This window comes from Triticum aestivum, chromosome 7A, assembly GCF_018294505.1.
Source record: "Triticum aestivum cultivar Chinese Spring chromosome 7A, IWGSC CS RefSeq v2.1, whole genome shotgun sequence".
In the NCBI taxonomy this organism is placed as follows: Eukaryota; Viridiplantae; Streptophyta; class Magnoliopsida; order Poales; family Poaceae; genus Triticum; species Triticum aestivum.
Window position 1 is genome coordinate 717,836,794 of NC_057812.1, and position 72,089 is coordinate 717,908,882.

At 46.1% G+C, this 72,089-nt stretch overlaps 1 protein-coding gene and 1 pseudogene across 1 annotated transcript; one reads left to right on the forward strand and one right to left on the reverse strand.

Moving 5' to 3' along the window:
• Positions 1-15,809: 15,809 nt before the first annotated feature.
• On the reverse strand, positions 15,810-21,399 carry LOC123153856 (programmed cell death protein 2-like; annotated as a pseudogene).
• Positions 21,400-28,949: 7,550 nt separating this feature from the next.
• LOC123147017 (uncharacterized) lies at positions 28,950-30,336 on the forward strand. The gene is made up of 2 exons (XM_044566273.1): positions 28,950-29,113; positions 29,760-30,336. Exon 2 carries the CDS (start codon positions 29,778-29,780, stop codon positions 30,045-30,047), a length of 270 nt encoding a protein of 89 aa, XP_044422208.1. The 5' UTR covers positions 28,950-29,113; positions 29,760-29,777; the 3' UTR covers positions 30,048-30,336.
• The last annotated feature ends 41,753 nt before the right edge of the window (positions 30,337-72,089 follow it).

Genomic DNA, 72,089 nt, shown 5'->3' on the forward strand with positions numbered 1-72,089 from the left:
CCACAGCTACGTCCAATTGCCTAGCATGGTACTGCCTGAACCTAGTCCCGTATTTCATTTTGTTGTAGGGTGAATCGACAAGCACAGCAGGTAGCTCTCTTCTGAATTTGTCAATGTAGGCCTGCATGCGAGGATATGTTAGTATCGTTCCATATGTTTCAGAAAATGACAAAATTTTAGGTGTTCCTCTACGTACTTCTGTCATATTGCAACCTCAGTTTTACTCCCATAAATAATTCGATGTTCTTCAGCATGTACAATGCACTACCAGAACTGCAACATTTTATGTTGTTAGATTAGCATTTCAGATATTAACAATCTAAAACAAAAACAAAAGCTAATATTGTTGACTGACGTCTCATCGGATTTTGGCACATTAATATTCCGTACTGGCCATTGTGTCACGTTAATGTCTTCCCATGCATTGCTTTCAATCCCATTGACTCGCGTCGCTGCTCTCAGATGTGCTTCCATCCCACGTACCTGCAAGCCCAATGGGATGAGAAGTTGCCTACGACTAATACTTACATACGATGTTAAATCCTTTCTTATAATTAAATATGTTGAAATTCTCACCACGTTATTTACTTCTTTGGGTATCATACAGTGGAAAAGTGAATCAAGAACCTGAATCTCCTTCCTTATGGGGTTTACGACCACAAAGAACCAGTGGGTGTACAAACTTTTCATAGGTAGGAAAACCTAGAGTGCACAGATAATTAGATCAACGTGCATAGTAATAAAAAATCTGGTCTACGTCAGCTTAATATACCATATCATGTTTCAGGTAGGTGGTTCCTTATGTTGTTCCAGGAATGCCTACCAAAGCGTCCTCATAGCACTCCTCTATCCTACCATCTCTTTCGAGTTTAGCGACGCCGGCCACCCTCTCAATGTAAACCAGTTGCCGTCCCTTGTGTCAATTGGTTGATCATTACGCATGAGCTGGATCGCAGCATCAACCACCTACAACAATAATCAAGTTAATTGTATTGTACAAAAATGAAACTTCATAAACAAATTTGTGAAATACTATCTTACTTCGTCACCCAACCATACGCCATCTTCGGATTCATCTTTATGGGTGAGGCATTGCAAATACTTTGATAGCACGACAATGTCATCAACTAACACCATTTGTTTTTCACGATTTGTAGTGTTCATCAGTGACGCCACAAAATCCTGTCGAATCACGTCTAGCTGGTCCCTCTGGGTTTCAGGAACTTCTGACCTCTTTTTTAAGTTGCTAGAGCTGATTTTCCTCTTTTTACTGTTCGTGTCCTCGGAATCATTTGTACACTCTCATGGAGTCTTTTTTTCCTTTTTTTTCTTCTCAGTGTCATACGAAGCATACTCGTCATTCTTAAATAATTGCAATACCACCCTTTTCTTTTTGCCCCCATGATTTGGTGGCGTCGATCCAACCACACTTACTTGTTGCTGCTTTTCAAAGGATTCATCATGGTTGTCATCATCTGTGAAGGCACGGGGCTCTTCAGGATCTCGCGATCCCGTAGCCTTCACAGAGTGCTGCTTACTCCGTCTGTTGAACGGATTCTGTCAGACGAAATAAACCGCGTGTTAGCCTTTAGCAGATTCTTGCTCAATTATAGGTAAAATGTGCATCACCTGGAAATCTTCAAGGCTTGTGGTGGCTTTGGAATGCATTTGCTTATCAAAACTAGGAGCTCCCTGGATATCATCCACCTCTTTCAAAAGCTTATGAATACCACTGAGATCCTGTTTGATATTTGCAGCAGCTCTTTCGAATGCTTCATCATGTACGTGGAAGATCAAATGTTATTTCTGAAACGACAATGATTGTTTCATAATTAAGTTAACATGCGTACGTCAAAATCTTCATCAAGGTTCTTCATGGGGGGCTCCATGTCATCATTTTTTATTCCCTGCTTACAATCGTGCTTAGCAGCGACCTCCGTGACATCCTTTTGTTTCCCCTGGTCAGAAGCCTGCTCAGCATTCTCAACAGAAGCCTTCATTGGGTGTGAAGGTGCCCCGAGGTCAGATAGATGTATGTCGTCCATTCCTGAAAATATTCCACCGTGTTTTCTCTTTTAAAAATACATGTTAGTCTGGGGTGTTTTGATAGTAAACTAAATTAGAAAAAAACTTGTACACGTAAATTTCCAATTATATATACTAATCTCATAATTCTAGGCTTACCTTCAATTCTTTGATGAGGTCCTCCGTATCAAATGGCTATCTTCAGGTTCATGGAAAGGAGTAGAGGTGGGCTTAGGGTGAACATGGTTAGTGGCATGAGGATTCGTTGACCCACCGCAGTAGTTTGATGCTAGTTTTATAATCTGTATGTACTAGCCAGTAACTGCAAGTTGGTAGTATCAGCTTTAGGGTCCAGTAAGTGCAACTTAGTAGTAATTGGTACTTGGTAGTAACTGGTACTTTGGTGGTATAACTTTTGGGTCCGACTGGATATGAAGATCGTCCAGTTAGTGGAACTTGGCAGTAACTTGGTGGTAGTATGAACCCTATGTGGCGTAATGTACTTGCTATGCAAGTCTATGTATATAACGCACCCTGGTACCCTCCTTGATATAATTATTTTTATGGACTGCAATTATATTTCCTTTTTTTTGCCACAATGATGCTAGTATTTTTAGAATCAAATCTAACCGGGTTTCAAATGGATTAGACACTACTTTCATTTTTGAACCAGGTTTATGTGTTGGCCAGTACGAGTTATTTTGAAAATGTGGTTTGTATGTGTGTCGCATAAAAAAATGAAATGCAAAACAAAGAGCGGGACCTGTTTCTGTTACTTTCGAGATGGCATGCTATTTTCAAAATGATGTTTTTTTAATTCGAAAAACAGTATATACTAAAAAACATGCTATCTTTTGAAAAGCGTAATTAAAAATATGCTGTTTTCAAAATCAACACATTGCTTTCAAAATAGCATATTTTAAAAAGCATGTATTTTTTGAAATCAGTTTAAAAACAGCGTTATATTTTAAAAACAGCGTTATATTTTTTAAAACAGTGTTGTATTTTTAGAATGAGGCTGTTATTTTGAAATCAGCATGCTATTTTTAAAAACAACATATTCGAAAAAAAACATGTTTTTTTTGAAATCAGCATGCTATTTTTGAAATTAGCATGCTATTTTTTTTACATCAGCATGCTATTTTTGAAATCATCATGCTATTTTTGAAATCAGCATGCTATTTTAAAAGTAGCATATTGAAAGCATTATATTTTTAAAATAAACATGCTATTTTAAAAAAATATCATGCTGATTTCAAAAACAGCATGCTATTTTAAAAGTAGCATATTGAAAAAAGCATTATATTTTTAAAAGTACCATGCTATTTTTAAAATTAGCATGCTATTTTTAAAATTAGCATGCTATTTTTGAAATTAACATGTTATTTTAAAAGTAGCATAATTTTAAAATCAGCATGCTATTTTTAAAATCAGCATGATATTTTTAAATCAGCATATTCATTATATTTTATTTTCAATTGAACATGTTTTTTTTCAAATGAGCATGCTATTTTTAACATATCAGTATGCTTATTTTTTATTTGAAAATAAACGATTTTCAATGTTATTTGAAAATGAGGTTTCTATTAACATTCTATTTTCTTATATATATAAATTTTCGGTTTCTATTTTATATTTCAAGTATGAAATTTGACTACACTTTGAACAAATTTCAGCAATATATTTATGTAAAAAATGAAAAAAAATATAGAAAACCAACTGCACTAAAAATGCATTGTTTCATCAATGTTGATAAATCATAACTAGCCTACCATGTCGACCCGTCCATAATAAAATGAGGGTGTACCAATCAAAAGAGGAATTCAGAAAAATAGTGGCAGTCCATCAAATAGGCCTAATACATGAGAAACAAGGTGGATCACGGCATGGAAAACTGTCTACTTTAGTTTGTTCTCAATTTTTTGACCCCTGAAATCCTTTTGTTTTCTCTGCTTGACCCTGTGCATCTAAACATCCTGTCTCGACTTCACTTTAGCTTTCCTGCATGAAACAACGTTTGTTAATAGGATAGCAAAGAAGATTTGAGCATGTACAGTACACTATAACAGAAAAAACACTAACTTCACTGATTTTCTCTTCATAGCTACAGAAGATAACTTGACAGCTCTTATTCGCTCAGCCTGTGGTACATTCCTATCAGACCTTTTTGTCTTCATCACCCCTTTGGCATGTTTTTTACCGCCCTTACTACAGTCTTTCCTGGAAAAGTTAAGAAATGTCAACACAGTACTAGCAAATACCCGACTTATAGAGCAGACATGTAAGTACAGACACTAACTTCACTGGTTTTCCTCGCACACCCTTGTCATCGTTCTTTTTCGTCCTCCCAGCATTGACATTTGGAGCGCCCTTGCGTTTCCTGCAAAAAATGAAATAGATGAATCTGCAGCCAGCATTCGAAAACATGTTTAAGTATGCACAATTGTGCTAATTTCCACTAGTTTGGTTTTGCGTAATCCTCTTCTGCAACCTCCAATGGTCTCTTTGTAGCCCTCCTCAGCCCACCATCTTCTGCATCTGAATCTTCCTCTTCTTCCTCATCTGAATCTCCCTCTTCTTCTGCATCTGAATCTCCCTCTTCTTCTGCATCTGAATCTTCCTCTTCTTCTGTACCTGAATCTTCCTCTTCTTCTGTACCTGAATCTTCCTCTTCTTCTGTATCTGCCTCTGTCTCTTCTTCTGTATCTGCTGTCATGGGAACGATTCCGACAATAAGAGAGGGGTAGGATAAAGGAGCATGATCTATCGAGATGCAAATGGGTGACACGGTGGTTTTAGCGAGTTCGGGCCTCTCACGGTGGAGATAACAACCCTACGTCTCGTGCTCGAGAGAGGCTTTGTTTTATCTGAGTATGTATCCGGAGATTACAATGTGTGTTTGAGATAGAGAGAGGCGAGAGCGGATCTCCATGCCTGAGCTATGTCCTGAGACTAATGGTGAGAAAGAGAGAGAGGTGGCAGAAAAAAGCCCCCCAGTCTAGCGGTGGGGGTGGCTTATATAGAGTGCGCCACCCCCTCACCTCCTATGTTACAAAGTGGGGGCGTTAATGCCATAACTCAGCCTACTACTAAGATGATGCTTCGAGTGCCTTGTCGACTGCTGGTCTTCGCATATCCGAGTGAGATCAGGTGCTCCGAGTGAAATGAGTTGGTCGAGTGGAGTGCTATGCTCCGAGTGGTTGTCGCCGTCCGAGTGACTTTCAAGTTGCGGTACATCTAGACGGCGATCTGGCCCAGGGGCCCAGTACAAAGTATACGGTGTCCATGGGTAGGCCCTTTAGGTCAGGCCTGTTACCCTACCCCCAATACATGTCCTCGTCATTAGCCCCCGAATCGGTCGAGGTTGAGCGGGTCGAGTCGAGGTGAATTCCCAGATGAGTCGAGTGCTGCGGAGGCCCTTATGAACTCCCTCTGGTCACCCGGCGATCTTATCTCCGCATGTTGCCTTGACGGATTCCAGACTGTATGGTGTCCGAGTGAAATGAGCTCAAACAGGTCCACGGAGGAGCGTTAAACTCACCTTATAGCAATTTTTTTGGAGTGATTTGGAGCTGGTCCTGCATTGAGTAACTGATTACTCGGAATTTCTTCACGCCTGGAACGTGTATTTTTTTGTTGTTTGGCCGTCACTCGGACCGGGCAGACCATTCCGAGTGGATACCATTCCAGTGGGGGCTTCTTCCTCAGTCCTGAACGTCTTCTTCACAATCTCTAAGTATTCCATACACTCATTCAGGTCTGAACCAGCCATGCCTTTATTATCAATTCCTTTACCTTGTATGTGTACATCATCCATGTCTATGCCATCCTTGCCTGCATACTCATTATCCTTACCATCCATGCACATACCATCCATTCCTTTGGGGTCCATGCCTTTGCCTTTGTTTCCTCTATGACCCATGTCCTTGTCGTCCTTGCCTGTATCACCCAAGTTTTTGCCATCGTTGCCTTTATCTTCCATGTCGTTATGCTGCCAGCGGAAACAGATAGTCAATGTTACGGATGGATAACATACGTTACCGAAATTATGCACTATTCTGCTTAAATAATTGATTTAATTTTTCATATCGGATTCATGTACCTAACTCAGTCCTTCAAAAGCTGTAAGTAAATATGCCCGAACTAAATCCAGAAATTTGTAATTGATTGTACTAGCTCTAACTGATGATCTCCTAACTAAATCCAAAGTCCACGAGTCCTTCAAATGCCTTGATAGATCCACCCTGATAGATCAATTATCTCCAAAGTCCATTCAAAATTATATCCTAACTAAATCCAAATTATCTCGTAACAAAATCCAAAAGTATGTCCTAACTAAATCCAAATTATCTCCTAACTAAATCCAAAATAAGTCCAAACTCCATACAAAATAATTATCTCCTAACTAAATCCAAAATATCTCGAAACTCAATTCAAAAGTATCTCCTAACTAAATCCAAAATAACTTTCTTTGAATCCAAATCCGCTGACAACTTTCTCATGCCACATAATCCTAACTAAGTCCTTCAATATGTCGTAGCTACATCCGACTTACACTTCCTTTCAATCGTAATCTCATCACAACTTTCTGAAAACATAAACCCTAATCCTCAGATGACATATCCTAAACCCTAACCAAATCCGACCGAAATCTCCTCACAACTTCCTGAAACGATAAACCCTAAACCTCACATGACATATCCTAAACCCGAATCAAATCCGACCCCTATTGGTTCTATATGCAGAAGGGGCCAGAAAAGATTTGAGATGGCTAGGCACTTACAGCGAAGATCCGGCGTGAAAAAGTTGATGCACGTTGATGAGGATGATGTGGCCTCTCGGGTCGGGGAAGGTGGCGTCCGCTCGGGGAAGGATCTGGCGCCGCGACCCGACTGGGGTGACTTGCGATGGAGGCAGTGAGGGGGAGTAGGAGCAGGAGGGGTAGACACGGCGAGTGCGATCGGCGGCGATCGAGGGCGCCGGAGGCGATCGGCGGCGATCGAGGGCGCCCGAGGTTAGGGCTCGAGAGGAGGAGAGAGGACGAACCGCTCGAACCGAAATTCAAAAGAGTACGCACGATGATAGGACCTCTATAATGAAGTGCTTTATTAATGCAATTAATTTAACCGAAAAATTTAGGACGAGAATACCCCTGGACCAAATTGGGCCGATTAAAGGTAAAAAAATTAGGTTGAAAATACCCTTGGGCTTAAAAAGGCCCAATTATTCTCATCTGTTAGATCGGCCATATAATACATGTGCTCTGGTATATTATAATGCACCGTAAAATCTCCCAAAAAATATAGTGGCGTGCGATCTGATATAATGTTCCTATTCAGATTCCTGCCAACAAAGCTCAATAGGAGGATGAAGGCAAATGCCCATGAGGTCGAAGCACTCCTCAAAGGCATAATCACCAAGAGGGAGAGGGCAATGAAGGACGGCCATGCCAACAACGACGATCTACTAGGCGTGATGATGGAGGCCAACATAAATATAAGCCAAGAAGCTGGAAGCTCCAAGCCAACGATGACCACCGAGGACATAGTAGGGGAGCTGAAGCTCTTCTATTTTGCGGGCATGGAGACAACCGCGGTGCTGCTCACATGGGCAATGGTCTTGATAAGCCTTCATCACGAGTGGCAGGACGCGCCAGGGAGGAGGTTCTGCATGTCTTGGGAAAGAACCAACCGGATTCTGAGGGCATAAACAAGCTGAAAGTGGTGAGTACATTACAAGAGAGTAGGTGATGCAATTTCTCATCGAGTTGCTACTCTGATTATGTCCATCTTCTTTGTCGGTGCTGCAGGTGACAATGATACTGCATGAGGTTCTTAGGTTGTACCCACCGATTCCACTACATGGTCAGGAGGCGTATAAAGAGACGAAGCTGGGAGGCATCACATATCCAGCTGGGGTAACATTTGCGCTGCCAATTGTGTGCATTCACCAGGATCCAGATGTGTGGGGAGAAGATGTCGATGAATTTAAGCCTGAGAGGTTTGCGGAGGGTATCGCTGGCGCATCGAAAAACTCGCCAACGTTATTTCCGTTCGGCTGGGGACCACAGATTTGCGTCTGGCAGAACTTTGCATTGCTGGAGGCCAAGATGGGATTGAGTGTGATCCTACAACACTTTATCTTTGAGCTCTCACCATCTTACACGCATGCGCCTTACCCAGTCTCGAGTCTACAGCTCCAACACGGTTCACAGATTAAGCTCATGAAACTCTAAGAATTAGCATCCGGACTATAGAGAACCATGGACGGTGATCATCCTGGGGGAGATGTAACCAAAATAGGATCATGTATAATGGACCCTGATGTTTATATCAAATGCGACATGATGCACATATCTTGTAAGATTTTTTTTATGAAGTGCTGGTTGGTGAGTGGGGCACACCCAGGAATTTCAAGGACCAACTTTCTGTCCTCACAATTCGATGAAGCCATGCGATCTCCTGAGGACCAAGTGGTGGATGGCCAGCCGGCTGGGACGGGGGACGAACGAAATAAACCCGGGCATGGACAGCCCGGCCCGAAAAACCCGGGCCAGGCCAGGTCGGGCTTGACATTTGGGCCGGGCTCGGGCTTTGTTTTGCAGCCCGAAAGATAGTTCGGGCCAGGCTCGGGCTTTATTTTCCAGCCCGAAAGATAGTTCGGGCCGTGCTCTGGCTTCTATTTTTCTGATTTTCGGGCCGGGCTTTCGGGCTTCGGGTCAGGCTTACACGTGCGCGTACTAAAAAACAACATTCGGCCCGGGCATTCGGGCCGGGCTTTCGGGCTTCGGGCTTGATTTCAGGCCGGGCTCGGACTTCAAAACAGGGAGTATTTCGGGCTTTAGGCCGGGCTCAGGCTTGAGAAATGAAGGTCGGGCTTTTACAAGCCCAGCCTGAAATCCGGCCCGGCCCGACGTTTGCCCGGGTTTAGGACGAAAGCTGGGGCGTGTAGTCTGTGGTGTGTGGGCCAACCGAGGGCAAGCACGTACCTGCGTACCAACGGCGGGTGCCGTCCCTCTTTCTGGCACGCCGTGCCAATGCAATATGCATGTGCGGCAGTGGTTTTGGTCTTGTCTTTCGGCTTTCCGCTAGCTTGACCGACGGGGCACAAGATTCGCTGATTTTTGGTGTTGCCGTGGTGAATTGAATGCTCGACTGAAACCTGTCCATTCGGATCAGGAATGCTGATTCAGCAGCGAATTCACAGTGACCGACTGCGATTTGTACAATTTTTGTTCGTTGGTATGGATTTGGGGGATGTAGTACTAGCATCTTTTTTTACCAGAGGCAAGAGGTGTCGGCAGTAATAATTATTAAACCTTTGCAAACAAAGGGTTCATCGTGTTTTTACAACTACTATTCGAGTACCTTTGCAAGCGAGGGGCTAAATTTCGTGTTTTGACCCTTTTGGCATACAAATTCAGGATCTGACCCCGGTTGGAAAACATTTCGGGATTTGACCCTTTCGCTACCGCCAGGGGCTCTGGCGGTGGGTTACACAGCCTACCGCCAGGGGCCCTGGCGGTAGGGTGCGACGAAGGGGGACGGCGGCCGTTTGCCCGAGCTGACGTGGATAAGTACCCTACCGCCAGCACACCTGGCGGTAGGGTGCGGCTGGGTTTTGCCTCCCAAACTTTCTGTGAATAAATATCAAAGTGCCCTGGCGGTTGGTGGTAGTCTGTGCGACCCTACCGCCAGAGGCCGTGGCGGTAGGGTCCTGTGTTTTATTTTTCCAAATTCAATTGCTTGCTTCTTTTCAAATTCAATATGATAGGAATATCACAGATAGATAAGTACATCAACAAAAAGTGTTTGCATATGAAATTATGATAACCTCACACTTATAGATAGTAAAATTGATGTATCCATTAAGTTCAACATATCAAAATAGGTTCAACTACTAACATAGGTAGCAATAACAAGACACCGAGTAGTTCAACATAAGACAACTACTTTAACTTAGCAAGTTCAACATCACTAGTTCCTCCCCCTCCCCCTCTTGGCGGCACGCTCCTCCTCGTTTGTCTTCGAGCGGCCCTCGTCCGGCTTCTTCGAGCGACGACGAGGAATCGGTTTCTGAAACGGTGATGGGCTCAGAACATCCTGGTGCGGATGAGATACCCTCTTCGCCTGGGTTGGCTGAGTCGGTTGAGGTCCATCGTCGTCGTCGTACTCCTCCTCATCACCTTCTTCGTCGTCACCTCCTTCCTATTCTCCCTCTTCTTCCTCTTCCTCCTCGTCCACTTCCTCTTCTTCCTCGGTCTCGTTAACAAGGCGAGACGACGAGGTGGCATGGCTCGAGGAACCTCCTCCGGTGTGGCTTGATGAAGCTAGGGCACGTGTCGACCCACCAGGAGGAGGAACATGCATGTCAATCGAGGCAGCGCACCTAAGCATGCCCGCTAGCTTGCGGCAACGGTTAATGATCTTCTGCAATAACAAATATAGTAGAGTATGACTTGGATCAGGTATAGGGTTGCAAATAAGTAAGAACATGTGGCATGGATCAAATTTGCATTCGCTCCAATAGAATGATATGAGGCTTAAAGTTACCTTCGTCCCTTCCCTCAGCTTGTTGTCACCCTCCACGGTTCCGGGGTCAGAACTTAGCGCATTCGAGTCGTCGAAAATGTTTATGTTTAGCTCTGAGGCCTGGAAATCCAAGGATCATTAAAAAGTTAGCGAGAATGACCATGTCATCATCATTAGCTCGAATGCATTTCAACAAAACTTACCACTCTCTTCATAAGGGGCGCATACTCCCTGAAATCACCTTGCATATCTCTGAGGTTTCTCTTGTATGCTTCATCCTCAGAGTCCTCCTCCTCCTGAAGTGATGCCATGTTCGCATCCGTCCATCGTGGCCTCAGACGCAGACGAAACTTGATGCCATCGTCATACCAATTCATGTGCCTCTCATACACATTCCAGCAAATGCCTGATCTCTCTCCATCTTTGCGGAATGTCCTCTCGTCCCACATTGTCACAAAAGACTTGTGCTTGTCAGGCCAGTCCAATATCAACTGAGAATACTGCCTGCTCTTCCTGCATAGGGGCATAACAAGCAAAAAAACACAAAAGACCATAAGAACGTCGAACTTAAAGAAATCACGGTAAAGAGATGGCAGCACATACTTGTGTAGGTCGTAATCGCCGGTGTCGTGGGGCCTTGCCGGTGGTGTGTGTTGCAATACGCCAAATTGTGTCGCCACACGTTGTGGTAGGTGCCATTCGACAACGTACACGCATATCAGCGGGACAATGCACCGAAAGAGAAGGCGGTCCCGCTCGCACATCTCGTTCAACTCGAACCCCCAAGCTCTATCGTGGAACGGCCACCAGTTAACATATACAAAGATTGTTTAGCAACCGTGAAAGTATAAACATTTAAAACTATCTCGCTCATTGGTATACCTGAAAAGATGTCAGGTTGTCCAGCTCGTTGGTGAAGGCCTTGTACATCGCACTTCCCTTGCCCGAGAAGACCTTAACCTTGTCCCAAGAATAGGCGACAGTAGGGTATCGAGAACGGTCGCCATCCTCGCCATACTCCGCCCACTCTGTCCGTGGCAGCTTCTTAGGGCGACCAACCGGCAGCCGCTCCCAACTCCAAATCGAGAGGGCCCAGACACACCCACACATCCGAGATGTTTTCTCGGTCCTCTGCGTTGCGTCATCCAGCTGCAAACAACAAGTGATGATCAGATGACACAATTTAAAGCAATTTAAATAACCACACACATAGGTGAGATGTATGATGTCTTACCAAACGGTAGAGGTACGCGAGGCCAGGAGACCCCCAGCTGTACCCTGCATCCCAGTCGGCCAGGAAGTCCAGGTACATCCATAGGGCGTTGTCCCCCGAGCAGTCAGGAAAGACCACCTCTGTGAGAAGAAACCACAGATAGGCCCTTGCATACTGCTCCAAGGTCCTCGGATCCGCATCTTGCGGGCATTCAGCCCGGTGGTCTAGGAGCCATGCCAGTGCTACACCGGATGTTCGGTTACTCTTGATTGGAGGGCAGTCACCTATGAGGGCGGTAACCCTGTCCGGCCAGTTCTTCCTATCCACGCGCCCAATGAGAGCATGACCCTTGATCGGTAGGGTCGTGATCATGGCGAAGTCCTCGAGCGTCACCGTCATCTCACCACATGGGAGATGGAAAGAGTGCGTCTCGGGCCGCCAACGGTCCACCAACGCAGTGAGAGCCGTGTGGACAAGCGTCGGCGGCGTACGCTTGAACTGGAGCACGAAACCTAAGAGCCCGGCTCTCCTGTAATATGGCTCGTAGCGGTTGTCGTAGTTCATCTCTTTGACCTTGGTGTGGCCCCTCATACGTAAGGGCGGAAGCATCTGTCAATGTGCACACGAAAATAGTTAGAAAAAACTTTTGAAAAGGCAAAATTGTGATGCAACACGTTGATCAGTGCTATTTACCACTCCATTCTCGATGTAACAGGTGTGATGACCGTTGTCGAATGCCGGGTCAAGCATAGTGTAATTAGTGTCGATCTCCGGACCAATGGGGGGCCTCGTAAAACACGAACACTTGGTTATGAACATATAATCATATCATATTAAACCGTTCAACTAACATCAATCATATCATATCCAACAAATGTAAAAAAATATTATGAATATGAACTGCGGTTCATCTTCAAACTAGTTATTCTATCCTATTATGAATATGAACATTAACCAATCAATTTCAACAACTGTAAAAACATATATAAAAATTACCAACATATTCATCTTCAAACCACATCATCACATCACCTCATCACCTCATCTTGTGCCAAATAGGTTCTATCCTCAAACTAGTTAACAAATCCAACATATTCAACCACATCAGCACATCAACTCATCAATCATATTCAAACATATTTAACCACATCAAACATCAATAAATAATTCAAAAAATATTAACATGAACTAGGGTTCATCAACTATACAAAATAGGCTCTATCATAGTCAACTTCAACCACATCACCACATAAATCATATTCAACTACATCAAACATCATATTACTCCTAATTAAACAGACCTAAAAACAACAAAAATCAAAATCTACTAGATGAAATAGGGTTCATCTTGTGCCAAATAATGCGTCGAATCGAAAGCTTCTTGACTAAAACAAATTGGAGGGATTGAGAGAGCTTACTTTTCTCTTTCGGAGCCATCCCGATCCGCAAAAAGCGTTCACAAACGAAGAAGATCGGATGGGGGGAGTGGAGGGGATGAGAGAGGCCTTCCCCTCTCTGTTCTTGCGGGCGGCGGCAGGGGAGAAGAAGATGGGGGCTGGGTTCGTGGATGGGCCCCACGAGCCGGCCCCCGCTGGCTTATAACGGTTCGGCACTTACCGCCATGGACATTGGCGGTAGGGTTGCACACCCTACCGCCGGGTGTCCTGGCGGTAGGGTCGACGGCACGAAACGACAGCCGTTTGGTGAGGCTGACGTGGATAAGTACCCTACCGCCAGGGCCCCTGGCGGTAGGCTGTGTAACCCAACCGCCAGAGCCCCTGGCAGTAAAAAAAGGGTCAAATCCCGAATTTTTTTCCAACCGGGGTCAGATCCTGAATTTGTATGCCAAAAGGGTCAAAACACGAAATTCAGCCCAAGCGAGGTGCTGATCCGCAAAGATATGAAGCTGAAAGGAAGAAAGAGATGCGAGGACAAAAATGTCTTCTTTTCTCCGTCCGGACAAGCATGCATGCAGCTGCCCACAGCTCCTGCACAGTGCGTGTACATGGATCAAGTGCATGTGCTCTACGGACTAGTACTACTACTACTACTACAGTGGCACAGCTGAGGCCCTACTCTGGTACTCCACGAGAGCACGAGAGAGAGAAGGGAAACCGCGCGCTGACCTGAACTGAATCTGAAACGGTCTTAGCTAGCCTGCTTGGCGTAAAGCCAAAGCAAAGCAGCGACAGACACACAGGTGAACGACAGGACGCATCGATCCCGTGCCCATTTCTGGCCGGGCACCCAGTACTCCGCGAGAAGTAATCGATGCCATCGGTCTTGGTCGGTCTCCCAGAGGCACAGTCGGGCTTGTTCACGGTTCACCACTGGCCCGGCCGGCAGCCATGGCGGAGGTGAGGTGCACCCAAGAACAGGCTACATGTTACAGGAGAAGAAAAGATCTACTCCGTACATCCAGATAATCTGACCACGCAGCAAAATTGTAATAGTAGATTGCCTGAGATAAGACCGGTTAATTACTAGCAATTCAGCGATGTCAGTGGACAACTCCCTCGCGGCCTAGCTTTGTTACAGAAAGAGAGAGAGAGGCAGACATGCACCATACGAGTGCAAGTCGTCCGCATTGACGTCTGTTCAGGCGTGCGTGCCTTTCCCGTGTGCATCTTCCTTACGTATTGTTTTGAGATTTTCTTACAATTTAAATATGCACTTTCTCACCTTTGTCAGTTTTTTTCTCTGTTGGAGGGAAATAGATGAGTGGTTCGAAAAACGACCAGGTAGTAGGAAAGAAAATTAATTTGTACCTCCTCTCCTTTTCTTTTCTTTTGGGCCTATCTGCTACCTCCGTTTCATTCCTCTTCACCACACTTTTAGATTCCGAGACGCACTAAAAGAACCATTACCACTGTATGTAGCCGTTTCTACTCATTTAGCGGCCACATGCACTGCAGTTTATGCAGATTAAAGCATCAGAAAACACGATGTCTTGACAACAAGCGCCCTACAAAATTTGTTCCATAATTCATCATCTACCATGGCTGGAAATATTTTTGAGTTTGGGCCCTTTAAACCGGAAGGGATGGGGTATCACTTAGTAGGTTGCTGATGTATATACTTTTTTTTTAGGACCAATGAGTAGGCTACTCAGAGGTGGGATTACAATCAAGCATAGAAAAAAAAACGCAGTGTGTCCGAACCTTGGCGGTCAGCACCTGATCCCCATTTCTGCTTGCTTGGGCTGCCAATTCATGGACTAGGACATTGCATTTTCTTCCCACTATGCTGATCTGGTAGGCAGAGAAATTCTCAAGCACCTTTTTATGTCATACCTTTATTCTGAACATCCTTCCTACATTTTCACATCTCCATGAGATGAAGCGCTCAAGGACCTTGCAACAAAAAACAACAATATAATGTGATGGTCTCCCAATATCCAGAGAAAAAACAGGCCATCAGTGAAAGTGTAGGCATTATTGTTTGAATCTACTTTAGACTGAAATTACATAAAAGGTTTCGCCTGAAAAAGTTATTCCTGAGTCCTGACTACCACAAAAACCAACCGCAAGTTTCAAGTTAAGACCAAGCAAGACCAGCCAGCCACATATTCCATGGAAAACCTTAGAGAGGAGATTGTTTCCATAATGTAGTCATACTCCAAAACTGAATGAATAGTCACAAGGTAAATACTACTCGAACCTAGTCAACAAAGGTATATCACTACAAATAAAGTGTGTGTATATATATATATATATATATATATATATATATATTTAAGTATATGCACTTAAAAAAATTAGACATCATAAACATATTTAGTCTAACAAAGCACAGGAAAACCAATCTAGATTTTATTCATCACCCAGGTAGCATGAAAACAGTTCCATAAATCCGTAACAACGTAGTTGGGGATAATTTCAGAAAGAAACTTAAAAGGAAAGCAACAGTTCTATAGGCATAATTTCAGAAAGAACAAAAGAGAGCAACACTTCTCAAAAACAAGTCATGAAGATCTTTATCATGAAGTTGAAAACTGAGGGAAAATAAAGATTTATTCAGAAATACCACAAACCTGCTGGCTAAGGAGTACTGCGATATGTTCTTCTTGTAGGCGGAGAAAACTGAACACATACAAATTCTTCCTTGTAACTAACACTTTCATCACATGACTCTCGACATGTGTACACAACTATTGTTGCCCAGTCGACGGGGTCTCGTTCATTTTCAACATGGAAGTAATGGAGCAGTTGAGAAATTAGCTGCAAGTACATGTAGTGGAAATAAATATAAGTGGAGTGGAGTGAAACCAAAAGCAAAAATTGCATGCAAGTGCACCAAGCAAAACAATGTTTTAGGAACACTTAGTGTGTTCATATGTAGTAGCTATGGAATCATTTGTCGTCAAAAGAATCAAAGATGTCTATCCTAAAACGAACACAACATTGTGTTCAACATGGTCAACATGGATAATTAACAACTTTCTACTCACTTCCCTACAGTAATAATCAAATACGCTATCGTATTACAATTTCCTTCTATAGAAGGAACTCTTCAGAAAATGTTTTTTTACCAAACTTAGCCACAACCATGTAACTTGCTTATATACAATTTCTTTAGATACAACCATGTAACTTGCTTAAAATTGCCACATTGCCAGGTTTTAGAATTACATCACCAAATACAGTAATAATATGCTTTGATTAACACATGCATCACATAAACAATAGGGTATTAAGACACATATCAACAAGTCTTTTTTTTGGACAGAAAAAAAATGAACTGGAATAGTTCGTAGAAATTGAAACCTGTCCAACCTGAAATTCATAGCGAAGTTGCCCATTACAATAGATGCACAAAGGGATATCGTCACCTGTCAGAGACCCAGTTGATACTGCCCAAAGAGGTTCTGCATCTTCCTTCGCACAGTACCTGCATGACAAAATAATTAAAATTATGCCTAACTGTTCTTGCAAGGAGTGCTGATCAACCAAATCTTTGCCAGGTCTAAGCAAGAGTTTCGGATGAATGTTAAATGATAAACTAATAAAAATAAGAAATGTTAAATCTAATCAACTCGAACAAATGTTTTTTCTGACCATACCACGCATCCAATGTGTCACAAGGCATAACACTAGTGGCGAAGCTAGACTTTATGAAGAGCTAATTTATGACTTTATAAGTACCTATTGGATGACAACAAAAATTGAAAGGTAGCTCCGCAAGTTCATAGCACCTCACCATGGCCATAGAGGAGACATAAGCTACAAGGGGAAGAAAACTATGCATGGGAGGTGGGATATTGCTACATAAAATTTTATGTTGTTGTGGACTGAGACTTTTAATGTTGCAATAGTTTATTTTGTTTCTGTTGCACACATGTTGCAAAGCCGCAGAAGTGTATTGTCGTTGCAATTTCATGAAAGAAATGTTATGAGAATCCATGGTTCTTCTTGCGAAGGTTTTTTTATTTTGCTATTTATTTTTAGTTCATTTATTGCACATATTTAATACAATTGTTGCAATCATGTAGAAAGTTGTTGCATAATCGTTCATTTTAATTGAATTGGCTAAAAATCTTCTTGCAAAACTAAATGGACGAACCAACTGTCATTAGGGGCCTTGTATAGGTAACAGAAGGCAGAGTGCAGGACTACCTGTGTACGGCATGGCCAACAGACAGGCCGCAAGGCCGTTTGACGACCAAAAATCATGACTCGTTACAATGTAGAGCGGAATAGGACGCAACGTTGTATAGGAGGGCCAACGTGTCAGAACTCATGGTCCTATGGTAGTCCTGAAGGTCGATCAAATGCCCACATCAGCAGACCAACACCTAGTCATGTCCTTAGAATAAACAATAACCAGAAGGTTCACTAAACCCTAATGTTGACCAGAACACCAGTACCCATATAGTTTGCTTCAGTGTAGTGGAGACAGTGCATCATGTCCAATAGCAGTCATGGCACAAAACAAAGACCTAACTCTAGTTTTCTCGATACGAAAGGGAAAACACAATTTACGCAAACGAGCGTCTAGACTTATTCACACTCAAACACAAAAAAATAGAAACAAAAGTTGATACTCATTCACACTCACCTCAAGACTTGAGTCTGTCTTGAAACACGGTCTCTGAAAGATGCCCAGCATGTATTGTCCTCATCATCCTGCACACAGGTTGTGGTATTGTACTAAATAAATAGTAGCATTTGATTACGAATATGTAAGCATAGGCCATAGCACAAAGAAAACCTCAAACTGGTCCATGAATAACTGCATCATGGCATCTGATTCGACTTCTCCTTCTACCATCATCAGTTCTGAAGTATCCTTGATAGAACTAGTCGAACATGACGGCTCAGGTACATGATCCGCCGCATATTCAGGCCATGCGTGGCCAGGAAATACTGCAAGTAGTCCAGACGGCAACAAATTACAAGGGAGGTAAAACAAAGACCTAAATAACACTCAATAGGCAACAACCTTTTGCTGCGACTGGCAGAATAGAAGCATCTGGTGAACCTGGTATTTGAGAGCAATCATTCTCATGACTAGCGTGCCAATGCAATTCCTGAATAACATTACAGAGAGATTATTCCCACCAAAACGGAGATATTTCAGTATTCAAGCAGGAGAGGTAAACAGATAATGCTAAATAGATATGGTAAGAACCTGTTTGGTACCTGATGCTTTCTAGAACAGTAGCTTGCTTTGCTACAGTGGCTGCACAAAATTTCACCTTTCCATGTACCACACCAATCACAAAGCCGAGCACGGTATGCTAACAGAGATATTTGAAAGATAAAATACATGAATCAGTGCCTTGCTTAACATACAATTCACCAATTCAAAAACACAAGCAAATCGGTGCATAATAAAAGTAAAGAGCTTTGAGATCAAAAGCTTAGTGAATTTTGGAGACGAAGTTGTCAATAATATTAAGGGAACTTGTGCTGTACAGCAGCATACTCAATAGCTGTCTGCACAACTTCAAAAGCTAGTTTTGTAGTGTAGTTGAAACAAGGAGAATTGCAGCTCAACTGCACAACATGTAGAACTAAAGCAAGAAAAAAGCTACCTCCTGAACATTGTGATCCCATGCACCCCTTAGGCTCTTCAGGAGTATAAAATGCATTAATTCTGGGCAGCTGGCACCTGAAGACCTTCACACTGCAGCACAATTCACCGCAGGAGATCATGACAAGAAATGTGAAACTTTGGGCTAACACACTAGACAATCAACAGCTATATATGCTACCGATACCTCCTTCTAGCATTTGCTGCCCTGTCCTTCCCCTGCTCGCGCTGGTCCAGTTGTAAGCATGACATGGACGGACACATAAACACAAAGAATGCGCGGTGGTAGGTCGTCTCCTTTCACCCATCTGGCACATATACCTGCAACACGTGTGACCAAATTTTACTGGCAATCCTAGACATAAACGATCGGGTAGAGTTAAGTTTTAGGAATGAAGCAAACCTGCATGACAAAACGCAGTGGGTCACCACAGAAGTCACAGCAACTGGATTTTCCAGATGGCAAATTGACAGGATCAAGCCAGGCCTGAACAATGCAATATGTTTCTCACAATTAAAAAACAGTTCAAATGGCATCACAGCGTAAGGCACATGTGAAGCAAAAGTGTAGACGAACACACCGGGGCACCGCCAGCTTTACTGGGTAAGTGTTGGGGAAGAAGAGAATGGAAGTGTTGTGGTTCCTTTGGTTTCCGCAAGACACCTAACATTACTTCGGGCTCCAATTCCTCGTCGTCATCGCCTAGGTAGTCCCTTTCAAATACGGCGTGGTCGGGCTCCGTTCCCACCTCGGCGCCATCGTCCGTCTTTCCGTTCATGTCTGAGGTTATGTCAAGATCTTGAAGCTTGCCGGTGCAAACTTCCATGTTCCCTGGCTTCAACAATTACGGAAGTGCAGAATTACAAAACTGACAATATGGAAAGAGGAGCGCATTAAGAACTAAGGATTACGTTTCAATGATTCAGTCAAGGTATCAAAGTATCACACAATGGCGTTTTGCATATATTTTTTGCTACCAAGAGAAATTAGGATTTGGGAATTGGGAGATACCTCTGTTGTTGCTACTGAGGCGGATTCTAGGAGGAACGGCAAGGAAGGGGATGCGGCGTCTCGAAAGGGCGGCAAGCAAAACGGCCACCTGCAGGGGAAGCAATGAAGGAGATGGAAGGGTGAACGCCGAGCGCCCGGACGGAACGGCAGTTCTGGAAGGACGGGCAGGGCGGCGGCGGCCGGCAGGGTAGGTTTTCGTTTTTTTTTTTGACGGGAAAGTTTACTTTATTAATCAAAGGATAGCAACATCGTCTACTAAAAGATTTACAATGAAACCAGGCGGGTCATGAACCCATCCGGATGGATTATTAGCACGACCCCAACATGCTAACTCATGAGCTACATTATTCGACTTCCTAATATAATGCTCAATAGTAAACTTTCCGAATTCTTCGAGATAACTGCGACATTCATCCAACACCGGCGTTGCCACCATAGAAAAGCCTCCATTCAGTTTGAGTGCCTCCACCACCGTAAAATTATCTGATCTTACTATCACATTATGGCACCCTGTTTCCTTTGCTAGCTTCATTTCTTCCAATATAGCCGCAGCTTCAGCTGTCTCTACATCGAGTACATGATCTAGTGTTGCTGTTGCTGCAGACATGAAATTTCCACGATAGTCCCGGATGACCACTCCACAAGATCCTGCATAATCTCCTTCTCTGAACGACGCATCGACGTTAATGACTATCTGACCAGCGAAAAACCCCGGCCAGATGTTCACTTTTGGTGTCATTTTTGTTTGTGCTCCACGGGCATAGTTCAGAGATAGGGCTGCCACTGCTACGGCCGTTCGCGATGGAGAGGCAAAATCCTCACCCCGCACAAACTGTCTCCGTTGCCACCAAATATACCAACAGGCTGTGGTAAACAACTCCGATAGCTCAAGCACATCATTATATTGTCTTCGAAAATAGTCATCATAGAGAAAAAACTCTAAAGTTGCTGAACCCGCAAAATTTATATCGTCAGCAACTCCCAGGGATCTCCACAGTCGTTCTTCTCAGCGTCCGCAGTCGCGCTGCTTCCGCTTATTTAATCGATCGGTAGGGTGGTGTTGGGCTGAGATTTGAGGCCCAGCTAAGGTTTGTGTCAACATGTAAACATTGTCTACCTTGTCTCAAAAAAAAATGTAAACATTGTCTACCCCTCAAAAAACAAAAACATGTAAACATTGTCTCAGTTTCTCAAAAACAAAAAAGTAAACATTGTCTCAAGAAAGATGTAAACATTGTATGTACATACCTGTCACGTTTTTCTTAAAAAAATACATTGTTTTCCTTAAAAAACATACACTTTGCGTCTGGATAAATGTGAGCATAAGGATTTAAACCCTAGTATGCTAGGGAAACCACGGTCATCACAAGTTGGTTCACGCTAAATCAAACATACCTGTCACGTAAGAACGCTCTCTCCTAATATCGTCGGGCGGCTCCAGAGCGAACCACAAATCCTCAAAGAAGTACCTCGCCGGCCACTCTCTCATCGCCGCTGCCATCACCCTTCACGACGGTGGCGGCGGGCCCAACTATCGAAGACAGCTGGGGGCTGTTGGGGGCGGCGGCAGCCAGCTGAAGCATCTGGGGCCGGTGCGAAGCGTCTGGGGCCAGCTAAAGGAGCGCGTCACATCATACACGACCAGGGAGCAAGACTGACACCATCCACACGCGGCGACCAAGGTCGGTGCTCCTGGTCGTGTATGAAGCGACGCGCTCCTGCGATGGAGTGCACAACGGCTGTTGTGGCGCGGCTGCGTGCTCTCTTGCCATATCTGCACGCGCTTGGTGGGGTGGAGGCCTGATCTGGGTTTTTTTTTTTTTTGAGAATGGCCTGATCTGGGTCTGAATGGCTGCTTCTTGACTTTTTTTTTAGATAAAGGCTGCTTATTGACGGTTCACTCTGGAGAGGGCCAAGGCAAAACCCAATTGGCCCAGAGGCCTTGTTTACTGTTTTTTAAGTGCCATGACCCAAACATATTTTTCTTAAAAGAACAACTGAAAAACATTAAAAAAAGTATTATTGTCACAATATGAAAATATGAAAACTACCAAGCTAATCTGGGTCTGTATTATTCATATTGTTAGATCCCAAAATAAGGCTAGTGATATATTAGCTTCCTTTGCTAGATTGCAAGGCAGGACCATGACCTGGCTAGGGGCTGGTCCGGATGAGTTGATGGAGATTGTTTCTCTTGATTGTAAGGACATCTTGATTGAGTAATGCAAGTTTTTACCCCGCAAAAAAAATTATAAATCTATGAAATGGTATGATTAAAGAAAAAATGTGCCATGTGTTTTATGAATTCTGTCGTGGAGATGTTTGACTATGAAAAAAAGCCATGTTTTGGAGAACAATTTCTTCTTAACTTTTGGCAAGGAGAAAAATAAATATGCCAGGCCACTCGTATACCTTCCATAGAAAGAAACACCGTTGAGACGCCGATTGGCCTCACAAATAGTCCAACAAAAGCTTTAAGTTCACCAAGGGAGAAGGAGCTTTGGGATAACGCCTCTCTCGAGGAAAATGACACCCCGAAGGACTCCTCATCGCTGATATTGGCCATAACCACGCAAAGCTTTCACTGAAGTCCAACCTTGAGGAGCAACCATGGGGGTATCTAGGAAACCATGGTAGACAGAGTAACCACCATTGATTCTTGTGGCATGACACCAGCCCTGACTAGCCCCTAGCCTCGGGCTCAAGAAACATCTCGTAAAATGACAAACTTACCGCTAAATGAAGCTAGGCTAATGGTGAAAGTGACAAGCAACTACATGGAAAAACCGAGGATCCCACAGACACCGTTCGACTGCTAGAACAACCAACAATCCAACATGATGCAAGAATGCAATTTCCGCATAACAGGGATGGGTGCAAATGGCCATGCCCCCATGCCTACGAGGAGAGAAAGACTACCAAAGGCGTTGACTTCATTGGTATGGATCGCAGGCTTGCGGCCATGCACCGCGAGGCTTACCCATTTTCGGAGCCAACATCCCCGCTAAGCGGTAAGAGCATCTACAGCCAGAGTTGGCAAATCCGACATCTTAAACGCCCGCGGACAGTGACCAATACGTATCATATTTGCTCCTCTGAATCCGAGTCTCTCATATTTCATCCCTTAGATCCATACAAAATAAACCTACATACTATGACACCCTAGCTACGATTCATCGTCAGAGATGACCACGACGTCGATGCCATGGCGGACATGCCCGAGCACCTCCCATATCCACAGTCAGTCCGGGCGTTTGAGACCTGTTTGAGAAGTCCGTCTGTGTCGAATTTTTGTAACTGGTCGTTGACCGGGCCGCCCACCTTGGGACGCCCGGTTGTAGATGCTCTAACTACCTACAAATCAGCCCTCCCAACCTCCACCCCTCCCCCCCACCCTCGCCCTGCCTGTATGAGCGACACATATTGACAGAAGTGCATGGCACAATAGATAATAGTGGCTATCATTCGACGCATTTTGCGTCAAACAGCCACGCGACGCATGCACAGACCCGCGACTAGGCTGGCCCAAATAGTGGGCGCTCTAGCAAGCGCGCCTGTTTGCCGTACAGTAGCGCAGTGATGTTAAAAGGAAAAGGAAGCACGCATTCGAACTTTGGACCTCCACCTTGTGCAGAAGAGCAGCTAACCAGTGGAGCTAACAAACGTTAGTGTAAAAAGGGGAGCGTGCTAGTATAACAACTAATTCCAAAGCAGAATCCGCATAGTTTTTTGAATATTTTTGATCTTTATTTGGAAATTGTGAAATTTTTTAACAACGAACAATGTTTGAAAGTTTGAAAAATTACTGAAAAACTCAGACAATCTTTCAAAAATTATAAAAAAATGTAAAAAAAATTTGACAGAAAGAATTTTGAAATTCCTGAATATTAGATGAAAACGCGAACATTTATTGAATTTTGGGAACAAAAATTTGATAATGGGCACTGTTTCTAAATTGTTGAACATTTTTCGAAATTCCTGAACATTTTTCAAAAACATGAACAGTACTTGAATTTGTGAGACAGTTTTTAATATTCTGAGCAGTTTCTGATAATGGGAACATTTTTTGAATTGTTGAGCAATTTTTGAGAAGCAGGAATATCTTTTGAAATTCTCGAAGAATTTTTGAAAACACGAACATCATTGGAAAACAGGGTCAATTTTTTATATTCTGAACTTTTTTGTAAACATGAAGATTTTTTAATTTATGAGCAAAATTTAAAACAGGATTTTTTAAAAATCACAAATATATTTTGAACTTCTATAAAAAAATTCTAAATGGAGAACAATTCTGAAAATCTCAACAAATTTGAAATGCAAAAAAGTTGAATACATGACCAAAAATTATAAAACAATAACATTTCTTGAATTTGTTATCAAGTTTTGAATACAAGAACTTTTTTTGAAATCACGGGATGCCTCCGACAAGCCCAGATATATGCTCAAGCCCATATATAGGCTCAAGCCTGGGGTCCACTATTTACTTTATGGAAAATCATGGCAGACACTACCACTAGTTTTGACCGAGACTCTAAGATTGACCTTAGAGTTGTATAATGATTGGTGTAAGGCCTTTTCTTATGTATTTCATGTCATCTAGATAAGATAAAAAAATGTTGTACACTGAATCATCTTTTGGTGTTCTCTAATCATTAATGTGTGCATGTTCAAATTATGGGCAAACTAAACTAAACTAAAACTTACAGAATGAATTGTCTTATCTTCCTTATTACTAAAAGATCACCTCTAACTAAGGGAAGACCATTTTTTTTGATTCTCGCTCGTCTAATTCAATAATGATCACGCACACGGTTAAGATAGCATCAAGCGCCCTTAGCTTTCTCAAAACTATGAAATTGCTTTCCTTTTTGCTATACATTTATTGCAATCATACACTCTAGATAAATTATCAAGATATTTGTTAGATAGTGTACACTAAGAGCTCGATAAGTTGGATATGAACACATTCAAGTAGAATAATACATCGAGTGATACATATTAATCCATAGAAGAATGATATTTATCTTTATTTTGGCATAAAAGCAATTCAGCCAAATGAATGCTTTTATTAAAAAAATTAAGAAAATACATAACATTTGTCACATAATATTGTTTTGATTTCGCAGAAATTTTATAGCAATGTTAAATGTTAGAATTGTACATAGAATATTGTATGTTAATATTTAGCTACACCTTCATGTGAAATATGCTAAGAACAGAAGAAGAAATATAATTATTAAATTTTATATTAACAAAATAAGTTATAAATAAGTAAAAAAATAAATAAAAATATAAACAATTTGTGCTTTCAGACTGTATGATGTCTACATATAAAAAGATGTCGACACGCTAATAGGATGTCGCAGCCGCCGGGTGGGATGAAGTGTTATCCTCGAGCAACAATGACAATATATAAGGAAAGGATTTATTTGTAAGCACACACGCATTCGGTTCAAATATTTTTTGTTACCACACACTCATATATTAGATCAAGCATTTCATGTATTTCGTTTGGTTTTAAAACAGAATAAATCTCCAAATTATTGATTGTAAAATAAAAACCGCAAACCGATATATAAAGAATAATCATACTACTGGTTGTGGCTGGATCACTAAAAAAAATAGCACGCTATAACGCCGCTAATAGCGCGCTATAGCGTGTAGAGAATTGTCTCGCTAAATAAATCAATGTACAATGTCTCGCTAATAGCACGTTATAGCACGCTATAGCACGCTAATAGCGTATTTTCAGGAGCGACGCTATTTTCTGTAGCGCGCTAATTTTTTCCTTGGGCTGGATACACGTATTTGATTGTACTACACATAATCACAATACATAATGAGTAATCATTCCACGTGTGTTACAAATCGGTTCGATCATGCTCTTGATATATGTATGTTATATCACATGTGGCCAAGAAAATACAACTCTTCATACTTCTGGTTGTGCCCTCATACAACGCATGCATGGAGGTGCCTCACGAGGTGGATGTTCTATCGAGGTGCCACCAATGTTGGATAAAACGAATGCAGACAACTAGGACCTTGTCTACACTTTCATTGACCAGATATGGTAGCCTCGAAACAACGCGAGGGCGCGCGATGCAGACAGAAGACCCAGACGAGATTGCAGTCCGGAAAAAATTCTTGGTTAAAAATGGCAAAGGACTCAAACATGTGAAGTTACTGTTGGGGAACGTAGCATGCAATTTCAAATAATTTCCTACGATCACGCAAGATCTATTTAGGAGATGCATAGCAACGAGAGGGGAAGGAGTGTGTCCACGTACCCTCGTAGACCGAAAGCGGAAGCGTTAGTTTAACGCGGTTGATGTAGTCGAACGTCTTCGTGATTCAACCGATCAAGCACCGAACGTACGGCACCTCCGAGTTCAGCACACGTTCAGCTCGATGACGTCCCTCGAACTCTTGATCCAACAAAGTGTCGAGAAAGAGTTCCGCCAGCACGACGGCGTGGTGGCGGCGATGGTGAAGTGATCCGCGCAGGGCTTCGCCTAAGCACTACATGAACATGACCGGAGGAGTAAACTGTGGAGGGGGGCGCCACACACGGCTTGGAACAGTTGATGTCTGTTAGAGCCCCCCCCCCCCCCCCCCGCCCCTGTATATAAAGAAGGGAGAGGGGAGGAGGTCGGCCTAGGCGTGCCCCAAGTGGAAGGAGTCCCACTTGGGCTCCTAGTCAAATTCGCCCCCCTTTCCTTTTACCAGAAGGGGGAAGGGGGAAGGAGAGAGAGGAGAAGGAAAGGAGGGCGCCGTCCCCTCCCCTTGTCCAATTCGGACTCCTCCCTAGGTGGGACGGGGAGGGTGCACCACCCCTTGTGGGCTGGCTCGCCTCCCTCCTATGGCCCATATCTTCCCCCGGGGGATTCCGGTAACCCCCCCCCCCCACCCCGCGGTACTTCGATATGTACCCGATACATTCTGAAACACTTCTGGTGTCCGAATACTATCGTCCAATATATCAATCTTTACCTCTTGACCATTTCGAGACTCCTCATCATGTCCGTGATCTAATCCGGGACTCCGAACAATCTTCGGTCACCAAATCACATAACTCGTAATACAAATCGTCATCGAACGTTAAGCATGCGGACCCTACGGGTTCGAGAATTATGTAGACATGACCGAGACACCTCTCCGGTCAATAACCAATAGCGGAACACGGATGCTCATATTGGCTCCTACATATTCTAAGAAGATCTTTATCGGTCGAACCGTTATGACAACATACGTTATTCCCTTTGTCATCGGTATGTTACTTGCCCGAGATTCGATCTCGGTATCTTCATACCTAGTTCAATCTCGTTACCGGCAAGTCTCTTTACTCGTTCCGTAATACATCATCCCGCAACCAACTCATTAGTCACATTGCTTGCAAGGCTTATTATGATGTGCATTACCGAGAGGCCCAGAGATACCTCTCCGATACTCGGAGTGACAAATCCTAGTCTCGATCTATGCCAACCCAACGAACACCTTTGGAGATACCTATAGAGCATCTTTATAATCACCTAGTTATGTTGTGACGTTTGATAGCACACAAGGTATTCCTTCGGTATCCGGGAGTTGCATAATCTCATAGTCAAAGGAATATGTATATGACATGAAGAAAGCAATAGCAATAAAACTTAACGATCATTATGCTAAGCATACGGATGGGTCTTGTCCATCACATTGATCATGTTCATCAAATGACAACACATGTCTATGGTTAGGAAACTTAACCATCTTTGATTAACGAGCTAGTCTAGTAGAGGCTTACTAGGGACACTGTGTTTTGTTTATGTATCCACACATGTATCAAATTTCCGATTAATACAATTCTAACATGAATAATAAACATTTATCATGATATAAGGAAATATAAAATAACAACTTTATTATTGACTCTAGGGCATATTTTCTTTAGTTACTGGCAGGGTCGCGGCACCACTGGAGCACGGACACCCCACGCCAAACGACATGGTCAAGATCAACGCGAATGGAGCGATCCCACATACTAGGGCAAAAGGTGGCAGTGACGTGTGCTTATTCTTAACCACGATAACAACTTTGTTGTACGAGCTTGTCATTTTTCCCGGTGGCCTCAAATACAGAAGGTGTTGAAGTCCTAATAAACAATAGTGAAACACCTGACGGTTTTGCTACTTGATCTAGCAATGTTAATGATTGGGGAGAGAGCGGGCTAAGGAGATGGAATGTGAGATGCTTATTTCAGAGATGAATATCAATATTGTTGTGTGAAAGTCGAATAAGTGCTCAAGGACCTCTTGTGGAGCACTTGAAGGTTTTGCTGCACCAACTACAACATTTGCTTTGCAAAGTCAATTCTCCTAATAATGACAACTGAAGTAACTCTAATTTAGCTACGGGAGTTGTGTCTTCTTTCAAGAAAATGCAAAGCATTGTGTTTCGATTCATTGATACAGTTTGCACAAGCCTGTGGAAGGACACACCCGATGTTACAACACAACAACACTAAAAGCTAGATGGATCGGTGACCAGGAGCAACACAACAAGACCTCTTGTTGTCGTTGTCGTCCAACTCGTAGCTTCTGCACTAGTTGTGGCAAGGGGGCGAGATAGGCCGAGTTGAGCGGCATCGAAGATGAGCGTGTTGCAGTGCTTTCAGATTTAGCAGGGCACCAACCTGATGGCAAAGTACATGCCCTTTCGAGATCCGGACTGAAGAGGGTTGCGTTAACAAATTGTGTAAAAACATGGCTGGGTCAAGTGACGAATTATGTAATTTGGCCATGGCAAGAGAGATGCCTGTGATTTGGGTAATACAAGCGGCCTTTCCACTAAAATAAACGAGTGAAGACTTTGCTTGTGTATTATGGCTTGTGTTTGTTTCATGGGCTATTTATAATTATTGATTTTTGTTGCTTGAGCTTGAGAAGCAAAATAAAAAACAAAAACCTCAAAAAAAAGCTTTTACCTTTTAAAAAATCAATAAACCTTTCACCTAAAAAAGAATCAATAAATCTCCCAATTTTTTTAAAAATATTTCTTGCTTTTCTTAAGGGGTTTTGGTTTTTGTTCTTCGGGGTCAAGAGTTTTTTTTTAGATATATCTTCGGGGTCAAGAGTGACTCCACGGATTGTGCCAGCCTAACTTCGCTTTCCGGCCCACTAGTTCCTGCTCGGCCCAGGCCAGCCGCTCCTCTCCTCCTCACCTCTCCAGCGCGTGCTGCCCTAACTGACGCCGTGGAAGTGCGCGCCGCCGCCCGCTCTCTCCCCGGTCGCGCCGCCGCCGCCTCTCCGCAGCCCGAGCGTAAGATCTCAATCAACCTCTCTTCCTATGTCATCCTACTCCACCTCTTGCAGCGTCCGTTGCTTGCGGCATCGCTGCATCTGACGGGGGCTCTCATCTGTGTGTTGGATCCATGTATAAATTGGTCAGGCGAGCTGCAAAATTCTGTAATCATAGACTGCGGCATATGTTTTTTTGTGTGTGTTTGGTTCTGTATGCAAGCATTTTTTAGCTCTGTAGAAAGGATTTGGTCACTCTGTGTTCTGTAAGGGGTAGCTGTGTTGGTACAAATGTGCAAGTGCAATATCAACAGCTAGCCAGATTCTGATCCCCATCAGTACTTCTTTCACTCCAGTATTTGTTTCATCCTCAATTCTCCCTAGATTGCGTCTCTGGAAGGCAGCGGAACAATCTTCCGCTGCAGAGTTCATTATTAGTTTCAGGACTCCACAAAAAAAAAGCTTCAGAACTGCCTCTAATTGCCATGCTAGGATGATAACCAGCAGCATTTTGCTTTGCACCGGTGAACAGTTTACAGACCATTCCCTGAATGAATGCTCCATCCTAATGAAATTGTGGAATCGGCATTTTCTGAATACGCCGTACAACTGAAACTGTGGAACCGGTGTCAACCTTTCCTTACCTCTGCTACCATGTTTATTCTCAGGTTAATAATCCCTGGACGATGGAGATGAATGCTGCAACAAGTCTAGAACCTAGAGCAAAGGCTACCCTGGTTCTCGGAGGGGAATCGTTCGCAGTCAGCTCCGAGTCCGGCACCCTGTCGGAGCAGCTGGCGGCGATGAGGGAGAAGAGCATGGTGATCCTCAAGGAGTACATCACCAAGCACAACGTCCCGAACGATGTCCCTGATGAATCCATTGAGGGCCCATCGGATGAGGAGGGCGAGGCACTTGCTAAAAACCCGCCCAAGAAATCAAAGAAGCAGAAGTGATTGTCCTGAATCTCATCTGATTTATCGTGCCCTTTCTTAGTCCTCTCTTGCAAAGATCTGAGAACATGCTGTTACCCCTTGCTAGCTGTTCCTTTGACACTGAACGACCAACAATTTATTCTTAGGCACACTAGCTGCTTGTGTATCAAATCGATGTGTGCAAGCGACGCTCAATGTTGTTATCTGATAATATGTGTGTGCAAGGAAAGTTTGCATCTTTCTTTCTGTACAACTCGTTGTTAGAAGATGTTCTGCTTTTCGCTGGTAATATATGAGCTTCAGCACTAAAGTCCATTGCAGTTAAATCATTTGTCAGATGTTTTGCTTTTGAGGATAATGAATGAGCTTCAGCACAAGTGAAATGATCATCCTAATCTGGTTTGACTTGGCACACACTTTCTTGGTACCCCAGCAAAGGTCAGAGAACATGCTGATCCCCTTGCTAGCTGCTGTTCCTTTGACACGAAAAGGTCAGAACTATTGTTAGCAGCAAATCTGCTTGTGTAGGAAATTGCTGCTGGTGCTTGTGCAAACGGTGCTCAATGTTGTTGTCTAATATGATGGTAGGTGCAGGGGAATTCGCTCCTTTCTGTACGACTCTTTGGGTATGTGATGATTTGCTTTGAGGAGAATATATGACTGGGCTTCAGCACATGAGTTCTTAATTTTCTGTTGCTTGTCCATGTTATGTGCAGTAAGGCGTCAACAACCTGAAATCCAACAAGCAACAGCTCCTGATAGCAGTCAAAATTCCCATAAAAGATATTGTGTGTACACTACATGCGTCAGTTAGTCTTCCTCGGTGTACTACTGATGATCTCTCAGTTCAAAATGTTGAAAAGCTTCGCGGGCTCTGTCAGTTTTGTTCCTCACTCACTTGGAGATGGCACAAGTCCAAAGATCAAATTATTGTTACGAGCTAAGTTGCAGTTGCGAGAAATCGCTTCTGGTGCATGTGCAAGTGATGCTCAATGTTATCCCTTGATATATGCAGGGTAAGTTTGGCCCTTTCTATGACTCAATTCGACAAATTTAGTGCAAGCCACTCTTCAGTTAGGTGTTTTTCTTTGTGCTTATGAAGGCATCATATTGACAAGTTTGTAATGATATTCAGGTTGCAGAGATCCGGCGGGGTCAGGCCCCGAGGATGAGCAACATCGGGCTCAAACAGCACAAGAAGCAGAGGAGAAAAATCCACCGGTATTCAACATTTCAAGGTGTCAACACACGATCTGTAAAATCTCTTTGATTGTAACATAGTGGGATGGAATTTAATGAAGTATGCTTCTGATCTCATTGATCTTTTTGGCCAGCAGGTCTCTCTCTGCTCGGATCTTTCCAAGCTTTTGCCTTAGCTCAAGTTTCTCGGCCCTTTCGTCTGACAACTGCTCTTCAAGTCGGGCCACCTTAGCAAGGGTGGTTTCGCCGTTCCTCGCCTTCTCCTGCTCGGTGTTCACCCAGTGTGATGCATCTTCACTAAGATTGCTATCATCTTGCAACCGCACAAAAAAGGGATGGTGTTAGCTTCCTGCTTTCCTTTGTAAAAGGAAGATGCATTTAAGACTTGAATCTGACTTGAATGTTTGTAATAGAATCAATCAGCCTATCAGGTAAACTAGCAAGAAGCATGCATATAGGAAATGTCGGGTCACCGACAGAGCACGGATGCCCTCATAGGCTCATAGTACTAACTGTACAACTGACTAGTTGGTTGACATGAGGAAAGAAAAGTGTTTGAGGGCTATCATAGGCTCATTGCTAATTATTACTAGCATCTGTTTGTTACATAGATCAACACAATGTAATAAATAATTCTCAAACAATCAGATGAAAGTGTAAGATAATACTTACTTCTAATTCCTATGCTGAGAACAAAAGTTAATGTTTCAGATACTGACATGGTCTACACTAAAACGTGTTTAACTTCACCATTATTTTTTACATCTATGTTGATACAAAAAAAAATCTAACGACAGGATTGGGCATATGATCATCATGGCTATAATATAATTACCTGGCGTAGTCGCATTCATATATCTGGAGATGGTAGTGGCACAATATGCAAGCGACACGTCGTTGCTTCTTCTAGCTGGGATCCTGTACATTGCCTGGAATCTGTTGTTCCTCATGTCAACAGCAAGGAGCCCTTGGGGTGCATGAACTTCAGCCTGGTGATCAGGTAAACAACGCCATTATCATCCATGCTGGGAACGGGCTGACATGTGTAGGTATTCTCCAGCCATGGGATTCCGCAGCCGCAATCCGGACCGCGCGGTTTCGCATATCTCAATGTCAAAAGCCTTGACGGCGCAGTCTGTGACCCAATCGCACCGGACCATGAGATTCAGGACCATGGTCTAGTCGAACCCAAGCTCGATGCCATACGATGTAGCATTGCTTCCTTGGGGATATGTGCCATGTTAGCATTCAAAATTCAGAGATTATGTTAATTACTTGTCATTAGCGGCTTGGATTGGCACACGGTCCTAAGCTACTGTAGCATGGGCCCAAGCCCCAGAATTCAAGAAATTATTATTCTGTTCGACCTTGTCGCTACTGCTCATCTTGCATGTTTTTTTATAATATTTCCTTTATATCAAATTGCACAATTTATCTACTACCTCCATTTCAGTTTACAAGTCCTGCGCGTATACCTAGATTGCCAATTTTATCACCTTAATATAAACTATATAACACAAAAATTATACCTTTTGAAAGTAGAAACTCCGTAGTTTATGTTGGTATATTTTTTTAATATATGACTTATATTAGGTTAGTCAAATTGACGACCTAGGGATACACACACGCCCTGTAAACTGAGAGAGAGGTAGTACCTTGATATTTAACCTGCTGGCTATCTTTTAATGCTCAAATGGTTGATGATTTCCCTTTTTTTATGTATGCTAGGGATATTCATGCAGTCAGCACATTAAAAAACTTTTTCCTATAAGCATATCCAACATAAAGAAAAAAAGATAAAAATATATTTTCTTTAAGATTGGTGAAGATTTGAATAAAAAAATATGTCACTGCATAAAAAAGATTCTTGGTACAGAAGATCCATCTTGGGAAAGAGCTTCCCTAGTTAGAAAAAATACAGTGATCAGCTCAAAGATATTCATCAAATTTTCTTGTCTAAATCGGCAAGCAAGACATGTGAATTTATAAGAGCATCTCCAACTGCCGCACAAAAATTTCGCGCCCAATAAAAGTTTTAGCACGCCACTGTAGCACTTTTAATGCGCAGGGACCAACATTGCTTTAGTAGATGCCAAAAAACGCGCGCCCAAAAAGCAGACAGTGCAAATTGTGAAGCGCACGTAATCCGGAGCCCAAAATATGCTGCGCGCGATAGTGTTTTTCAGCACGCGCCCTAAATCTTTTAGCGCTACAGCATCTGCTGGAGCTATTCGGCGCCCAAAAAAACAAATTTTTAGTGCGCGGAGCTCTTTTTGGACGCATGTTGGAGATGCTCTAAGGGTGTGTGTTTTCTGTACATATTTTTTGTTATATTTATTTCCAAACAATTTAAGTGTGGGGCCACTCTAGGGGTGCATAACGAGGCACATTAAAAAAATTGCCATGGTATCGATGGACTGGTAGTATTTTATTCCCTAATGAGTCTTCGCATGCAATAGATTTTGTAGAGCTGGGCATGTTTAGCTAGTGTTGATGATTCCCGCCGTACTTTGTGAAGGGTAAGTGGCACATATCCCAAGAAATATTGTCTGAGATGGACGGTACTGAGTGTAGGTGCGATCGAACCATGGTGCTGAGCAACATTTTCGTAGGTAACAGAGTTCATGCTAGAGTTTCCATCATACTATAGAACAACACAGAGAAGCTAAAGTAGGCACTTACCAACTACCTCAACAGTGCACCGATCCCACTGGCACATTGATAATTAGAACAGATTTTGTTGATGGACAACACGATGAAAGCAAAGGAAGTGCACAACCAATACATATATAGGTCTTTCCAACAGTAATAGGAACGCCTGATCCAGTTCCATCCAACATCCTAATCCAGCACCAAGTTAATTCGTGACTAAGGGCCCGTTCGGTGTCCCTCTGCTCCGCACCTCCACTCCCGGAGCAGACGGAGCTGCAGTTAGAAATCTCAAAGCGGGCAAAAAGGTGCTCCCCAGATCCGCGGATTTTAAGGAGCCGGTGGATTGCCAAGCGGGCCTTAAGTCAAAAATAGCAAACAGATCGATATTGCACTTCTGCTTCTGTAATTATTATTATTTTGCTAGCAGCAAAGAAATGCAGCTTCACTCAATTTTCTTTGATCCAAGACCCTTCACATGCCATCACTGTTCCAAGCAAAACACAACATAAATTAGGACGGAGATAATTACGCATCAAAAGATCTAGACAAGCAAAAAGGCAAGTAGCTGTACAACAAAAAATTAAATGTTACATGGCACTGAAATGCCAAAATGATGCAACTGTTCCAGCAAAAAAAATGCATGAATGTCCCAAACAAACAGTTGGCCCACTAAAATACAAGCTGGTCCCACAAGATTGGATTATACACTTCTCGTGTATAAGAGGAACATCTTCAATTTGATATATCTAAACGAGAAAACAAGCATAAACATAAGCTTGCCACTGTAGGATGTAGGATCTATAGTTGAAAATTGTGTGAGCAACAACTCACTCAAGCAAGTATCCTCTAACAAAAATACCAAGTATTAAAGATAAGAGACATATATAATAGTTTGAGGATCACATTTCACATGCCTACCCATATCCCTCTAATTTCTCTCCACTATCCCCAATCCCCATTGTCCTTCTCACCTCGCCAATCATGCACCTATGCATAGAGGACACCTGATCCTCCCGTGCAACACCCATATTATTCTCAATGCTTCTCCTCTACGGTAAAATGAACAAACAACTTCTTTTACGACTAGGCAAAATCAATTTTAGTAGCATCACCCAAGAGTCAACAGGCAAACCTTGCGGAACCATCCTCAATCGCAGGGAATGTGGGAGGCCATATCATCATAAAAGGATGGATAGAATGCAGTATATCATATCTTCCAAGCTCATACACTTTACGCAACTTCCTGCACTTAATATCCAAGTAGAGTATAGATTGACCCGCCTGCAAAAGCACAAACTCGGCATTGTTCCCCACTTGGTTTAGATGGACATTCTCATTATGAGATATCCTCAAATTATCAAGCATCTTACGCAAACAAATGGTATCCACTGGCAACCATTTGTCCTTCTTGTGGAACCATATGCCAAGTTGAAGCTCCTTAGCATGGATAAGATATACACCGGAATCATCATTAGCCCGTGACATCACAGCGTTTCTCATGCCATACTTCGCCACCATGTGTGGGAGCTTAACTATGGAGAAACTTGAGGCTGACAAATCCAAGGCATGGATGTTGTTCATGGAGGCCATATATATTTTATTGTCGACGACCACAGGTCTTGGTACCCATAGCAAAAAAGGGTGGTGTGTACTTGTGATCGAGGTATGCATGCACCAGACATCGTCTTGTAACACAGATACGTGCATTGTAGATTTTGTGGAATCCCTGATGACTCAATCCACACATACAAGTAGGACAAGTTGTCACCTTCTCCTTTGGAAATGAGGTCACTCCAAGTGCAGGTATTGCCATCCTGCAGTTGGTGAGGTGGGAATCGTGGGAAACTAGGTATTTCTCTATTAGAGGAGAGTGGTTTATGCACTACTTTTGTGTATGTGGATGTCCAGCCGTCATACAAGTGGATGAAAACGTTTCCGTGCCGGCAGTCTGTGATGTAGATATTCTTGCCCTTGTAGGCGTCAAAGCTGAAGTTTGCACGGTGGATGACTGTGCTAAGCTCTGAGGGCAGCAGCAGATTTGGCATGAAGACTGGGGGGTTCGGATCTGATTTATTCGACATGGTGTGGACGTAAAAGCCAAGGAGGCCGGGCGGGTGAAGATTGCGGTCGGAGGCGCGGCGAAGCCAGCGCCTGCAGACAAGAGCGGCGCGGACGAGAGTGGTGGGAAAGCCGACCCGGAGTATGATCTCCATGAGGAGATCGTCGTTGCCGAGCACCTTGGATACGGGTCGGTCTGCGGCCTCTTGCAATTGGTCCTGAAACAGCAGCAGCCACAAAACAAGTGCAATCAATCCATTGGTTTCTTCAACCAGTGCATTCAGTCGCAAGCTCCAACACGCATATGCACTAATGCACATCCATCCATGATCCATCCAGCTTAACATGCACAAACTACTACACGTTGCAGCCACCAAAAAAGATGACGAGAGAAACCGGATAGTCTTACTGTTGGGGAATCTCATTAGGATCCATCTGCCGCAGCACCCTCTCCTCGCTCTCCGCTGTTGTAGCGAAGGGAATGTTAGGGTTCTATTGGGAGGGGGAAATACGGGCTAGGGTTTTCTGCAAGGAAGAAAAAAAATTGAATAGAAAAGAAGTAGAGGAAGGAGAAGGGGTCACCCGAATGTGTATAGTCGGTAAACGCCAGGGAGAGGGACGGGGCCGATTGCCCCAGTCTGGCCACTGAAAAGCCTATCAAGTAAAAAAAAAACTATTGCAATGAAGAAACAAAATTGTAGTACGACGCTGGCCACTTCAAGAAACAAAAGCCCATCAAGTAGAAAAAAAGCCCAATGCAATCCCGTAAAAAAATTGTGCGTCTGCAGTCATGGCATGATGGCAATGCGAGTAACCTTTTCTCGGGGGCCATTTCTTGGGCGTGTCGGCAATTGTCTTTTTTTTTTGACGCGAGTCGGCAATTGTCTTTGATGGAGTAACAGACCCTGTTAGATTTTGTATCGTAGTCTTACTGTGTAATCTATACCGTATTGGTATATAAATTGTATGACACTATTATATATATGTGATAGGCCATCCCATAGAGGATTGAACCAGTTCCTCCAAAACCTTTGTGTTACATGGTATCGAGTCTAACCTAGGTCCTACACCCCACCACACCGCCGAAACCCTAAACCCTAAGGCCGTGCCGCCGGTGCCATGACTGCTTCCGCCTCGGGCGTCGCCAGCTCTGGGTCGATCCCCGCGTCGCTTGCCGCCCTCCTCAACCTACCACCCCATCCCCTAGCTCCGTCGGTGCCCCAGTTCTTCGGAAACACTGCTGTTGGCTCCATGTTTTCGGCGCCGATCCTATCGCCGTCGCCCGCAACCTCTGGTGCCGCGACGACGGTTCTTTCCGCGCCACCCACGGCCTCCAACGGCTCCTCCTCGACACTCGCCATCATCCCGGCGGCCTCGGGGGAGGTACTTCCCGCGGTGCCACCCGCGGCCTCGTTCCTGGCCCTGCCCGCAGCCGCGGTGCCACCCGCGGCCTCGTCGTCACCCGCGGCGTCGGTTGCTGCCACGGTCCGGCCATCAACCCGGAACACCGTATGTGGCACTACTAGAAATACCACTACTAATGGCGCACCTAATATGGCCATTAATGGCGCATCACTGGTGCGCCATTGATAGCACGCCATTAGTAATTTTTACTAATGGCGCACCAGCTGGTGCGCCATTAGTATCTGGTATACTAATGGCGCACCACCTGGTGCGCCATTAGTATATGCGAGGGTGCGCCATTAGTATGCCTCCCAGTTGGCATGTATACCCAGGTGCTTTGGCATACTAATGGCGCACCACCTCTGGATGCGCCATTAGTAACCGCAGCATACTAATGGCGCACTACCCGGTGATGCGCCATTAGTATGCACTGTCATACTAATGGCGCACTGTCGTGTGATGCGCCATTAGTATGAATATTAGGTTTTTTTTATTTTTTTATTTTCTGTTTTTTGCACAGGTTACAAAATGTATAATTTGACAAAATATAGACAGCACACATCAACAATAGATTCATCAAATACAATAGAAGATTAGTCTTTGAATACAATTCATCATATTAGTCTCCGAATACAATTCATCATATTAGTCTCCGAATTAAAAAGACCGAACAAAGATAGAACATTATATTACAAGTCTCGAGACCGCGAGTAGCGAGTTTGTCTTCGCATTACAAGTCGATATCGATCATCTAAACTACCATCACATAGAAGAGAGCTGCGGTCATCACGATGAGCATCATCACGATGAAACTCGTCTTCATCCGGTTCCTCCAACGCTCCCTCCCCTCTCCCGCTAGATAGCGGGCGTATCTAGATTCGGCCTCGGCCCTAGTGGTGTACCCTTTGTAACTGTTACCGCTGAATCGGTGAACCTGTCTCCGACACTCCTCCCAGTCATCGTAGACTCCGGGAACCTTACCCTTGTACACGACATACGTCGGCATCACTATGCACTAGCCAAACGAAACGTTAGTACCAATTCACAGACAATACATAAGCAATATATAATTATGCAACAGAACGATCGGAAGAGAAAAGCAAGACATTAATAGCATCGATTACATCTAAGTTGAACGACTCTCGAAACCAAAGAGACATACTACAAGTTCATTAAAGTTTAATTACAACATGAGCCAATCGATGTTTCAGAACTAGACAACTCGACTCAAGGGACCGGAGCGTGGATGAAGCCGCCGTCTATCGTGGGAGTCATGAAAGAACGGGCGTTGTCATCCTGCATTTGTAGCATTGTGTCGATGTCACTGTTGGACGGTTGATTTCTGAGGTAGAACTGCCCCGAGGTACGAAGGACATCTTGATGGATGATTTCCGCAAACTCCGACTGGATGCGAAAGAATTCTTGTCGGAGGTCCGCGTCCTGGATTGCCGACACGCTCGCGGCCCAATCTTGGAGTTTACTCGGTAGCAGAAGTTGATGATGGTCCCGTACGATCGCCCGCATGTGATGGATGGCGTAGTAGGCACCCTTCTGACCGCCAGGCGGCTGCTTGACGCAGCAGAACGTCGTATTGTGGGAGAACACGTGCTTGCCGTACTTACGAATAGGCCTGGTGAAGGTGCCTCCAGATTGGGCGTAGCCGGGGAGAACATCATCAAGAACCTTCTTGACATTTGTGTAGTCTACGTTCGACTGACGGTCCGGGTCGAAATACGTGGCCATGGAATATTTGGGGCTTAGGAGGATGAGCGTGCAACGTGTGTCACTGCAGAAAACACGGAATGTTAAAAGAAAAACGATCGAAAAGTAAGAATTCATATGTTACGGGCCGGTTGAGGGGAGGACTTACTCGGGAAAGTAAGGCACGAGGAAGTTATCCTTATCTTGGTTTGCCAGAATGACGCCTTCGAGGTAAGAACTCGCGACTTGCCGGTCCCCAGCGCTGCCCAAGATCTTGGCACGCATGTAGAAGGGGTCGACTATCACGATGTCCGGGGTCTTGTCGCGAATGATCCGCATCTCCATACTCAGCGAAAATAGCCGAACGAAGGTGTAGTGCAGCGGATGAAGGTTAAACATAGCAAAGATGTCATCAAACCGCAGGACGATCGTACCCCCGATGTCGCCATCCACAAAGCCCTTGCCCTCTGGCACCTTGGCCACGAAAACCGGGTATGCCACATCCTTCTCTCTGAGACGCCGCTTCTCCAAAGAAAGAACACTGTCGTGCAGACTCCGCATAGCACCGGTTGCAGCATTGAGCATATTTGGTGGTAGCATCGCCCTACCCGCCACATGCACCCTCCTCGAGATATCCTGCGGTGAAGGTGGCCCGTCCTGAGCACGGATCGTACTCGGTGCCGGCTGGCTCGCACCCTTCTTAGTCTTTCTTTTGCGTGCCTTCTTCTTCTCCTGTAATGGGACCGAGTTCTGCTCACAGACCGCCTTCTTGAGTGTGTTGGGGCTGATAATATTTCGCACCTCGCCTATCTGAGGCTCGGTGAAGTCGGCAGCTGGAGGCGTCTCCTGAGAGCTGAACGCCAGACGGCGCCTGTTGCAACTTGGCTTCTCCGCGGTACGAGCTAGATCGCACACGTCTTTTGTTGGGTTTGGTTCTTGAGAAGGAGGCCCCATGAAGTCGCCATCGTACCCATGCTCGGCAAAGTACTGATCGACGTTGCCAAATGTATCATCGTCGTCGTCGTCGTCGTTCTGATCCTGTGCCATATGCATGTTTGGATCCAGTGGCATAGGGATGTCCGGCACCGTTACGGCGGTCTTGCCATGGGGCCGACTTGGCGCCGGCACGACTGGCGGTGTTGTCTTTGGGGTGGTGTCCCCCGCCCCCAAACGAATCTGGCTCTTCGGCCAAAGCAGGGGCCAGCTCAGGCAGGCGCTGAGGGTCATCACGTCATCATCGTCGGCCCCGACGGGTCGAATCGGAGGTAACAAGTCGTCGCAGCCTGGCAGCACCCGAACCAGTTGAACCCTAAACAAGTTGGGTGGCATCTGGGTACCGTGGAACAAGGGGTTGCCCGGTTGAACGATTTTGCCCTTGGCGACATCGACCAACTCGTTGTTCACGAAGTGGAGGAGAGTGCACGGAACGTCGGCGGCGCCCTGCGAAAACATGTAGGGCGTCAGGGATGCCCAGTCAAAGGCAAGGAGATGAAGTCCTCGGCCGAGAGAGGCTTAATTAGTTACCGTGATGATGGCGTCGAGCTCGGCTAATGTCGAGGCACCGCCAACGGCGGGCGTGCAGTTGACGGAGCGGCCGCTTGCTGAAGAGGTGCCGGCCGGCGTACACCCGGGTGCATTAAGCTCCCGTGCCGGCGTCGGAGACACCAATGCCGCCTCCGCCGGAGGCACCAATGGCCCCGCCATCGCATTATGCGAGTTGCTGGCCGTGAAGCTAGGAATCGGGGGCGGCCCCTGTTGGCCGCCCGCAATCCACGCACTCAACCCCGAGATCAAGGTAGGCACAAGGGCGGTGATCGTCGCTCCGAGTCGTTGTTCCACTTGCTCTTGGACAATCTCCGGAATCCGCGCCACCTGTGCCTTGAGTTCTTGAACCTCTCGCGCCTGGCTTTCCGAGCTGGTCTTTTTCTCCTTCCGCACACCAGCGGTATAGTATGACCCCCATTTTGTCGACAAGCCTTTGCCGGCCACACGACCAGCTGACGTCGGCTTACTGAGCTTATCCTTGTTCTTCATTATATTCAACCCCCTATTTAGAGTGGTGTCCCAAGGGTTGCTCTGAGTCGACCCCGCGCTACTGCTTTCAGTCGCCTGCGGAAGGAATGTGAACCATTTAGAAATTCGGCTTCATTAATTAGAATGCAACCATATGGAGCTAATTACGCGGGGGTGTATTCCTTACCAGAACAAGCTCAAGCCGCCTGGTCTTCGGATCCGTGGTAAGCTCCTTTGTTTTCGGGTCCTTCTTGTACCGGGCCCTGACAAAGTTCCTGGTCTGCTTGTCACCGTATTTATCGAAGAGGGGCGGTAGGCCTTGCTCGGCACGGTCCGCCTCCTCCTTGTCCCATATAGGCTCCGCCACTCTGTAACCGCCGGGACCGAGTGTGTGTTCCCCTATGTTCAGCTCCCGCATTTGTTTCCCCCACTCACTTGATTGGGAGCTTGCGGTGCTCGAGCAATTGATCTTGAAGTCGTTGTAGTCATCTTCGGTGATCGAAGGATTTTTCTCCTTGATCTTCTCATAACTCTCACCTTTCTCGATCATTCTCTTCACATTGCTTTTCCAAGTAGACAGGGCCTTGCTCATCTTCGTGAGGGCAGCATTGTTCACTTTATTCCCTTTGAGGCTTGTGTTTTCGAATTCAGCGGGGAACTTGTATCGTTCGTGCAGCTTCGTGAAGAGGAGGTGGCGCAAATTCCCCCGGTCAGGATGCCTCAGGTTCTCGGTGTTGATCGAGACGGTGCTCCGGACAATGCACCCGAGCTGAAGCGAGTACCCCTTGACTATTCGTTCGGGCGCCGTTGGATTCCCGTTGGAGTCCACTTCAGTAACTTCCTCCTTGAGGGTGCGGAGCACGATCGGGCGCCGGTCCTTCCGTTGCCTCTTCGGCTGGCTGCTATCTGTGCGTGCGCCGCCATCATCAGTGGTGGCATCCTCGGCGGCACCATCAGTGGTGGCATCAGTGTGGTCATCCTCGGCGGCACCATCCGTGGTCTCAGGATCGGTGGGGAAGGCGGCGGCCTCATACAAGTGAGGTTGTTCCTCCATCTCCTGGGACAGCTCCCAGAATGCCTTGCCGCCCGAACCCCCGGCCTCATCGTTGTGGGCCATGTTTCTCTCTAAATAGAAACAAAGTTTGGTCAAAAAGTTGGTTATTGTCAAGGAACAAGATCATGGTCTCATCATTTAGGGTTTGTCGACACCGAGGCATCCTAAAATCTAAGCTTTTATCATTGAGGGTTTTTCGACGCCAAGGCACCCTAAAAGCCTAACTTTTCATCATTTCGGTTTTTATCGACACCGAGGCACCCTAAAAGCCATGCATTAGTCACAAGTACGCCGGGGCACTTGATCCTACTTAATTAACTACTAAGATACCCCGGCCCATGCATTAGTCACAAGTACCCCATATGTCCTATTTTTAGCAAAGTCATGCTAAAATTCACGGAAAATTTCAGCATGACCTTTGCTGAAAATAGGACATATGGAGTACCCGAATTTGCCGGAACGGAAGTTAATCGACATTCCGGCAAACTCAAGGGCCTCTCGGGGTACCTGCAAAATCATCACGACACGATGGTCGGAGACAAAACCCAGCAAACTAGCAAAATCATCACAAATTGTTTTCTGTTAAAGATGATCATCATCTTTACAAGTCTTTCTCAATGTGATCACAAGTAATTCAGAGGCATCACAAGTAATTCAGAGCATCACAAGGCATTAGTAGTTCAGTACATGAACAAGTTTTACAAACCCATATAAGAACAAGTGAATTCTAGTCCCATTGACACTCCTGGTTTTCTACAAACACCAAGTACTAGGGCTAACTGGATGTTGGCTATCTTTTATAGTGTCTCTGTTACATGCCAGTTTGGTCATTGCTAACTCTTGATGTAACTGATATTTTGATTCCTGAACCCCCGATATGCTGTTGTGGTTAATCCTAAGAGAAGATTTTGAACAATGAGAAGTCCATGGATATGTTGTGTTTCTGACTTCCGTTGAGGATCATGGAAATTGGATATGTGAGTGGTCGGTGGACCAACTTTTCACTAAAAATAACAGAAGAGTCCTTTGTTTTCCACTAAAATTATCAGTGTCATCTGGTTTCATGGCAATATTTATCTAGCATGTTCCGTATTGATTTCATTGTATTTTCTGTTCCATCATATTTCAGTTAGTACTAAGGTTCTTTTTTTAGGGAACTCAGTTAGTACTCAGTTTACAGAAACGGTTCGATGTCTATCATATACAACCATTTTCCCTGTTATAAAAGACATGAAAGATCACAACAATATTGATCTGAAAAGAACAGGAAAAAAAAGAGAAATAGTATGTATGCAGTGGTGATTCTACCTTGCTTTCTCAGCCGTGGGTGATGAAGTGCCTCTGTTCTGTTGTGTCTGCAGTGGTATGGAGATGAATGAATTGGTATTAGGTTCAAATGTATAAACAAACTACTCGTTTAGTTTTCAAACACAAATGGTAAATATGTTGAGGCCCAAAAACTAAGTGTACCAACAACCTAAGCTAAACAAGATGAGCACAAGATGTATAATAATAACACAAGTGATAAATAACCTAAAAGAAGATAAATAACTTGAAGCACTAACAAACAACTTCAGCGGCACGATTTTTGCAGAACCACAACTTCAGAGATTTATAACACAGAAGCACAACTTCAGAAGAAAGAGTAACACATAACCCAAGTTTCCAAGTTAGAGGAGTTCGACAACGGATCTGACAGAAATGGCCCTGCGATGTCAGTGATGATGTGGAGTCTCAATTTACTCAAAAGACAGTGTTGTAACGATAGTAGCTGAATCTGGTTGCAGAAATACAATTTTCTCCATAATCCGCAGTCAACAACTTAATGAGTTCAGCAGAAGGTTTTAACTAAATATTCTGGAGGTGTGAGCATCAACAATAAATCTTCTCCAATGCTTTACACTTCCCAATGACAAAACAAAGTTGTATCTCTAGCCAAGTTTCAACAGGAGCCAACCTCAAATCCTTCAACTTCTCACAACAGAAAATCATATCTATTCAGGTTGTGAGCGTTGTACGAGGAATCATAACCCACAACAGAACCCCAGAAGTTCTCCCTCGATCTCAAATTCAAACTTTTGGAGCTTCGTCCATCCTGGACCGAACTTTAGGTGGCCATACTAACTGACTCCCTTTCAGTTCTTTATTACATGATTTGCACCAGAAAAATCTTGCCTATGCCTATGCCTTTCAGTGAATATGTGATGCCATGTCAGATTGCTAGGTGTACTGCCTATGCCTGTGTATGTTTATTCGGTCGTCTCGTTAAGTTGCTATTAGTAGTCTCATTGTTGGTCAGGAAACACTGTTCTCTCTTAGCAAAAGAGTTACTCACATTTTCATTGTGCGCGCTTGCTGATTTGCATATTGTATGATGTAATTGAATCCATCAATTATACCCACCACCACGATCTCAAGAACAACTGTTGTGTGCAGCACCGATTTTAGGATGCTTTGTATGGAGAGCTTACCTATCTGTCATGTGGTTTAACTCTTTGTTTTGATGAAGTGCTTTCTTTCTAAGGGTTTTTTACATCCCTGTATATTTTGGCGTGGATGCTTCTGTAATCAAAATAATAATATGTTCATAGCTCCTTTACTGTGGATGGTTGTACTTGTGAATTTGCATTTAACTGAATGAAAATGTTTTTGTTCAGAGAAAGAGGAATTTCTTTAACCGAAAGTTTCCAGTCTTTGTATGCCATAACTTGTAGAGGGACATTGAGATTTTGGTTCACTACTTCCTTTGACTAGCAGTAATGACCACTAATAGACTCCTGGTCTCCTTGCGTAATTTCTACTATTGCGGTAGGATGCAATCCTGTTGCTTCGCGTAATATGTTGTTATAATGAACCCTAGTTTTGTTGTAAGCTAGAAAGAGCAATATCTCTTTTTAATGGACTCCTTTTCTTCTTCAGACCTTGGTGACACTCTACCAGGTGGCCTCTGGCATCGACCTTGATGTCATGAAGAACATCGAATTCCAAGGTACATTTATAAACCAAACTCTGCTCATTCTACTAAATATCTATACTAGCATCAGTCAGTTTGCAGGGAGAGATAAATAGCTGTTTTTTCTATATCTGGTGTTTATGCACAAGCAGCAAAGACCACAACGTGTGCACGGTGATTATTTCTTCCGCGAGGACGCCTAGCTCTGCCAACCTCCCCCCCCCCCAGATATGATTTGCACCAGAAAAATCTGACATAGGCATAGGCAGGCGGCAGACCTTGAGACGGGCTCGACGTTGATGGCGCGACACTCGTAGCAGCCGGAGAGGCCGCGGAGGGAGGACGGGTGCCCCGGCGACGGTGGTGTGGACGGGGCGGGGTCGAGGTGGGGCAGCGGCGTCGGGGCGGGGTCGAGGCGGCGTCGGGGCGGCGGGGCAGCGTCGAGGCGGAGTCGGGGCGGCGGGGTCGCGTCGAGGCGGCGTCGGGGCGGCGGGGTCGCGTCGAGGCGGCGTCGGGGCGGCGGGGTCGCGTCGAGGCGGCATCGGGGCGGCGTCCGGGCGGCGGGGTCGCGTCGAGGCGGCGGGGCAGCGTCGAGGTGGCGGGGACGATGGCGTCGAGGGAGGCGGGGCGAGGGAGAGGGAAGGCGAGGAGAGGGCGAGGGAGGGAGAGGGCGAGGGCGAGGGCAGCGGCGGCGGCGGCGGTGGATCGAGAGGGAGAGAACTGGCGAGGCGGAGAGGGAAGGGGGGATCGGGCGAAGGGGGGATCGGGCGAAGGGGGATCGGGCCACAATACTAATGGCGCACCTCACTGTGGTGCGCCATTAGCATGTCCATACTAATGGCGCACCTCACCGTGGTGCGCCATTAGTACTTTTTTTTATTTCAACTCGAGCCAAAAGGTTATGTACTACCAGAACCTATCCACGTCAAGCCCACTCTACTAGCTCGACTGGTCAGCAGCCAGTTCTCACACCAGGAGGTCCTGGGTTCGACTCCCAGGCTCCACAAATTTTTTTTATCATTTAAAAAGCTGTTTGATACTTATTTATGTTTAAATATGTTCAAACTTGTTTAAATAATAACAGTAATATTTTTTTATAAGACAGTAGCATTTAAAAAGCTGTTTGATACTTTTTTTTATAAGACGGTGCGCGCGGTGCGGGGGGTCGGCGGCGGCGGTTGAGTAGGCCGGGGAATCGAGGGTGCGGTGGGTCGGCGGCAGCGGCCGGTGGACTTGGGGGGTGCTCGGCGCCGAGGGGGACCGGATCTGGCGAGGTGGGATAGCGGTCGAGATGGAGGGGGATCGAGGTGGGCTCCACAAATTTTTTTTTAGCATTTAAAAAGCTGTTTGATACTTATTTGTGTTTAAATATGTTCAAACTTGTTTAAATAAGAACAGTAATATTTTTTTTATAAGACAGTAGCATTTAAAAAGCTGTTTGATACTAATTTTTTTATAAGACGGTGCGCGGGGTGCGGGGGGTCGGCGGCGGCGGTTGGGTAGGGGAATCGAGGGTGCGGGGGGTCGGCAGCGGCGGCCGGTGGACTGGGGGGTGCTCGGCGGCGAGGGGGGCCGGATCTGGCAAGGTGGGATAGCGATCGAGATGGAGGGGGGTCGAGATCGAGTGTCCATGAAATTTAAAAATATTCATGATAGTTCAAAAAGTACCCATGAAATACAATCGAGAAATGAAGGCTACGATTTAAATACAATCGATCTTAGCTAGCTATCTGTTCACAATCTTCTTGCCCTTCTTTTTCGCAAATGGAGTTCTTCTATGGAACGGACGTCCTTTAGGTAGGGTGGTCCTGCTTCTTCTTGTGGTGTATGCTGCTACTTCATCATCGTCGTCATGTTCGATCCTCGGGTCGCCGTACTTGTCGAAGTCTTGCTCATTGGCTACTCCATCCATTCCGATGATCTTCCTTTTGCCTCTCCTCACGACAACACGACTGGGCTTTGGCGGGTCGGTAATGAAGAAGCATTGGTCCACTTGGGAAGCCAGTACCCGTGGCTCATTTTTCGCGGTGACGTTTGCGCCCGCGGTCTTGGATTTGGCTTCGGGTATAACCATGGTGGTGAAATACCGGTCTTCTTTTATGACGTTCTTGGCCCATCTGACACGGAACATCGGGACCTTCTCTCCAGCGTAGCTCAGCTCCCAGATCTCCTCGATCCTTCCGTAGTATCTGTCCTTGTCGTTATCGGTGTAGGATTCCATCGTTACCCCGGAGTTCTGATAACCATCGCTCTTCATGTCCTTGGCCTCGGTGTAGAATGTGTAGCCGTTGATATCGTACGCCTCATAGGTCATCAGGTTGTGCTCGGCGCCCTGTGACAAGGCGAATATGAGCTGTTCTTCCGCGAAAGAATCCTCATGTAAAGGGTACGACAGAAGCTTATGCTTGAACCAACGCGTGAAACATGAGTTGTGCTCTTTGAGTGTATCTCCGTCCGTCCTCTGTTGGCCTCGGTCATTGTACGTCTTTTTAATAAAGGTTTTGTGCTCTACCACCCAAGGATCGACCACGTCTATGTGTTGTAGCGCGACTAGGTTTGCTCTTTCAAAGTCGACGAGTCGACCCTCGAAGTCGACATGCATTTCGCGGCGACCCTCACGGTGACCCCATCCAGCGAGCCTGCCGAGGTGCCTGTTGACGGGCAGACCAACGGGGTTCTCGATGCCTAGATAATTCGTGCAGTAGGAGATGCACTCTTCGGTCAGAAAGCCCCTGGCTATGCTTCCTTCTGGACGTGACATGTTGCGAACGTATCCTTTGATGACACCATTCATCCTTTCGAACGGCATCATGCTGTGCAGGAACGTCGGCCCGAGTTGGATGATATCCTCCACTATATGGACCAGCAGATGCACCATAACATCGAAGAATGCGGGAGTGAAGTACATCTCAAGCTCGCATAGTATCACCACGATCTCTTCCTGTAGCCTTCTGAGTTGCCTCACGCCAATCGACTTCCGAGAGATGACGTCGAAGAAGTTGCATAGGCCAAATAGCGTTTCACGGACGTGCGCGTCCATGATCCCACGGATTGCAACTGGAAGTATCTGCGTCATCAGCACGTGACAGTCGTGAGACTTCATCCCGCTGAACTTCTGCTTCGCTGGGTCTAGGTATCTGCTTATCTTCCCCGCGTAACCGTAAGGAAGTTTTACTCCTAGGAGGCAGGTGAAAAACTGCTCGATCTCCTCCTGACTTAGAGTGAAGCACGCGGGAGGGTAGTCATTTCCGGTCTTCTTGGCCTTTTTGCCTTTGCGACGACTTTCTGTGTCCTGCTTCGCCTCATCATCATCATCATCATCATCATCATCATCATCATCATCATCATCATCATCATCATCATCATCATATATAGCGTGAAGCTCCTGCCTGATGCCCATTGATTTCAAGTCTGCCCTTGCTTTCGGCCCATCTTTGGTCCTCTCTTGCATGTTGAGCAGGGTACCAAGCAGACTCTCGCACACGTTCTTCGTGATATGCATGACATCAAGGCTGTGAGGCACACGGTGGATCTTCCAGTACGGCAAGTCCCAGAAAACAGACCTCGTTTTCCATACCTTCAGCAGCGGCTCTGGCGCCTTTCGCTTCTTTCCCGGCTCTGGCGCCTTTTGCTTCTTTCCAGGCAGTGGGCAGTCTTTCCAATTTTTCAACAGCTTGTCTATTTCCTCGCCGCTCCTCGTACACGGGCGTTTTCGGGGTTCGGTTTCACCATCGAACAGATCCTTGCGTTTCCTCCACGGATCATCGTCGCGAAGCCACCTTCGATGTCCCATGAACACGGTTTTCGAAGACCCGGGATCTCTATCTAGCTGGCGATACGTTGTGTCATCCATGCACCTTACGCATCCAGAAAATCCGTGGACTACCTGCCCCGCAAGATATCCGTAACCGAGATAGTCGTGCACCGTCGTGAGCAGTGCGGCTCTCATAGGGAAATATTCTTTCTCTGCGGCGTCCCACGTATTGGCTGGCGTTTTCCACAGCGTGTCAAGCTCCTCTTTCAGCAGCCCCAGATACAGATTGATGTCGTTCCCTGGTTGTTTCGGCCCTTCAATTAGCATACTCATGTGAATGTACTTCCTCTTCATGCACAACCAGGGGGGAAGGTTGTACATCCACACAAACACAGGCCAGGTGCTATGTGTGCTTCTCTGGCTGCCAAACGGATTGACTCCATCGGTGCTCGCGCCCAGCACGATGTTCCTTGGATCGTTCCCAAATTCTGGGTATTCGAAGTTCAATGCTTGCCACTGGCTCGCATCCTTAGGGTGACTCAGCATCTTGTCTTTTTTATCTATCTCCGGATCATTTGCGTCATCTTCTCGCTTCTTCTCCTCCCTATCCGCGTGCCAACGTAGGAGCTTTGCTACCTTAGGATCCGCGAAATACCGCTGCAGACGAGGAGTGATCGGAAAGTACCACACCACTTTTCGAGGAGCTTTCTTCCTCTTCTTGTATCGAGTGACACCGCACACCGGACATATTGTAGACTCCGCGTGCTCGTCCCGATAAATGATGCAATTGTTCATGCACACATGGTATTTCACGTGCGGTAAATCCAGAGGACACACGATTTTCTTCACCTCCTCCAAACTGGTCGGGCACTTGTTCCCCTTGGGAAGACGTTCGTGCCAGAATGACATGTTCTCGTCGAAGCATGCGTCGGTCATTTTGTGTTTTACCTTCATCTCCAGGGCCATGAGCGTTACTTTCAGGCGGGTATCCTCGGGCCTGCATCCTTCATACAATGGAGTAACCGCGTCTAACTCAAGTTGATCCATCTTGGCTTTCTCTCGGGCGGCAGCTCTTGCGTTATCCGTCTGCTTGAGAAGCAGCTCTTGAATATGAGGGTCCTGCACCCAGCCCATCGATGGTCCAGCGTCGTCTGCTCCGCCGGCATCATCATCTTCATGATCATGCCCGTCGCCTGCTCCGGCATCTTCCTCATCATCATGTCCTGCATCTTCTACATGATGACTGTGTACAGCATCACAGTCGTGATCATCTCCTGGGGATTCTTCGTCTTCTCGCCCGCCCGAGCCGCGGTGGTTGTCTTGCTGCCCTTCCTCATTTCTTGCCCGGCCCGCATGGACGACTTCGTAGTCATCTTCATCACCTTGCCACCGATAGCCATCCATGAAACCACGCAACAGCAGGTGGTCCCGCACCTGCCCGGAATTCGAGTCCGCAATAAGGCTCTTCAGCTTGCATCTTCGACACGGACATCTTATCTCCGTCTCGTTCTTTTGAAGCATCTCGGCCTTTGCGGACCTCAAAAACCTATTCACGATGCCTTCGGTCATCGTGCGGACCATGGTCGCCTGCGGGGTAGAGCAAAACGATATTTTAGAACCAAACAAAAATTTGGCATGACCTTCCCTAAAAATAGGACCAAAAAGAATGCTTAATGCCAAAATTCTCGCCGAAACGGAAATGAATCAACATTCCGGCAAAATATTGGCAACTATCGCATATCAAATACCGGTACACCTCCAAACACAAACACATATGCAACACCACAAACATATGCAACACCACGAACATACATAGATCTAGCTAGGCCGTAAAAAGTGCATGTGCACATTGTTGTAAGGAGAACAACCTAAATATAGCTTCCCCCCTTACTTACCTATTAAAACAAGGTAATTTAACCACTTAATTTGAATGAATCTATGGTGGAAATGAGGTGAAAAAGAGGAGGCACCCGAGACAAGGAGGAGGTGGAGAGAATGAAGTGGGGAGAAAGTGAGTGTGTGGGTAGGAGAGGCTGTCCCAAATATCTTGTTGCTGCCCACTTACTAATGGCGCACCTCTTGCATGGTGCGCCATTAGTACTTACAACTACTAATGGCGCACTTAAGCAGGATGCGCCATTAGTATGTTTGGATAGGCGCACTAGTTCAAAAAAAATCCTATACTAATGGCGCACCCACTGCCTGGTGCGCCATTAGTAGTTACAACTACTAATGGCGCACTTGGGCAGGATGCGCCATTAGTATGTTTGGATAGGCGCACTAGTTCAAAAAAAAATTCTATACTAATGGCGCACCTGCTGCGTGGTGCGCCATTAGTAGTTACAACTACTAATGGCGCACTTTGCCGGGATGCGCCATTAGTATGTTTGGACAGGCGCACTAGTTAAAAAAAATTTGATACTAATGGCGCACCCGTAGCATGGTGCGCCATTAGTTGTTTAAACTCTAATGGCGCATCAGATTGTGGTGCGCCATTAGTATACACTAATGGCGCACCATCTTTCTGGTGCGCCATTAGTGTCAATCCCATCTATAGCCATTTTCCTAGTAGTGTGGGTGCAGCAGGACCAGGCGATTCTTTCTCCCATCCAGGGTTCCCTCGGCTATGGGGTCACCGCCCTCTGCCTCTTCGCCGCCACCTCTATGGACGCCTGGACGACGTTGGAGCATGCCTTTGCCCAGGTCTCTACCTCCCGCTCGATGGCCCTTCGCAGTGAGCTCGCCGACATCAAGAAGCTGGACTCCTCCGCCACGACCTACTTCAACAAGATGAAGGTGTTGGCGGACACACTCACCTCCATCGGTCGGCCGCTCAGTGACGAGGAGTTCGCTGGCTTTGTCATCAAAGGTCTCGACGCCGACTACGATAATCTCGCAGAGGCTGCTCACAACGCCAAGCCAGCGATGCTCCCGCACGAGCTCTACTCATGACTCCTCTTCACCGAGCAACGCGTTGAGGCTCGTCGCACCTCCGCCACCATCACCGCGCAGTCGGCGGCCTTCTAGGCTTCCTGCGGCCAGCGCTCCCCGCCCCGTCATCGGGCAAGGCCGCCCCACCCCCTGCATTAACCCTGGGTGGGGTCCGAACTCTCAGGTGGTGTGCAAGCTATGTGGTCGTGAACGCCACGTCGCCTCCAAGTGTCACCATCGCTTTTAGAGGAGCTTCCTTGGCATCGGCAACGATGGCAAGGGCAACGAGCGCTAGTTTGCCATGGCAGACTTTGGGCCCCCCGTCGCCGCTCCGGCTGCCCACCTCGCTGCCGCCCCGGCCGCCCACATTGCCGCCAAGGGCGAGGACCCGCGCGTCGACCAGGGGTTCACACTGTCCTATCCTGTTGATCCAGCCTGGTACATGGACACCGGCGCCACGGATCACATGACGAACGAGCTCAACAAACTCTCCACCTATCAGCCCTACTACGGGCACGATCAGGTTCACACCGCCAATGGTGTAGGTATGCCCATCTCTCACATTGACCAAGCATCTCTTTTAACTAGTCATCCTACTAGGCAGCTTCATCTTCGTAATGTTTTGCGGGTTCCCTCGGTGACTCGTAATCTTTTATCTGTCCCTAAGCTCACCCTTGATAATCATGTCCTATGTGAATTTCACCCGGTTAATCTTTTTGTTAATGATCGAGCAACCCGGGACGTTCTGCTTAGTGGCCGCTTGAGCCAAGGCTTGTACCGTTTGGAGGATTCATCCGCCCCATACGTCTTCAGCGGTGTTCGTGTGTCGCCTTCCCAGTGGCACTCTCGCTTTGGTCACCCCGCCACACCCATCGTTCGCCACATACTCCACCGCCATGAGCTGCCTTTAGTGTCTAGCAATAAGAGATGTTCGTGTGTGATGCATGCCAACAAGGCAAAGTCATCAACTACCTTTTGTTTCATCTACTAGAGAAGTAAAGAGTCCTCTTGAAATTGTGTTTTCTGATGTGTGAGGTCCGGCACAAACATATGTTAGTGGTCACAACTACTATGTCAGTTTTGTTGATGCCTATAGTCGTTTCACATGGCTTTATCTTCTTAAGCGCAAATCTGATGTGTTTGATATATTCATTCAGTTTCAATTGCATGTTGAACGTTTACTCAAGCATAAAATTATCCATGTTCAGTCAGATTGGGGGGGGGGCGAATATCGCAACCTCAACACCTTCTTTAGTAAGCTTAGGATCTCTCTTCGTTTGTCATGCCCACATACACATCAACAGAATGGCGCTGTTGAGCGCAAACATCGCCATATAGTTGAAACCGGCCTCACACTTCTTGCTCATGCTTCTTTACCTTTCCGCTTTTGGAGTGATGCTTTTGCCACCGCGTGTTTTCTCATTAACAGATTACCTACGCGTGCTCTTAATATGAAAACTCCTATTGAGCTTCTCTTGGGTGAAACTCCTGACTATACCTTTTTCAAGGTGTTTGGGTGTGCCTGCTGGCCTCATCTTCGTCCTTATAATGATCGCAAACTTGAGTTTCGCTCCAAAAAGTGTGTGTTCTTAGGGTATAGTTCTCTCCATAAAGGCTACAAATTGTTGGGGATCGAAGCAGAAATTCAAAATTTTCTACGCATCACCAAGATCAATCTATGGAGTAATCTAGCGACGAGGGGAAGGAGAGTGCATCTACATACCCTTGTAGATTGCTAAGCGGAAGCGTTCAAGTGAACGGGGTTGATGGAGTCGTACTCATCGTGATCCAAATCACCGATGATCCTAGCGCCGAACGGACGGCACCTCCGTGTTCAACACACGTACGGAACGGAAACGTCTCCCACGCCTTGATCCAGCAAGGAGGAGGGAGAGGTTGAGGAAGAGATTCCAACAGCAGCACGACGGCGTGGTGGTGATGGAGCTCGTGGTTCTCCAGCAGGGCTTCGCCAAGCACTATGGAGAAGGAGGAGGTGTAGGAGGAGGGAGAGGGCTGCGCCAGGGAAGAGTTCAGCTGCCCTCTCTCTCCCTCACTATATATAGGGGGAAGGGAGGAGGGGGAGGCGCCCTAGGGTTCCCTAGGGGAGGGGCGGCGGCCACAGGGGAAACCCTAGATGGGTTTGGGTGCCCCCACCCCCTAGGAAACTTGCCCCCCAAGCCGGGAGGGGCGGCTGCCCTAGGGGTGGCGCCCCCACCTCTCCTGGTTACGTGAGATGGGGTGGGAGGGGCGCTCAACCCCTTAGTGGGCTGATGTGCCCTCTCCCCTTGGCCCATAAGGCCCCCCAACGCTTGCCGGGGCCTCCAAAACCCCTTTCGGACACGCTGGTCATCACCTAGTACTCCCGGAACAATTTCGGACTCCAATACCCTTCGTCCAATATACCGATCATCACCTCCGGACCATTCTGGAGCTCCTCGTCATGTCCAGGATCTCATCCGGGACTCCGAACAACCTTCGGTAACCACATACTATTTCCCATAACAACTCTAGCGTCACCAAACCTTACGTGTGTAGACCCTATGGGTTCGGGAACCATGCAGACATGACCGAGACAACTCTCCGGCCAATAACCAACAGCGGGATCTGGATACCCATGATGGCTCCCACATGTTCCACGATGATCTCATCGGATGAACCACGATGTCGAGGATTCAATCAATCCCGTATACAATTCCCTTTGTCCAGCGGTATTGTACTTGCCTGAGATTCGATCGTCGGTATCCGATACCTTGTTCAATCTCGTTACCGGCAAGTCTCTTTACTCATTCCGTAGCACATCATCTCGTGATCATTCCTTGGTCACATTGTGCACATTATGATGATGTCCTACCGAGTGGGCCCAGAGATACCTCTCCGTTACACGGAGTGACAAATCCCAGTCTCGATTCGTGCCAACCCAACAAACACTTTCGGAGATACCTGTAGTGAACCTTTATAGCCACCCAGTTACGTTGTGACGTTTGGCACACCCAAAGCACTCCTACGGTATCCGGGAGTTGCACAATCTCATGGTCTAAGGAAATGATACTTGACATTAGAAAAGCTTTAGCATACGAACTACACGATCTTTGTGCTAGGCTTAGGATTGGGTCTTGTCCATCACATCATTCTCCTAATGATGTGATCCCGTTATCAACAACATCCAATGTCCATGGTCAGGAAATGTAACCATCTTATTGATCAACGAGCTAGTCAACTAGAGGCTTACTAGGGACATGGTGTTGTCTATGTATCCACACATGTATCTGAGTTTCCTATCAATACAATTCTAGCATGGATAATAAACGGTTATCATGAACAATGAAATATAATAATAACCAATTTATTATTGCCTCTAGGGCATATTTCCAACAGTCTCCCACTTGCACTAGAGTCAATAATCTAGTTCACATCGCCATGTGATTAACACTCACAGGCACATCGCCATGTGACCAACATCCAAAGAGTTTACTAGAGTCACTAATCTAGTTCACATCACTATGTGATTAATACTCAATGAGTTCTAGGTTTGATCATGTTATGCTTGTGAGAGAGGTTGTAGTCAACGGGTCTTGCCATATTCAGATCCCTATGTATTTCGCAAAACTTTATATCGTAGATGCTGCTACCATGTTCCACTTGGAGCTATTCCAAATTATTGCTCCATTATACATATCCGGTATCTCTACTCAGAGCTATCCGGATAGGTGTTAAGCTTGCATCGACGTAACTCTCTATGTCGAACTCTTTATCACCTCCATAACCGAGAAACATTTCCTTATTCCTCTAAGGATAATTTTGACCGCTATCTGGTGATCCATTCCTAGATCACCTTTGTACCCTCTTGCCAGACATGTGGCAAGGCACACATTAGGTGCGGTACTTCAGCATGGCATACCGTATAGAGCCTATGACAAGAGCATAGGGGACGACCTTCGTCCTTCCTCTTTCTTCTGCCATGGTCAAGCTTTGAGTCTTACTCAACTTCACACCTTACAACTCAGGTAAGAACCCCTTCTTTGACTGATCTATTTTGAACTCCTTCAAAAACATGTTGAGATGTGCGTTCTTTGAAAGTATCATCAGGCGTTTTGATCTATCTCTATAGATCTTGATGCCCAATATGTAAGCAACTTTATCCAGGTCTTCCTTTAAAAAACACTCTTCAAACAACCGTTTATGCTTTCTAGAAATTCTACATCATTTCGAATAAACAATATGTCATCCACATATACTTATCAGAAATGTTGTAGTGCTCCCACTCACTTTCTTGTAAATACAAGTTTCTAGCAAACATTGTATAAACCTAAAAGCTTTGATCACTCCATCAAAACATATATTCCGATTCCGAGATGCTTGCTCTAGTCCATAGAAGGATTGCTGGAGCCAGCATACCTTTTAGCATCCTTAGGGTCGACAAAACTTTGATTGTATCACATACAACTCTTTCTTACAAAACTGGTAAGAAAACTTGTTTTGACATCCATCTATAAGATTTCATAATCGAAAAATACAGCTAATGCTAACATGATTCCGACAGACTTAAGCATCCCTATGGGTGAGAAATTCTCATCGTAGTCAACTCCATGAACTTGTGAAAAGACTCTTTCCCACAAGTCGAGCTTCATAGACGGTAACATTACCGCCCACACCCGTCTTCTTCTTAAAAATCCATTTATCTCAATGGCTTGCCGATCAACGGACAAGTCCACCAAAGTCCATACTTTGTTCTGATACATGGATCCTATCTCGGATTTCATGTCTTCTAACCATTTGTCAGAATACGGGCCACCATCGCTTCTTCATAGCTCGTAGGTTCATTGTTGTCTAACAACATGATATCTAAGACAGGATTACCGTACCACTCAGGAGTAGTACATATCCTTCTCGACCTACGAGGTTCGATAGCAACTTGATCCGAAGCTTCATGATCACTATCATTAACTTCCTATTCAACAGACGTAGGCGCCACAGAAAACATCTTTCTGTGTCGCATCACTTTCAGGTTGAAATAAAGGTTCGACAACCTCATCAAGTTCTATATTCCTCCCACTCAATTCTTTCGAGAGAAACTCCTTCTCGAGAAAGGACCCGTTCTTAGCGACAAACAATTTGCCCTCGGATCTGAGATAGAAGGTGTACCCAACTGTCACCTTTGGGTATCCTATGAAGATGTGTTTGTCTGCTTTGGGTTCGAGCTTCTCCGGCTGAAGCCTTAAGCATCGCAGCCCCAAACATTAATAAACAACAACTTAGGTTTCTTGCCAAACCAATGTTCATATGACACTACTAGGAAAAGGGCTATAGATGGGATTGACACTAATGGCGCACCAGAAAGATGGTGCGCCATTAGTATATACTAATGGCGCACCACAATCTGATGCGCCATTAGAGTTTAAACTACTAATGGCGCACCATGCTACGGGTGCGCCATTAGTATCAAATTTTTTTTTAACTAGTGCGCCTGTCCAAACATACTAATGGCGCATCCGGGCAAAGTGCGCCATTAGTAGTTGTAACTACTAATGGCGCACCAGGCAGTAGGTGCGCCATTAGTATAGAATTTTTTTTTGAACTAGTGCGCCTATCCAAACATACTAATGGCGCATCCTGCCCAAGTGCGCCATTAGTAGTTGTAACTACTAATGGCGCACCAGGCAGTGGGTGCGCCATTAGTATAGAATTTTTTTTTGAACTAGTGCGCCTATCCAAACATACTAATGGCGCATCCTGCTTAAGTGCGCCATTAGTAGTTGTAACTACTAATGGCGCACCATGCAAGAGGTGCGCCATTAGTAAGTGGGCAGCAACAAGATATTTGGGACAGCCTCTCCTACCCACACACTCACTTTCTCCCCACTTCATTCTCTCCACCTCCTCCTTGTCTCGGGTGCCTCCTCTTTTTCACCTCATTTCCACCATAGATTCATTCAAATTAAGTGGTTAAATTACCTTGTTTTAATAGGTAAGTAAGGGGGGAAGCTATATTTAGGTTGTTCTCCTTACAACAATGTGCACATGCACTTTTTACGGCCTAGCTAGATCTATGTATGTTCGTGGTGTTGCATATGTTTGTGGTGTTGCATATGTGTTTGTGTTTGGAGGTGTACCGGTATTTGATATGCGATAGTTGCCAATATTTTGCCGGAATGTTGATTCATTTCCGTTTCGGCGAGAATTTTGGCATTAAGCATTCTTTTTGGTCCTATTTTTAGGGAAAGTCATGCCAAATTTTTGTTTGGTTCTAAAATATCGTTTTGCTCTACCCCGCAGGCGACCATGGTCCGCACGATGACCGAAGGCATCGTGAATAGGTTTTTGAGGTCCGCGAAGGCCGAGATGCTTCAAAAGAACGAGACGGAGATAAGATGTCCGTGTCGAAGATGCAAGCTGAAGAGCCTTATTGCGGACCCGGATTCCGGGCAGGTGCGGGACCACCTGCTGTTGCGTGGTTTCATGGATGGCTATCGGTGGCAAGGTGATGAAGATGACTACGAAGTCGTCCATGCGGGCCGGGCAAGAAATGAGGAAGGGCAGCAAGACAACCACCGCGGCTCGGGCGGGCGAGAAGACGAAGAATCCCCAGGAGATGATCACGACTGTGATGCTGTACACAGTCATCATGTAGAAGATGCAGGACATGATGATGAGGAAGATGCCGGAGCAGGCGACGGGCATGATCATGAAGATGATGATGCCGGCGGAGCAGACGACGCTGGACCATCGATGGGCTGGGTGCAGGACCCTCATATTCAAGAGCTGCTTCTCAAGCAGACGGATAACGCAAGAGCTGCCGCCCGAGAGAAAGCCAAGATGGATCAACTTGAGTTAGACGCGGTTACTCCATTGTATGAAGGATGCAGGCCCGAGGATACCCGCCTGAAAGTAACGCTCATGGCCCTGGAGATGAAGGTAAAACACAAAATGACCGACGCATGCTTCGACGAGAACATGTCATTCTGGCACGAACGTCTTCCCAAGGGGAACAAGTGCCCGACCAGTTTGGAGGAGGCGAAGAAAATCGTGTGTCCTCTGGATTTACCGCACGTGAAATACCATGTGTGCATGAACAATTGCATCATTTATCGGGACGAGCACGCGGAGTCTACCATATGTCCGGTGTGCGGCGTCACTCGATACAAGAAGAGGAAGAAAGCTCCTCGAAAAGTGGTGTGGTACTTTCCGATCACTCCTCGTCTGCAGCGCTATTTCGCGGACCCTAAGGTAGCAAAGCTCCTGCGTTGGCACGCGGATAGGGAGGAGAAGAAGCGGGAAGATGACGCAAATGATCCGGAGATAGATAAAAAAGACAAGATGCTGAGTCACCCTAAGGATGCGAGCCAGTGGCAAGCGTTGAACTTCGAATACCCAGAATTTGGGAACGATCCAAGGAACATCGTGCTGGGCGCGAGCACCGATGGAGTCAATCCGTTTGGCAGCCAGAGAAGCACACATAGCACCTGGCCTGTGTTTGTGTGGATGTACAACCTTCCCCCCTGGTTGTGCATGAAGAGGAAGTACATTCACATGAGTATGCTAATTGAAGGGCCGAAACAACCAGGGAACGACATCAATCTGTATCTGGGGCTGCTGAAAGAGGAGCTTGACACGCTGTGGAAAACGCCAGCCAATACGTGGGACGCCGCAGAGAAAGAATATTTCCCTATGAGAGCCGCACTGCTCACGACGGTGCACGACTATCTCGGTTACGGATATCTTGCGGGGCAGGTAGTCCACGGATTTTCTGGATGCGTAAGGTGCATGGATGACACAACGTATCGCCAGCTAGATAGAGATCCCGGGTCTTCGAAAACCGTGTTCATGGGACATCGAAGGTGGCTTCGCGACGATGACCCGTGGAGGAAACGCAAGGATCTGTTCGATGGTGAAACCGAACCCCGAAAACGCCCGTGTACGAGGAGCGGCGAGGAAATAGACAAGCTGTTGAAAAATTGGAAAGACTGCCCACTGCCGGGAAAGAAGCAAAAGGCGCCAGAGCCGGGAAAGAAGCGAAAGGCGCCAGAGCCGCTGCTGAAGGTATGGAAAACGAGGTCTGTTTTCTGGGACTTGCCGTACTGGAAGATCCACCGTGTGCCTCACAGCCTTGATGTCATGCATATCACGAAGAACGTGTGCGAGAGTCTGCTTGGTACCCTGCTCAACATGCCAGAGAGGACCAAAGATGGGCCGAAAGCAAGGGCAGACTTGAAATCAATGGGCATCAGGCAGGAGCTTCACGCTATATATGATGATGATGATGATGATGATGATGATGATGATGATGATGAGGCGAAGCAGGACACAGAAAGTCGTCGCAAAGGCAAAAAGGCCAAGAAGACCGGAAATGACTACCCTCCCGCGTGCTTCACTCTAAGTCAGGAGGAGATCGAGCAGTTTTTCACCTGCCTCCTAGGAGTAAAACTTCCTTACGGTTACGCGGGGAAGATAAGCAGATACCTAGACCCAGCGAAGCAGAAGTTCAGCGGGATGAAGTCTCACGACTGTCACGTGCTGATGACGCAGATACTTCCAGTTGCAATCCGTGGGATCATGGACGCGCACGTCCGTGAAACGCTATTTGGCCTATGCAACTTCTTCGACGTCATCTCTCGGAAGTCGATTGGCGTGAGGCAACTCAGAAGGCTACAGGAAGAGATCGTGGTGATACTATGCGAGCTTGAGATGTACTTCCCGCCCGCATTCTTCGACGTTATGGTGCATCTGCTGGTCCATATAGTGGAGGATATCATCCAACTCGGGCCGACGTTCCTGCACAGCATGATGCCGTTCGAAAGGATGAATGGTGTCATCAAAGGATACGTTCGCAACATGTCACGTCCAGAAGGAAGCATAGCCAGGGGCTTTCTGACCGAAGAGTGCATCTCCTACTGCACGAATTATCTAGGCATCGAGAACCCCGTTGGTCTGCCCGTCAACAGGCACCTCGGCAGGCTCGCTGGATGGGGTCACCGTGAGGGTCGCCGCGAAATGCATGTCGACTTCGAGGGTCGACTCGCCGACTTTGAAAGAGCAAACCTAGTCGCGCTACAACACATAGACGTGGTCGATCCTTGGGTGGTAGAGCACAAAACCTTTATTAAAAAGACGTACAATGACCGAGGCCAACAGAGGACGGACGGAGATACACTCAAAGAGCACAACTCATGTTTCACGCGTTGGTTCAAGCATAAGCTTCTGTCGTACCCTTTACATGAGGATTCTTCCGCGGAAGAACAACTCATATTCGCCTTGTCACAGGGCGCCGAGCACAACCTGATGACCTATGAGGCGTACGATATCAACGGCTACACATTCTACACCGAGGCCAAGGACATGAAGAGCGATGGTTATCAGAACTCCGGGGTAACGATGGAATCCTACACCGGTAACGACAAGGACAGATACTACGGAAGGATCGAGGAGATCTGGGAGCTGAGCTACGCTGGAGAGAAGGTCCCGATGTTCCGTGTCAGATGGGCCAAGAACGTCATAAAAGAAGACCGGTATTTCACCACCATGGTTATACCCGAAGCCAAATCCAAGACCGCGGGCGCAAACGTCACCGCGAAAAATGAGCCATGGGTACTGGCTTCCCAAGTGGACCAATGCTTCTTCATTACCGACCCGCCAAAGCCCAGTCGTGTTGTCGTGAGGAGAGGCAAAAGGAAGATCATCGGAATGGATGGAGTAGCCAATGAGCAAGACTTCGACAAGTACGGCGACCCGAGGATCGAACATGACGACGATGATGAAGTAGCAGCATACACCACAAGAAGAAGCAGGACCACCCTACCTAAAGGACGTCCGTTCCACAGAAGAACTCCATTTGCGAAAAAGAAGGGCAAGAAGATTGTGAACAGATAGCTAGCTAAGATCGATTGTATTTAAATCGTAGCCTTCATTTCTCGATTGTATTTCATGGGTACTTTTTGAACTATCATGAATATTTTTAAATTTCATGGACACTCGATCTCGATCCCCCTCCATCTCGATCGCTATCCCACCTCGCCAGATCCGGCCCCCCTCGCCGCCGAGCACCCCCCCAGTCCACCGGCCGCCGCCGCCGACCCCCCGCACCCTCGATTCCCCTACTCAACCGCCGCCGCCGACCCCCCGCACCCCGCGCACCGTCTTATAAAAAAAATTAGTATCAAACAGCTTTTTAAATGCTACTGTCTTATAAAAAAATATTACTGTTATTATTTAAACAAGTTTGAACATATTTAAACATAAATAAGTATCAAACAGCTTTTTAAATGCTAAAAAAAATTTGTGGAGCCTGGGAGTCGAACCCAGGACCTCCTGGTGTGAGAACTGGCTGCTGACCAGTCGAGCTAGTAGAGTGGGCTTGACATAGATAGGTTCTGGTACTACATAACCTTTTGGCTGGAGCTGAAATAAAAAAAATACTAATGGCGCACCACGGTGAGGTGCGCCATTAGTATGGACATGCTAATGGCGCACCACGGTGAGGTGCGCCATTAGTATTGTGGCCCCCCTTCGCCCGATCCCCCCTTCGCCCGATCCCCCTTCGCCCGATCCCCCTCGCCAGTTCTCTCCCTCTCGATCCACCGCCGCCGCCGCCGCTGCCCTCGCCCTCGCCCTCGCCCTCGCCCTCTCCCTCCCTCGCCCTCTCCTCGCCGCCCGGACGCCGCCCGGACGCCGCGCCGACGCCGCCTCGACCCCGCCCCGACCCCGCCGCCCGGACGCCGCCCCGACCCCGCCGCCCGGACGCCGCCCCGGACGCCGCCCCGACCCCGCCGCCCGGACGCCGCCCCGGACCGCCCGCCCCCGACGCCGCCTCGACCCCGCCCCGACGCCGCTGCCCCACCTCGACCCCGCCCCGTCCACACCACCGTCGACCCGCCTCCCTCGACGCCACGGCGCCGCAGGACCTAGACTAGACGCCCAAGGTACGACCACCTCCTCCTTACTTCTCCATTCATGTCAATTAATCTACTTATAGCCGCAAGAAAGTCTGTTATGATTGCAGTTTTGAACAAAACTTAAAACTGTATCATTCTGCTCTGTTCAAGTCAAGATATTGTAGGACCTCGATTCTCAAAGTTTAGAGAAGAGGGAGATGATTGATCATTTTTGGCAAAAGTGTGTGTGTTGTAGCAGCACATGTGCAGTTCTGGTCATTTGACTATAACAAACTGTTAAAAATACAAAACCATTTGTACATTCAAGAAAAAAAACTTTGTAAATGTCGGTTAGTTACACTAGCACATACCTGTGAGGAATAACTGCAACTTGAGGGCAGTATCTGCTGGTATATATGCAAGTGTTAGTTTTGAACAAATGCTGAATCACATCTCTGAATTAGGAACGACAGTGTGGGCCTGTCCTGGAACTTAAAACTTGGAACTGTATGCTGCTGCTCTGTTTGTGAATGTCTTGCTGCACACTTGGATGTCAAAATATTGTACGACCTGGGAATAGATATGTACAGAAACTTTTGACAAATAAATGGTTACACTTCAGTTCAGAGAAGTACATGTACTCCTGTAGCATATATCCTCTTTTGAGTAGCATATAAATTGGTCAAATAAATCTTCGCTAGCCATCTCAACAAAGAGTACAACTTGAAGCAGCATTGGGAGCAAGGGATAAGTGGCTCACAAATAGATATAAACTATGAAATACTCCCTCCGTATCAAAATATAAGACGGTTTTTGACACTATGATAGTGTCAAAAATGACTTATATTTTGACACAGAGGGGGTAGATTGCAAGGGTTCTCGCAAACATGGAGAGCCGCCGCAGGTCTTTTTCTCCTCCTTAGTCAATTAATCTACTTGTAGGTCTTGGCCCAGAGATTAAATTACTTACTGAATTAGAGTATAGTTATTATACTACCAGTTGGAGAAAAAATTAATGGAAATGTTGTGTTCAATCTGTAGTGATACGTACATCCATCCATGGATTTATCGGAAATGCACCGTAGGATTACTCTACTTTAATTTGGCCATGAGTCCTGCTTGTTCAAAGTTTGTTGAGCTGCTCTGAATGATTATCAGAAGTTTGCGTCAGTTAGCACCCAATTTTTATAATGATATATACAAGCATTCGAGTTAAGTTGAAAGCTATTTTTGCATGCAGTTTTTTCCTTCTGAAATGTGTTTTTCTTCTTCTTCCTGTTTTGAGTAGTTTGCGTAAGTTTTCTGAAATGATGATGTATTTTTCTTAATTCAGCGAACCGTGAGATGGACTTAGAAGAAGAAACTGTCTCCTGATTGCAGTTGATTAATTAGTATATATGTTGTAGACTTGTAGCATACCTACCTCTATATGGTTTTATATTTCAACTTGATTTCTGAATATTCCAAACCACACGCGAAGTCCTTTCTTACAAGAAGAAGTTTCTCTTCATAACAGTGAACAAAACTACTGTCAATCAGCTCAGTTCTAGTGCTGTTGGATTTTTTTAATTGGCTTCTTGCAGTTTTGAAAATTCAGTTTATTCGGTTACTGAAAATTCAGTTAATTCAGTTAGGCACACAAATTTCAGAACTTTTGTGTGCCCTAGTACTTGGTGTTTGTAGAAAACCAGGAGTGTCAATGGGACTAGAATTCACTTGTTCTTATATGGGTTTGTAAAACTTGTTCATGTACTGAACTACTAATGCCTTGTGATGCTCTGAATTACTTGTGATGCCTCTGAATTACTTGTGATCACATTGAGAAAGACTTGTAAAGATGATGATCATCTTTAACAGAAAACAATTTGTGATGATTTTGCTAGTTTGCTGGGTTTTGTCTCCGACCATCGTGTCGTGATGATTTTGCAGGTACCCCGAGAGGCCCTTGAGTTTGCCGGAATGTCGATTAACTTCCGTTCCGGCAAATTCGGGTACTCCATATGTCCTATTTTCAGCAAAGGTCATGCTGAAATTTTCCGTGAATTTTAGCATGACTTTGCTAAAAATAGGACATATGGGGTACTTGTGACTAATGCATAGGCCGGGGTATCTTAGTAGTTAATTAAGTAGGATCAAGTGCCCCGGCGTACTTGTGACTAATGCATGGCTTTTAGGGTGCCTCGGTGTCGATAAAAACCGAAATGATGAAAAGTTAGGCTTTTAGGGTGCCTTGGCGTCGAAAAACCCTCAATGATAAAAGCTTAGATTTTAGGATGCCTCGGTGTCGACAAACCCTAAATGATGAGACCATGATCTTGTTCCTTGACAATAACCAACTTTTTGACCAAACTTTGTTTCTATTTAGAGAGAAACATGGCCCACAACGATGAGGCCGGGGGTTCGGGCGGCAAGGCATTCTGGGAGCTGTCCCAGGAGATGGAGGAACAACCTCACTTGTATGAGGCCGCCGCCTTCCCCACCGATCCTGAGACCACGGATGGTGCCGCCGAGGATGACCACACTGATGCCACCACTGATGGTGCCGCCGAGGATGCCACCACTGATGATGGCGGCGCACGCACAGATAGCAGCCAGCCGAAGAGGCAACGGAAGGACCGGCGCCCGATCGTGCTCCGCACCCTCAAGGAGGAAGTTACTGAAGTGGACTCCAACGGGAATCCAACGGCGCCCGAACGAATAGTCAAGGGGTACTCGCTTCAGCTCGGGTGCATTGTCCGGAGCACCGTCTCGATCAACACCGAGAACCTGAGGCATCCTGACCGAGGGAATTTGCGCCACCTCCTCTTCACGAAGCTGCACGAACGATACAAGTTCCCCGCTGAATTCGAAAACACAAGCCTCAAAGGGAATAAAGTGAACAATGCTGCCCTCACGAAGATGAGCAAGGCCCTGTCTACTTGGAAAAGCAATGTGAAGAGAATGATCGAGAAAGGTGAGAGTTATGAGAAGATCAAGGAGAAAAATCCTTCGATCACCGAAGATGACTACAACGACTTCAAGATCAATTGCTCGAGCACCGCAAGCTCCCAATCAAGTGAGTGGGGGAAACAAATGCGGGAGCTGAACATAGGGGAACACACACTCGGTCCCGGCGGTTACAGAGTGGCGGAGCCTATATGGGACAAGGAGGAGGCGGACCGTGCCGAGCAAGGCCTACCGCCCCTCTTCGATAAATACGGTGACAAGCAGACCAGGAACTTTGTCAGGGCCCGGTACAAGAAGGACCCGAAAACAAAGGAGCTTACCACGGATCCGAAGACCAGGCGGCTTGAGCTTGTTCTGGTAAGGAATACACCCCCGCGTAATTAGCTCCATATGGTTGCATTCTAATTAATGAAGCCGAATTTCTAAATGGTTCACATTCCTTCCGCAGGCGACTGAAAGCAGTAGCGCGGGGTCGACTCAGAGCAACCCTTGGGACACCACTCTAAATAGGGGGTTGAATATAATGAAGAACAAGGATAAGCTCAGTAAGCCGACGTCAGCTGGTCGTGTGGCCGGCAAAGGCTTGTCGACAAAATGGGGGTCATACTATACCGCTGGTGTGCGGAAGGAGAAAAAGACCAGCTCGGAAAGCCAGGCGCGAGAGGTTCAAGAACTCAAGGCACAGGTGGCGCGGATTCCGGAGATTGTCCAAGAGCAAGTGGAACAACGACTCGGAGCGACGATCACCGCCCTTGTGCCTACCTTGATCTCGGGGTTGAGTGCGTGGATTGCGGGCGGCCAACAGGGGCCGCCCCCGATTCCTAGCTTCACGGCCAGCAACTCGCATAATGCGATGGCGGGGCCATTGGTGCCTCCGGCGGAGGCGGCATTGGTGTCTCCGACGCCGGCACGGGAGCTTAATGCACCCGGGTGTACGCCGGCCGGCACCTCTGCAGCAAGCGGCCCCTCCGTCAACTGCACGCCCGCCGTTGGCGGTGCCTCTACATTAGCCGAGCTCGACGCCATCATCACGGTAACTAATTAAGCCTCTCTCGGCCGAGGACTTCATCTCCTTGCCTTTGACTGGGCATCCCTGACGCCCTACATGTTTTCGCAGGGCGCCGCCGACGTTCCGTGCACTCTCCTCCACTTCGTGAACAACGAGTTGGTCGATGTCGCCAAGGGCAAAATCGTTCAACCGGGCAACCCCTTGTTCCACGGTACCCAGATGCCACCCAACTTGTTTAGGGTTCAACTGGTTCGGGTGCTGCCAGGCTGCGACGACTTGTTACCTCCGAATCGACCCGTCGGGGCCGACGATGATGACGTGATGACCCTCAGCGCCTGCCTGAGCTGGCCCCTGCTTTGGCCGAAGAGCCAGATTCGTTTGGGGGCGGGGGACACCACCCCAAAGACAACACCGCCAGTCGTGCCGGCGCCAAGTCGGCCCCATGGCAAGACCGCCGTAACGGTGCCGGACATCCCTATGCCACTGGATCCAAACATGCATATGGCACAGGATCAGAATGACGACGACGACGACTATGATACATTTGGCAACGTCGATCAGTACTTTGCCGAGCATGGGTACGATGGCGACTTCATGGGGCCTCCTTCTCAAGAACCAAACCCAACAAAAGACGTGTGCGATCTAGCTCGTACCGCGGAGAAGCCAAGTTGCAACAGGCGCCGTCTGGCGTTCAGCTCTCAGGAGACGCCTCCAGCTGCCGACTTCACCGAGCCTCAGATAGGCGAGGTGCGAAATATTATCAGCCCCAACACACTCAAGAAGGCGGTCTGTGAGCAAAACTCGGTCCCATTACAGGAGAAGAAGAAGGCACGCAAAAGAAAGACTAAGAAGGGTGCGAGCCAGCCGGCACCGAGTACGATCCGTGCTCAGGACGGGCCACCTTCACCTAAGGATATCTCGAGGAGGGTGCATGTGGCGGGTAGGGCGATGCTACCACCAAATATGCTCAATGCTGCAACCGGTGCTATGCGGAGTCTGCACGACAGTGTTCTTTCTTTGGAGAAGCGGCGTCTCAGAGAGAAGGATGTGGCATACCCGGTTTTCGTGGCCAAGGTGCCAGAGGGCAAGGGCTTTGTGGATGGCGACATCGGGGGTACGATCGTCCTGCGGTTTGATGACATCTTTGCTATGTTTAACCTTCATCCGCTGCACTACACCTTCGTTCGGCTATTTTCGCTGAGTATGGAGATGCGGATCATTCGCGACAAGACCCCGGACATCGTGATAGTCGACCCCTTCTACATGCGTGCCAAGATCTTGGGCAGCGCTGGGGACCGGCAAGTCGCGAGTTCTTACCTCGAAGGCGTCATTCTGGCAAACCAAGATAAGGATAACTTCCTCGTGCCTTACTTTCCCGAGTAAGTCCTCCCCTCAACCGGCCCGTAACATATGAATTCTTACATTTCGATCGTTTTTCTTTTAACATTCCGTGTTTTCTGCAGTGACACACGTTGCACGCTCATCCTCCTAAGCCCCAAATATTCCATGGCCACGTATTTCGACCCGGACCGTCAGTCGAACGTAGACTACACAAATGTCAAGAAGGTTCTTGATGATGTTCTCCCCGGCTACGCCAATCTGGAGGCACCTTCACCAGGCCTATTCGTAAGTACGGCAAGCACGTGTTCTCCCACAATACGACGTTCTGCTGCGTCAAGCAGCCGCCTGGCGGTCAGAAGGGTGCCTACTACGCCATCCATCACATGCGGGCGATCGTACGGGACCATCATCAACTTCTGCTACCGAGTAAACTCCAAGATTGGGCCGCGAGCGTGTCGGCAATCCAGGACGCGGACCTCCGACAAGAATTCTTTCGCATCCAGTCGGAGTTTGCGGAAATCATCCATCAAGATGTCCTTCGTACCTCGGGGCAGTTCTACCTCAGAAATCAACCGTCCAACAGTGACATCGACACAATGCTACAAATGCAGGATGACAACGCCCGTTCTTTCATGACTCCCACGATAGACGGCGGCTTCATCCACGCTCCGGTCCCTTGAGTCGAGTTGTCTAGTTCTGAAACATCGATTGGCTCATGTTGTAATTAAACTTTAATGAACTTGTAGTATGTCTCTTTGGTTTCGAGAGTCGTTCAACTTAGATGTAATCGATGCTATTAATGTCTTGCTTTTCTCTTCCGATCGTTCTGTTGCATAATTATATATTGCTTATGTATTGTCTGTGAATTGGTACTAACGTTTCGTTTGGCTAGTGCATAGCGATGCCGACGTATGTCGTGTACAAGGGTAAGGTTCCCGGAGTCTACGATGACTGGGAGGAGTGTCGGAGACAGGTTCACCGATTCAGCGGTAACAGTTACAAAGGGTACACCACTAGGGCCGAGGCCGAATCTAGATACGCCCGCTATCTAGCGGGAGAGGGGAGGGAGCGTTGGAGGAACCGGATGAAGACGAGTTTCATCGTGATGATGCTCATCGTGATGACCGCAGCTCTCTTCTATGTGATGGTAGTTTAGATGATCGATATCGACTTGTAATGCGAAGACAAACTCGCTACTCGCGGTCTCGAGACTTGTAATATAATGTTCTATCTTTGTTCGGTCTTTTTAATTCGGAGACTAATATGATGAATTGTATTCGGAGACTAATATGATGAATTGTATTCAAAGACTAATCTTCTATTGTATTTGATGAATCTATTGTTGATGTGTGCTGTCTATATTTTGTCAAATTATACATTTTGTAACCTGTGCAAAAAACAGAAAATAAAAAAATAAAAAAAACCTAATATTCATACTAATGGCGCATCACACGACAGTGCGCCATTAGTATGACAGTGCATACTAATGGCGCATCACCGGGTAGTGCGCCATTAGTATGCTGCGGTTACTAATGGCGCATCCAGAGGTGGTGCGCCATTAGTATGCCAAAGCACCTGGGTATACATGCCCCCTGGGAGGCATACTAATGGCGCACCCTCGCATATACTAATGGCGCACCAGGTGGTGCGCCATTAGTATACCAGATACTAATGGTGCACCAGGTGGTGCGCCATTAGTAAAAATTACTAATGGCGTGCTATCAATGGCGCACCAGTGATGCGCCATTAATAGCCATATTAGGTGCGCCATTAGTAGTGGTATTTCTAGTAGTGTGATGTCGTCTCAACGGACTTAGATGGTGTCCTATCTAAAGTGAATGCCGCTGTCTTTAACGCATAACCTCAAAATGAAAATGGTAGATTGGTAAGAGACATCATAGATCACACCATATCTCATAGGGTTCGATTACGACGTCCGGACACATCATTACCTTGTGGTGTTCCAGGTGGCTTCAACTGTGAAACAATTCCACAATGTCTTAAGTGATTGCCAAACTCATAACTCAGAAAATCCCCTTTTTGATCAGATCGTAGGAACATGATCTTATTGTTATGATGATTCTTAACTTCACTCTGAAATCGCTTGAACTTTTCAAACGTTTCAGACATGTGCTTTATTAAGTAGATATACCTATATCTACCCAAATCATCAGTGAAGATGAGAAAATAGCGATATCCACCGCACGCTTCAATTCTCATTGGATCACACGCATCAGCATGCATGATGTCCAACAAGTAATTTGCCCGTTTCATTGTACCTGAAAACGGGGTCTTAGTCATCCTGCCCATGAGGCATGGCTCGCATGTGTCAAGTGATTCAAAATCAAGTGACTCCAAACATCCATCGACATGGAGTTTCTTCATGCATCTTACGCCAATATGACCCAAGCGGCAGTGCCACGAGAAAGTGATACTATCATTATTAACTCTACATCTTTTGGCGTGAACACGTGTATTACTACGACCGAGATTCAATGAACCATTCACATAGGGTGCATGACCATGAAAGGTATTATTCATGTAAACAGAATAACCAGTATCCTCTAACTTAAATGAATAACCGTATTGCAATGAACATGCTCTAATCATATTCATGCTCAACGTAGACACCTGATAACATTTATCTAGGTTCAATACTAATCCCGAAGGCAGATGGAGCGTGCGATGGTGATCTCATCAACTTTGGAAACACTTCCAACACACATCGTCACCTCGCCCTTAGCCAGTCTCCGTTTAGTCCGTAGTTTTTTGCTTCAAGTCACCAATGATAGCAACTGAACAGGTTTCCAATACCCAGGTGCTACCAGGAGTACTAGTGAGGTACACATTAATAACACGTATATACTTTGTTGAAGTTTCCAGCCTTCTTATCTACCATGCATTTGGGGTAATTCCGCTACCAGTGACCGTTCCCCTTACAATAGAAACACTTAGTCTCGGGTTTGGGTTCAACCTTGGGTTCCTTCACTGGAGCGGCAACTAGTTTGCCATCCATGAAGTTTCCCTTCTAGCTCTTGCCCTTCTTGAAACCAGTGGTCTTGTTAAACTATCAACACTTGATGCTCCTTCTTGATTTCTACCTTTTGCGGTCTTAAGCACCGTGAACAGCTCCGGGATCAACTCCATCCCTTGCATGTCATAGTTCATCACGAAGATCTAGTAGCTTAGTGATAGTGTCTAGAGAACTCTATCAATCACTATCTTATCTGGAAGTTTAACTCCCACTTGATTTAAGTGATTGTAGCACCCAGACATTCTGAGCACATGCTCACTAGCTGAGCTATTCTCCTCCATCTTGTTGGCAAAAGAACTTGTCAGAGGTCTCACACCTCTCAACACGGGCATGAGCCTGAAATCCCAATTTCAGCTCTTGGAACATCTCATATGTTCTTATGACGTTCAAAATGTCATTGGAATCCCGATTCTAAGCCGTAAAGTATGGTGCACTGAACTATCAAGTAGTCATCAGGATGTGTCTGTCAGGTGTTCACAACATCCACAGACGACGTTGTAGGGGTTTGCACATCAAGCGGTGTATCAAAGACGTAAGCCTTTTGTGTAGCAGCGAGGACACTCCTCGGACTACGGACCTAGTCCGCATCATTGCTTACAATATCTTTCAACTTAATCTTTCTTTAGGAACGTATTGAAACAGGGAGCTACAATGTGAGCTATTTATCTACAACATATTTGCAAAGACAATTTAGACTATGTTCATGATAATTGAGTTCATCTAATCAAATTATTTAATGAACTCCCACTCAGATAGACATCCCTCTAGTCATCTAAGTGAAACATGATCCGAATCGACTAGGCCATGTCCGATCATCACGTGAGACGGACTAGTCATCAACGGTGAACATCTCATGTTGATCGTATCTTCTATACGACTCATGTTCGACCTTTCGGTCTTCCGTGTTCCGAGGCCATGTCTGTACATGCTAGGCTCATCAAGTCAACCTAAGTGTATTGCGTGTCTAAATCTGGCTTACACCCGTTGTATTCGAACGTTAGAATCTATCACACCCGATCATCACGTGGTGCTTCGAAACGACGAACCTTCGCAACGGTGCACAGTCAGGGGGAACACTTTTCTTGAAATTTTAGAGAGGGATCATCTTATTTAAGCTACCGTCGTTCTAAGCAAATAAGATGTAAAAC

Bases quoted from the DNA above. Each gene is read 5' to 3' on its own strand.
- LOC123147017 (XM_044566273.1), top strand. From the start codon at position 29,778: ATGGAGATGAATGCTGCAACAAGTCTAGAACCTAGAGCAAAGGCTACC.